Consider the following 72,089-nt stretch of genomic DNA (forward strand, 5'->3'; position numbering starts at 1 on the left):
TTAGTTTTCAGCAGACACAACATCTTTGTTTGTATGTGGTACTGAGGATCAAACCTGGGCCACATGCACACCAGGCGAGCACACTACCGCTTGAGCCACATCCCCAGCCCCTTTGTTGATGTTTTCTATTTTTAAATTCATCTTAATGTTGGTGCCTCGTTTGTTTTTTTTTTCCACTCACATCATGACTTTCCTAATTCTTCATATGGTAAGTGATTTTCTATTATATCCCAGATACATTATATTATATTAGACTCTGAATCCTATTTAATATTACCATTTTTTTGATAGTCTCTCTTTCAATGAGTAAAATAAAGGCCACATTAGTGGGGTATGTTCATCTTTGTGCTGGGTTTCAGCAATAACATCCAGAACCCTAAGCTGTTACAAACATGTGGGGTAAAACTTCATCTACTTTCTTGGCTTATTGTTCAAATCCAACAGGCACAGAAATAAATCTCCAATAAAGAAATTTTCCTTTTAAGAAAAGGATTATAAAGAAGGTGAACAAACAACAAAACACCTTTTTGGCAATATTCACCCTACTCCAGCCAAATACCAACAGAGAAAAACATATCAGCCCTCCTCTATTATTTTAGCTGGCCAGCAAGTAGTTAACCTTTTATTCTATGCCCTAGCCCTTGTCTTGTAAGAGTAGCCTTTGTGTTCCAATTCCCCACTGAATGATGTCTTATGGACCAAAGATGGACTAGTCTTTTGTTTCCTGCCTGGAAGAAGCAGAAGGATGGCACTCCTTTGCCTAAGGAGAAAAGATCTTCCCTACATTCTGTTTTGTTTTGTTTTTTCTCCATGTCTGTTGACTTTGAGATGGAGACTTATAAGAGATGTATTGGAGGCAATAAACTTATTGCCACACTTCTCTCCAAGTCCCAGTATCCCTATGCAGTTCATCTTCTTCTTGATATCTTCCGGGGTCTTCCTAGACTAGTCTGTTGTTTATGACCAGAGTTGTTTAGTTGTGGGAGGGAGGACCTAGGAGAAATGGTACTACTCCACCTTCACAGAACCCAAAGTCTATTTCTTGTTCTGAAAGTTTCTGTACATTATGTGAGAGCCTGATACACATTAGATTTCAATAAATAGTCAATGTTCAAATGAAGGAATCAATGCAGTGTAGACCCTCTCTACAGTAATTTGTATCTGGATTCATTAATTCCTGAGTTCATATTCTAGATTAAAACTTGCTTCTGCTAGTAGTCCATTCTACTATCAATGGATTAATTCACTGACGAGGTATCAGCCATCATGATCCAATCACTTTCCAAAGCCCCACCTCTGAACCTTGCTGCATTGGAGACTAAGCCTTCAACATTTGAGACTTCAAGTGATATTCCAAATCCAAACCATAAAAGCCCCCATTTCTGATGCTTCTTTCCATGAGAAAGTGGTTTCATTCATAGGTCAATCCTAGCCTGTCTTCCCAACTTCTTTCACTCTACTCCAAGCAAGTAAGGTAACTAGTGAGTTTGGAAAATAAAACCTGACATCCACAATAAACAAGTGAGTTATTCCAACTTACCCACGTAGGTGCCAGTAGCACTAGACCAGAATGTGTCTCTTCATGTTATTAGAGTCTCCTAGAAGATTGGAAGAGGGTAGACTCACCATGTCCACTGTCATTAAAGTGGGTTATAAATTTCTGCCTCAATTAACTGCATCTCACTCACTGTAATTTCCTTGGAACTAGAAAGGAATCATCCAATAAACATTTTTGAGCACTGACCAATGGTCAGACATTGTGCTGTTATGCAAAGATGAATTTGTTAAGGTGACTACCCTGACATACTGCATTGTCTTTCGTGGGGTCTGGAAATATAAGCAGTAAAGTCAAATAACTTATGTTAATGCTATAACAGAAATATGATAAATTGTAGCAAAAGTGTGGAGCACATGTAAGCTTTTAAATGCATTACCTAATTCAACACAATACCTAAAAAGAGCCCTGGGAAGTTAATCATAGTAATAACCCCAATAATATAGCTAACATTTACTGGGCACTTGCCATGGTGAAATGCTGAGTGTTTTACATGTACTTTCTTCATAATTATCCCAGAAACACTTTAAGGTAGACATTTTCCTGCCATCATTTTATGGTAGAGAAAATCAAAGCATAAAGGGGGAAAACTGGTTTTCCCAGCATTAGTCAGGTAGTTAATGAGGAGTCCACCTACCCCAAACTCTATCTTTTAATCATAGGCTACATTGCCCCTCTACAAATAAAGAAATAATGATTGAATTTTATTCATTTCTGCATTCCTAGCATATTACAATATATGTGGCAAATGCCAAGAATTTAATAACTAATAAGACGTAAAATCATGGCAGGAGGCAAGAGAAGAGAGTGGCTCTTTAACTTTGGGGGGGGGGGGAATCAGCCAGAAAAACAAAATGATACATTCATGTGACTTGTGACAGTAGTAGTACTACTGTCACCAGGAAGAAGTCATTGAAGGGCAACATATTTGCAAATATTTAGAGTTCTGATTTATGGAGTAGAGGTCAGGCTGTATACACAGCTGTATTCACTCCTGGATGTTTGTTTGGTCTATAAATAATGGCAGTGTGCTATAGTGACAGTTCAGAAGTATGCAGAAAAAAACTCTCCTGGGTGACTCATCTCACTCCCAAACATCCCAGTTTTCTGAGACTAGATCTACATCAGGAAAGAAGGGATTATTGTAGAAAGGCTCAAAATTTTATCTGTTGCTTTCCTTCTATCTCATCCTATCCAGAGAGTCCGGGCAACATAGACATTTGTCAGAGGAGTTTCCAAAGCATCAGTAAATAGTAATAAAGGTCAGTATTTGAGTGTCATTAAAAAAAAACTACATTGACTCAATAGAGTCATATTTTATATTTATTGATAACCCTTTACTTAGAATTTTAACACCAGTTATAATTAGTTATATTTCACAAAAAGGTATTACACTTTGCTTATCTTTTACTGCCTTTCTTCTAATAAAAGACAATATAAAATTATTTGGTGTGTGCCTGTCCGATGATTTGAATATATATACTTTATGGGCAAATGCTGTGTTTTTATTTTGATTTGGTTTTCAATTTCCTCTTCCTCAGTTGCTTCTATAATGAGGATATAAAATGACATATAAAAACTCTCAGTAAATGACTGATAAATGGATGTTACCTGTAAATCCTTAATTTATTCTCAAGCCATCAAATGTAGATTATTCAGATGCAGAATATTTTAGTTAGACAAAAATATTATTTAATCTGTCATAAATTCTTTTTCTGTCCCTCCCACTCCAAACCCTCTTATCTCCTGCTGTTCCTACAGAGTAGCAGACAGAGTTGTTTATATTTTAAATCTGTGCTTTCTAGAATTGTAGCCTGTAGTCAATCGTGTCTATTAAATTTAATTTAATTAGTATCAAATTGAATAAAAATCAAACTCATTCACAGGTTTCAATTTCAAGTGCTTAATAAATAGCTTCGTATGACCACTGTACTAGACAGTAGAGAAAAAGAGCATTTGCATCCTTGCAGAAAATTCTCTTGGACAGTGCTGCTCAAGTAACATCCCTAAGCCCCCGCTCTTCAGGCAGCAACTTTACTGAGAGTCTGACTCAAACTTCTCCCAACTTACATCTATGCTTTAAAATGCACAAACATGACTGCTCCAATTTTTCAGAGTAATGTGGAGGCAGACACAGAGCTGGTAGGAAATGTCTCGGGGGCTGTTGGGTGAGGGAGCAGGCTGATAAAAGCGTCTGGGAGACGACTGTGCTCCACATGTGAATTGGCTCTCTCTAGGACCTGTGTTATTTGAGCAATTACATGTCTAAGGATATAGGATTTGCATTCTGATGGGGATGTGAGGTCAGGTCAAAGAGCAGTGCATTCTTCTCCTAGGATGTGATGGACTAAGTGTGCATCATTAATATATTCTCCATAAATATTCATGGCAGATAATATATATGTATAGCAGTATGTATATATTTACTCTATGTGCATGGTTAAAATTCATCGACATTGAATTTAGAAAGATTTAATATTTACCATGCTAGGACAGCTGTTGTGTGACTAGAAATTACTTTGAAGAAAGGAAAATGGAGATATGTCCTTGAGATATAAGACCCAGTGTGGGCAGGAAGTGAGCAATGTGCTTTTTCCACAGTCATATGTTTTCTTATCCTGCAACTCCTAATATAGAGACCCGTCTCTGTGATACCATGCACCTGGCTACCTACTCCGTTAGGGAGTCTCTCTGATTGCCAGTCTTCGCCCTCCCACTCATTCTCATTGTGAGAATGAATTGTACCACTTCCTGTAAACCTATTTGAATACTACTGCAACAACAAGCAATTAAATATAGACAGACAGACAGATTGGCTGACAGTCAACATGTTTTTATCTGTCTTGAACAGAAGCTTCCCTTCAGTATTAATTTATTGCACATTTACTACATGCCAGGCTCATTTTGCCCATTAGCTTACTTGATCATGACAATATGCTATGAGGCCAGTGCCAGTCAGACACCCATTTTAGAGAAGAGGAAATGGAACCTGAGATAAGCAACTTTCTCAAGGTCACAGAGTGGTAAGTTTCAAGACTTTGATTCAATATGAAACACATTATCTCAAAGAAGTTGGAAAGGTGGGGGAATTAGGATGGAGAGAAGAGGATCTGGGGTTGTATATCTTAATGATTTATGTTTGCAGCAAAGCTGCTGCTGTCTTGGGAGGGTTTCCTAATGTGGAAAGGCCATTTGTGCCCTAAACTTGACACTCACACTGTAGTGTGTGTTCCTGCTGTTATTTCCCTGTGGATATGTTCATTTTCCAACTGCAGTCTTCCTTCTCAGCTCTACAACTGAGAATGTGCACAGTAGCAGAGCAGAACACTAGGTTTTTAGATTGGTGAATTCCCTGTGCACTTCCCTTAATTTCCTCAGTTTTTATTTTCACACTCCTGGAAAGAGTCACTGACAGATACCCAGGCAGAGCCACCAAGCACAGGACCATCTCTGGTTTCAGATAAGATTATTCACAAAGACAAAAGCCTGGAACACTTAACAGATGCAAGTAAAAGAAGCCAGTTCAGCCTACCAGGGCCAAGGAAAATAGATTGCAGTGTCAACTTAATCAATGGTTCATCGCTGTACTTTTTCAGTGCTTGAACCTTATTAGGATTGAGGCAGCATTGCCTGGCTGAAAATCAATCTGGAATTTTTCAAACAGCTCCAATCTGCAGAAATACAATTGCAAATAAGTTGATGGCTTTTCCAAGTGCCTTGGGAAATTCCATGCAGAGCTAAGAGAGGCTGGTACACAGATAGGTCTCTGAATGGGGTTCAGGAGCAGGCAAAGAGGATGACGAAGTCAGCAAAGAGCAGGGTAGAATTCCAAATCTAGGGCAAATTGACAGAACTTTGTATGTGGGGTCAATTTTGAAGATGCAGTGGCTGAACACAGCAATATCAGGATTATGCTCTCTCAATACAGAAACTGACTTCAGGCTAAGATTGGAATAACAGATCCTATACAAGAGTCATTGAGTTTCTCTTTGAGCCCTGACATAGCATATAGAAATGGCTTCAGGGATGATATGGATTATCAGGACAAAAGACAAGATGCAAAGGGACAGTGACAGATGAGCTGACCTAAAGAGGGTTTGAACAGTATATTAGAGAATGTAACAATGCCTATATGTGCCGCCTCAGTTAGCTTGTCGTTAAATATGTAATAGAAAAGTGTTAAATGCAGGCATTATTATAAAACATAAAGAATCACAAATTAACTTAGAGAATGATAAGTATCAGAGAGAAAGAGAAAGAAACAAATAAATAGATAAACAAATGAATAAATAAATTTTGGTTTTATAGTTAAGAACATGGACCTTCAAAAATCACTGAGATCTGAGTTAAATCCTGATTCCACCTTTTGCCATGTACTTGATCTCCTTAAGAAAAAACTCCAAAGTCATTAACAATTTTAACAATTTCTACCCCTCAGACTGTTTCAAAAGATAAAATGAAGTAATTAAATGCTGAACACCATGACTGACACATAATTCATGATCCCATAGGGTAGAAGATGATGCTATTCATTGTTAGAAGAAAACAATTAGTAGTTTGACCAAAGTAATTGCTATGAATTGAATTGTATGATCCACAATATATATGTTCAAGTCCTGAACCCCAATATTTGATAATATGAACTTATTTGGAAATAGGGTCTTTGCATCAAATTAACATGAAGTGGTAGGGTGGAAGTTAATCCAATATAATTGGTGTCCTTATAATAATAAATGCAGAGATCGATCTACACAAAGGAATAGATAGATAGATCTACACTAAGGAGACACATAGAAGGTGACCATAAAGCTGGAGGCAAGGATTGAAGCTTTGCATTTTAGAGTCAACGTGGGGATACTAGAACTTGGAAGAAGCAAGAAAGAATCATCCTATACAGGATTCTCGGGGATCATATTGAGCTAACATCTTGATTTCAGACTTCTGGTCTCCAAAACTGTGAGAAAATGTATTTCCTTTGTTTTAAGCAAAACCGTGTGTGGTACTTTGTTAAGCAGCAACAATAAACTAATATAGTTGTGACTCCTATATGAGAAAAGCCTGTCCATTTAGCTCACATTTTATTAACTGTTAGTCTAGACCAACTAGGGATACTTTGCTTCACTAGGAAAATATACAAAAATACAGAAAGTATGCCAAAATACTGTTTTGAATGTTGTAATTTTGTGGAAGACTGTGGTTTACATTATAGTAACAAAATATTGTGTTGAATGCTATATTAGCCAGTGTGGGTTGTCATAACAAAACACTATAGACTAGGTGGCTTAAATAACAGAAATTTATTCTGTCACTGCTCAGGAGGCTGGAAGAATAAGATCAGAGCGGATCTAGTGAAGTATAACTTCATAGCTGGCAGATGACTACCCTCTCACTGTATGCTCCTGTGGTCTTCCTCAGTGTGGGTATAGACAGACAGGGAGAGAGAGTAAGCTCTCTAGTACCTCTTCTGGTGAGTGTGTAACTCTCACAGCTCCATTGCCCCCCACCCCATGTGACTTTAATCCTGATTATCTCTCAAAGGTTCATCTCCAAATTATCACATTGTGGATTATGGTTTCCAATGTATGAATTGGTATAGGAAGGACATGAACCTTTCACCCATAACATATATGTCAAACTAGCAAGATTTATCTTATCACTTTATCTTCCAAATATATCATGAGATCAAATTAATGCAATTCAAATAACTTTTTGAGGGGAGGAGGGGCACCCCTAATATGCCCAGGGATGGATTAGGCATGGTCTCTGCTCTCTCAAACATCTTACAGATTAACAGAAGAGTTAGATTGGTAACAAAACATTTCAACATAATATAGAATGGACAATGCTGGAAGTCATGCTAATCGATGGCAGAAATGGTTCAGGGAATTCCCTCTGAAGGAGGGCCCTGAGTTGAGGAAAGAAGTTGTCTCTTATTCCATTTCATCAATAAGAGAGTTCAGCATAAGGCAGTAAGTAACTGATACTTTATAAATGCTTGAAAAATGAAACATATTGCCATTAACCAGAATACTCAAAGCCTTACCATGTTCAAGGATACCCTGTGTTAGAATCTCATTATAACATTCTAAAATGTAGTTGATGTAACGAAGGCAATGCATAGGTAAAAACACTGATCTTGGGAATCTAAAGGATAGTTTTTAGTCCTAACTTTGTCTTTTACCTTGAGTAATAAATACATCCAAGAGTTAAGGGAATCATGCATCCCTTGTAAGCTCTAAATCTGTGATTCTCTCCTTGGATCTCATCTAAGGGACATTACTAATATCATCTGAAGTGCTAAAAGAAATCTGTTTTTCTCTTTAATGCAGTAAAAAGGACCTAATAATCCAAGTGATAGCCAGAGAATAAATGTTTGTCGAATTGAAAAGCAGTATAATGTAAAGGCTCCAACGAATTTGAATTTTATTTATTTATTCAAAAGTATCTAACTATTACTATTAGGTCAGGAGACAGGTAAAGATATATTCATTTATTGATTTCAAAATCTAAAAAATTATACATTTATATATGTGCACATACACACATGTATTAGTGTTTAAAGAATTAGATATATAATTCCTTAAACATTTATATTTATGTATATCATATATGGATTATTTGTATATATTCTTTAAACAATTACATATATAATTCTTTGAATATAGATTTTGATAAAATCTAATTCTCCCAAGCAACTTTCTAAAAGCCTCCTTAAACTTTTCAACCTGAGTGCTCTGTTGCCACAATTTCATGTTAGCAATGCTCTGTGGAAAAGAATTCCATCTAAGCTTTTAGTGCTTGGCTCTTACATGTGGACCATGTGGTTATTGTAGTTGACAAAACCAAAAATAGCTTTGCAAAATGCAGGTTCTTTATTCCCCTAAGAAATTGGAAATTCTTAATATTTTTAAGTTTATGCTTCACTTCCAGTTTGGGGGAAGAAAGTTTTATTTGTAATTCTCTCTGCATCCAAGAGCATCTCTGTGTCATTCCAGGCTTTCTTCTCAGACTTTTCTATATCCTAAGAAGACAATAAAGTTCAAATGTAAACTAAAGGAAATTTCAGTCCAAATCTTAGCTTCTCTCTGCCTTCCCCTGTTTCCAAAGAATTATAGAATATTAGAAGGCCCTTAAGGTTGATTTTATTCAACTTTTTCTCTTTAGAGATGAAGAAGCAAGCATAGAGAAAAGGAGCAATTGTCCTGCATAATTCTTCTGCTGTAGGAGTTGATACTACAGTCCAAGTTCCCAAATTTAAGCTCACTATCTCTCCACTAAGCAATGCAGCTCAATTGCCCTGTTTCCTTCTTGTTCTTGCCATACATTTGCTCACAAAAATAGGCACTCTTAGATATATGCTGTGCATGCTATTGGCTCAGATCTGTTCAGGTCAGGGGACAGCACATTATTTTTCTTTTTTTGGTGAAGTGCTTTTATGGATATGACTCCCATTATCCTTATAAACTGCTAAGGAAAGAAAGGCCCAGTACAGCATACAGCTAGAACTGAGATTTGAATCCAGATATTTGTAGTTCTTACTACTGCCATCTATAGAATTCTAGAGATTTGGGGGTGTCTGGTCTCTTGTCATGGAGCAAGTTTAGTTCTAATTCTGAGTGCATATTGGCTTTTGTTGGTACCAGATATTTATCTATTCCTCTATTTCTTCTCTCTTGTTTGACAATAATTTGCATCCACATAGATACCTACAAATGATGTGAGCTACTGAATCAAAAGAAAACAGGAAATCATAGTGATATATTGTCCAAGTTTCCAAAAAAGGTTGAGAGCCAAACAAGAGGCTTTTAAACATCAGTCCCTCTTCACACATGTGTGATTTGCTCACCCACTCTAGTCAGCTCAGGGACAGTTGAAGCTGTTCAGATAAGAAAGATTTTGGAGTCCTGAGTAGGAGGAATAACTCTTCAGCTATCCTACTGAAAGAACATGGGCCACCACTTCACACTTTGATGCTTATATTACATTATCCCTTCTGCCCCTGCTTCTTAATATTAGTGCTATGGCTGACAACCTTGCCTATGAACCTCAGTGTGGGCATTGCCAGGATTAACAGGTTGATTTCATTCCTAAACCAACATATAATGCTTCATTTCTGGAGCCAAGTACAACAAAATGAGATGAGATGCAGTGTCAGGAGTTATAGTACATGGAATACTGTTGCCTTCATCCAGTGCATCTCTGCTTATGACAATTTTTTTGGCTGCTTTGAGATGCTTAGCAACAAATTACCAAAAAATATCTGTGTTCAAGCTCTCAACATATCATTATTAAAGTTAATTGTTTGGACTCCTCTATTTTGGAGCTCTCTATTTCTCCATGTAAGATTATCCAACTGAGCATACAACTCAATGAAGGCCATAATGTCCACTTCTAATCATCATATCCTCTAATTTCTCTCTCAATGGATTTCTCTTTGTATAAGTCTTAACGAAATAGAGCTGGAGTGAAAATCATAATAGGTGACCAAATTTGCTGTGGCATGTACTGCCTATTGATATCCAACACTACTCCTGCATTTCTAAGCTCTCAACTCTACTGCAAAAGCTAAGCCTAGAACCTATATTTTCCATATTATCCTTCCTGATAAAGCATATATTATCAAACACTTTATCAATATTTATGTCTAATCAGTGGGGCATGTGCACAAGATTTGTAAAATATAAAGAAAAAGGAAGCCATTATTTCCAGCTATACATGGCAAAATGAGCACTGACAGGAAGAATATATTTCAAAAATCTTTCTGGCTTCACAATCATCCACTTCCATGACCCCGACAGCTCAAAATTCTTTGTGACTTCCCTGTGATCCCCAAATACCAGTATATTCTGAAATCTAATAGTAAGTAATCTTTCTAATCTTCATACTGCAGATCTTCCAAATTGTGGAACCCTTTCTGTGTTAAACCTTATTTTTTTCTAAAATCCTTAACTGATTTCTCTTTTCCTGACTGATCTGCTTGGCAGATTGTAATAACCAAAACACACATTTAGCTCATATTATCAAATGATACCATTTGTCATCTATCCTTTATTAAACTGTATTTTTGTTTAATCCTCATAGTAAATTATTAGCCTCGTTTGTTGAGGAAGAAATTATAAACAAAGATGTTAAGAAATTTCTATAAAGTTATATAAGAATAGCTTAAAGGAAAGAAAAAAAGGGGGGTATCTGAAATCTAAATGAGATAATCCATCTCTTAGGGAAGGTACCTGGAGAAAGTCCAGACAGGCAGAAGGGTCATGGGATCCAGAAAAGTATAGTGAAGAGATGGGTGTTAGAGTGATACAGGAGAGGTATTTGAACCAGTTTCAGAAGAGATAAAGTGAGAGGCCAGATATGCAAGCAAGTGGCTAACATCAGTGAAGGTTGGCCACATGAAATAAGATGCCAATTGCTGAAATGGGACTTTTGGTAGGACGATAGATCCCAGCAGGGCTCATCTAAAGTATGAGAAATCTTGGTCATAAGAGAACTTAAGTACCAGGCCAGCTAGCTATGCAGGGACTCAAGTACAGGCTATAATACTAGAGTGATTTTGAGTGGAACATAGGGTCAGAGCAGAACAATGCCAGTGGAAGACAGGAGGCCATCAAAATATTAAATGTGATGTCATATCTTAGCAGATTTTAGCCAGCTCTTCTTAAACCATCCTGGAATTAACCCAGAATTGTTCTCAAAGACCACTCAAGAATGAACATAGAGGTGAGTGCAAAGAGGTCTCAATTTTGTAGTTTATTAAAAAAAAGGAAGGACAGGAAATACACAATTTATAATTTCACATTATGTCAGATTATTATTTTCCTTTATCTTTTAGTCATTCTCCTTTTTATCTAAGGACTGTGGATATAAAAGATAAAAGGAGTAGAAGCAATAGGGTATGTTAGGTAGGGTTCCCTAAATTTTTTTTTCAACTGATTTTTTTCAAGAAGTGTTCTCAGGAAAACACAGGGAATGGAGTGGGATAAGGCTAGGAGGCAAGCAAACAAATGGTCTCAGATAGTGAGGAGCTTGATTTTGATGTTACAGAGAAGCTGTGGACGAGAAATTATACCATAGATTTAATCCCATTTTGAGACATTTTATTCCACAATGCCAGTGTCTTTAGCTGAAGATTGCCCTGAAGGAGGAAGGAGGGCCTGCAAGGTAAAGTGGTTTGTTTGCCATCTAAGGCAATTCTCTAAAGAAGGAATCAGCCATGAGTTTTTCTCAGCCAACACTACCAGATGATAGATTATGGGTACAGTAGTTGATTACACATATCTTGGCAAGGCACCAATTATATCTAGTAGAGCCCACTAGTTCACTTCTTATATCACTCAGGTCCACTTATTTCCTCAGTTCACTCCATTCTGATGTAGCTGCTGCAGAAATCTTATTAATTCCAACTTCTTGGAGAATTTACCAGAATAAACTGTATCTCCTACTGCTGAGGTTGAGGCATATCTAATACTCACCACCCATGACTTTTTACACCATTTTAGATTCCTCTCCCCTAAACCAGCATTTCTACTAGTCTAGGTGACTTCTCTGATGTCGCCCTAAATTCACATCCCTAGAGGATCCAAAACTCTGGTTACTATGCTCTTACTAGGCCATGATTGCTCTGCTGCCATTTTGCAGTTGCAAATGGGCATGAGGTCTCCAAAATAGGCCCAAGAGAATTGTCTCCTTGCTAAATATATTCCCCCCTGACTTCATTGTATAGGAGATTTCCTACAAACTCATAGTAATCTGGGTTAAATACCTCTTACATATAGCAACTCTTTTTTTTTTTTTTTTTTTGATTGATGAGCAACTGTTTGAGGCTGGCTAACATGATCAGGTGATAGTAGTAAGTTCATAGAAACAGAAGCAAAATTTACATGATGTTTTAAAAATATTGCAAATGAATACTAGTGGTGCCACTTCTATGTCCACGCCTTGTTTCTCAGGCCCTTGTGTCTTAGACATTGAGAATATATCATCATGCAATTCTTAATGACTCAAAGTATATACTAATTCCTTTTCTTTTCATGTGTTTTTTTTCCTCAAAGCTAGTGCTTCAGCTGTGGCATCAAGAGTTTATTTCTCAATTAAGCCATAATGTTCTAGATGTTGTTATATATATATATATATGATTTGCCCATAGCCATATCTATTTTTCTATAAAGTGAAAATATTATGTGGGATTCCATGTTGGTAAATCAGATACTCTGTGAGGTCTTATTTAATGTTGCTGGTCAAGGCACTGTAAGAAGGCAAAGGTAAACTCATATGCAGACTCTGTGTCAATCCCAGCCAAGTTGAATTATGGCCCTTTCTTAAATCAAAGAGATCCAATATATCAGCTGGCTATGTGTTAGTTTCTTTTAAGGATGATGTGAAATTAGAGGCTCATGTCTTATCTCTGTCATTGGTATAATGACAATGGCAGTGGCTAGATCAGACTTGGTGGGCCCATGCATAGCCTCTATCTGTTACCATGGCTAACCTGTTACCATGGCTGAGGACAGAGACTAGCTTCTATCTATTGCCTGTATTAGCCTACCCTCTTTATTTGAATGTCTCTTTTGCCATGAATAGTCTCCAGTTGGCATTGCCATGGGATGCAAAACCCCCACACATTTTGCCTACTTTCCAAGGCTTCTTTGTTCCCAGCTATCCAATATTACTCCTTCCAAAAGTCCATCTATGGAAAACTAACTCAGCTATTGCCCATACCTCTATGTACACTCCTGCTCCAAACTGCTTCTCTTTATATACAAAGTGGATGGCCAGATTCAATGATCAAGGTTCTTCCCATTGTTCTGTGAAATGATTTCACTGATGTTGCATGGCGGGGGGAGGCATAATATAAAGCAGCCAAGAGATTTGTTCAACTTTTTAAATGTGAGGCTTACAATCTATATATTGTTCATACCCATATACCACACCCAGCCATCCATGAACCAAACCCAGACATTTTCTTCATTCATCAGCAACTCATGGGAAAACCCCATTATGAGGGGATATATGAAATTAGAAAGAGGCAATTGTACAGGAAACAACCTTGGGGTCTGGGGTTCCTATGCTGAAGTTTACTTGTGCCCTTTGGACTTTGTCAAGCCAAATTCTAGAAGTATAACTTCCATGGAACAGTGAGTTTTTGCTAAGCTTTCTTATCATAGGATCTTGGGTTTGATAGAACACATCTCTTGATCTATAGTTCTGGCTACATGGTTGCTTGATAACTTATAGTCAGATAGATGATCATTTTTAACCAGGGCCAAAAGAAAAAGGCAGGAGATATTTTGGAACAGTGCATAATTCTCTGCTGCAGATGGTATGGTCTTGTTCCAGAACTACAGAATTCCACCCTGTGGCTCTCCTAATAGAGCTTACAAGAGCTCTACTGGGATATAAATATGATGTCTTTCTCAATCCTGGCCCCATTAAAGCTAACAGTTGTCCACATCACCTGATATATAGGATAAAACAGTAGTCCCATGTTTAGAATATGCTACGGGCAGAATTCACAAGAGACTCTCAAGTGTAGTGCTTTGTTTCAGTCATAGAAAGGACAAGGTAAAATAATTTGTTCTTTCTTTGAAAAAGCTGTCCTGGTATGCCCCAAACAAAAAAAGTTCTAGATACTCTCTGATGTGAGAACCCCTGAATCTTTGTCAGATTTCTGACTCATCTTTTGTAGGGCTTGTATCCTTCCTAGACATCTAAAGTACTTGCCACTTAAAGTTTATCAAGAGAAAATAACATGATGCTTCAATTTTGTAGACTGATGTGACATTCTGAATTGTCCAGACATTTGGAGCCTTTGGGGATAAATTATAGCAGAGAACATTAGAAATAAGAGCAATGGCACTAGACTGTGAAAGAATATTGTTGCCTTTAATCATTGTTCTTGGTATGGAAAAGAACACATCTGCCAGATCACACCATGTACCCTAGTCTGTGTTACTCTTCCCTGTAAAACTACATATTCCATATAAAAGATACAATTGGGACTACTTTTTAGTTATATTTGTGTGGTCCACCACCACCTACCATGACTCATTAGTTTTTGTAGTGTCCAGAACACTGAAATAAATAGGGGTAATGGGGTGATCACAAATCCTAAGGGTAGCATTAATAGTTGTCACTCCAGGATGTGTTCTTGTTTTAATTTACTTAAGAGGGAAGTTTTGAGGACTTCAACTTGGGCTTTGTTATAATAGTTCTTACTATACAGACCAAGGAGACAGTATAAAGCTTCTGCTAATTGCTAAGCATGTCTTTCCCAATTCTACATTTAAAACCAGGCGCTTAAGCAGGTGAGTCTGTGGCCTCTGTGGGCCCACACCAACTACATCAGCTTCTATCAGAAGGGTCATGGTAGCAGATACCAATGTCAACTCATAGTATCTATCCAAAAATTCTTTAAAAATCCAGGTTTTCTTTTACACCCAATGTGTGCATACTAAAGAAAATTGCCACTGGAGATGGACTACAGGAATTATTACAATACACACCTGTCATGATGATTCAAAGTCCTTCATCATGGGAACCCACCTCTTCTTCAATTACCTCTAGTCTGAGAACAATCTCAGGTGTGAAAAATGAGTAAGAGTTTATGACTTCCGTTGGGTCAGCTAACCTCAACTTTTTCTCCCACTTTTGTGATATCTTTCTTTATATAGAGAGAACAACAGATTTGTTGGTTGTCCTTCTTCCACGCTGTTAGGGACACCATATTCTCCAAAACAACTTCACATATACCTCTGAACTAGGCCCACTGGCTGCCTTTGCCACCTTACTGCCAATAACAGTAATTACACATACGCTGCTTCTGATGGTCAGATTGGCTCACCTGTTCTCTGTTATAGTATGATCCTACCATCTCTATTGCTAGTACAAATTTTGTGACAAGATATCCTACTTTCAGTCCCAGTCTATAGAACCAGCTACTAGGAGATTATCAGATTATCTGTTGCCTCATTCAGCAATACATCATTTACCACCTGAGAAAGGTGGTCAGCTGGTAGATTTTCCTGCCTTCTATAGTAATCCAAGAATAGCTTATTCACTTCTCTGAGAATTTTTATTCCTTTCTCCACTGTTCCCCAGCAATTCTGCCTCATCTATTATGAATAATATGAACTGTTGCTTATTTCCAAATTTTTGAGAGCCATACCAGTGCTCATAGTCACTGCCAAGATGCTAAACTCTGTGCAATAGGAGAGCATCCTCCCAAATAACAAAACTCTTATCTAGCTTTACATTCTACCCCCTTTATCCAGCAACCTTGGGATACATTGACAGAGTTTTCAATTCCTCATAGTACATATTAGCAGAGTCCTCTCATAACAGTAGGAGGGCTGGGTTCTGCTTAATTTGACCTTAATTATGCCGATGGGAATCACAGGAGATAGGGCAGTTCCTGAGGTGTTTTGTAAAGGGTCTGCCTCATTTGAGGTCTGTCTTACTTCAAGCAAGAGGGTAGGGTGACAGTACTCTAACTCCAGCACAGTGAAAGAAGCTACTTCTTCAGGCTCAGAGAGCTTAGGGGGATTTGGAGATTCAAAGCTCTCAAAGGCATCTGCCAGCTCTCCTCCTACCAGGTCTTCAAGTTCCATTCCTTCCCTATGACAGCCTTGAATTTTGAAGACAAGCTCTGCTTAGGCTGAGATTTCAAGCATCTCTAAGTTCAGCTTTCTTCTAATTAAGTCCTGTTCCTGACCCTCTGCAAGAGATGGTCATTCTATGTAAGAGTTTCCAAAGAAGTTCTTTGCCTCTCACTTTGCTTTAAAATGTTGATAGCTAAACCTAAAACTGTCATTTTCTCTCTTGCATAAGTCAGTAGTGCTTAGGATACCTACTTATTCCATAGTTCTTAGATTTGCTATTTCTTTGGGCATCTAAAACAGCCAAGATGTTGCATCAGTGAGTGAATCCTTTCCACATGTATCCCACCCCAGCTCACAGAGGGCAAGTGACTTGGCAATGACACTGCTAAAACATGCCTGAGACTATCAAGACCTTCTAACCATGGGGTGATGGAGTTCTCCTGGCCTTCTAACCAGTAACTGATCCATCCACAGAATCCTATCCCAGAACCCTTTGTGCCAACTGCCTTACGTCTAGAAGCAGAATCTGAGAAGGGAAATGGGATTGCTCTCAGGAGGTGGAGAGCAGAGCAAGGGAAGCAGTGTCAAGGACAGGACAAAAGTAAGCAAGAATATGACCTCAGCTGAAAACACACTTTTATCTCATTGTACAGCCACACTCAGAAACACAGACTGCATCAGAGTCAGTTCTGCCTTAAGATAAGTGGGATTAGCCTTGTTGTATACACCTGTGCCAGCTGTCATCATCTGAAAACCGTAGCAGGTGAGGATGAGGATGGGGTGCACAGCAATGAACATGATCGCTGAGCCAGTGGGTAATAATCTAGAGACAAAACAGCTATGAGTTATAATCAACCAGCCTTCTCAGCAGCTGGGGGATGGGTGTGCAGCATGTAAAGGACATATGGGCTGGGCCCCCACACCCTACGCTATACAGGACAGTTGGATTCTGCTCAACAAAATTTAAAAGGTCCTGATGGAATAAATTAACTGAATTAGTAATAAATAAAATAATTTTTGAAATTAAATGAGCAGTCACTGATGTGGGGTGAATTTCTTGTCAGTAGAAGGATGCAGTTAGTGCTGACCTGTTATGCGGAGCTGGCAAGGAATAGGTCCAGCTGGACTTTAAGGTCACTTCCGTGTCTGAGATGCTATTACTGCACCTCAGCAGAGAGGAAAAGAAATCAGAAAGAAGAATGAGAGGTTGCAAGACGGGAAAAGAGAAATGAATGTCTTCAAGAAGAAGGTATTTAGCAGGAGTCATTGCCCATAGACAGATTAGAGGATGCTTATATACTCTAGGAACTGTATGCTTCACTATGTAAATAGAAGTGTTCATTTTAGAAGGAAACAGTCATAATTTAATTCATAGCCTCAAAAGGGTGTTTTAAAGAGGAATGAAGAGCACAGTGAGGAGTGAGGTTCCTTCTTAGAGGAACAGAAATTCTTCACCAGGGACTCCTCTCTACCCACATAACATGACTGGGCTTTCCTTGTACTATTTTGAACAGGTATTGTTTAAATTTCTCTAAAAGGAGGTTGAAATAGAAACCTGAGAGAATAAAGACTACCTGAAATTCTACCATACAGTATAAAAATTCTGACTGAATTTCTGCTTTAGAGGGATAGTCCTCTAATGAACATAAGGAGAACAAAGTACCTGAAGACTTAATTGTGCTGAATCTGAAATGAGGACATTCCTAGTGACAGCCACCAACCCCCATTATAACCCATCCCCTTGCCTCATGTATTTTGTCTCTGCACTCAGAGAAAGCTCAAATTTGAGACAAAAATTACAAGGGGACAGTGTGGAATTGCCTCAGAGAACAGAAAAGTCCTCCTGTAGAGATAATGAATTTCTCTGTAATCCAATAAACTTTGGCTCTGTCAACAGCTCATGGAAAGATGAAAAGGCACATAGTTTCTGTAACTCACTGAGCAGTCCCACTTCAGAGGTGAGTGTGGGCCTGACCTGTAGGACCTGCCCTTTAGTGACTTGTATTATGACAACATGGATTCAAACTGTCAGAAAGACTCATGGAAGGGATTTTATGGTTTATCTAAAGGATTTCCTTATTTACCAATTAATAAGTTTTAGACCTACAGCAGAGAAGTGTTGTGCTCAAGTATGACAGAGTTGAGCCCAGTCTTAGAAAATATAGTTCAGAACCAGGTGCAATGGTTCTGCACCCAGGTTTTATGGGGTGAAGTCCTGACTGCCATTTATTGACTGTGGGACCTACAGCATGCCTGGTAACCTCACAGTTCACTCACAGGTAAGCTGGAGATAATGTTATTGCAGGTCTGGCATAGTATATGGTGAGGACTCAGTAATTGTTAGCTCTATTATAATTTGAATAAAGGGTACCTGAATCCACATTCAGTATCTATAAAGAACTCTGAGTTCAAATTCTAGATCTTTCATCTGCTAGCTGGGGCACTTGGGACACTTTACACTCTCTCTCTCTGTGCTCATTTTTAAATCAGGAATTTAGAGATAAGAGTACCTACATCATGGGCCTGTGTGAAGACAAAAAATAATGATCATAAAGCATCTCGCATTCCAGAAACACAAAATGTGTCCCTATCCCATCGTTCATGTCCTTTCCCTGAGGGCCTTTGATTTAGAACTCCATTTTGTAATAGCTGAAGGTAAATGGTAATGAACTCAGAAAGTTAGCAATTGTGTTAAGTTGTACAGTGCATGTACTTTCATCTGTGTTATCATCTCTATCCTCAATCCCAAACTGTGTCTGCTTATTAGTTCAGTTTTACAGATGAAGAACAGGAAGTCCAAAAAAGTGAAGGACTTTCTCATTACCACAGTGTCAACAGTTGATAAACTCAATATTCAGAAAAGAGCTAGGATGCTCAGCTCATGCCACTCCCCTCCTCCACCCAGGGGAGCAGGGAGCCAATACTACCATCTCAGGCCTTCCCACATGCAGTCTTCTGTGCCAGGCTCTGCAGGGTGCAGGAGGCATGGGAAGTATCATTTATTAGGTGTTCTTGCATTCAGACTGTCCACTAGGGCCTACCAGTTTTTCACAATTAGGCAGACACATCCTGTGAGCCTGGACACCAACTCAAAGAGGACAGTGCAGTATCTTGTCCTTCATTTCACTGATATTTATTTTGTTTTGTTTTCGATTCTAAGGCAAGCAACACTGGTAAAGGGGCCCTGGGTCTGTCCACACAGGTGTTTACTCAGACACACGTCGTCAAACAATCGCATGAAGTGAACTGCAGGTTGAGGAATGAACAGCCAAAATCAATTGCAGTTTCAGAGTTCATATGGGTTGTTATCTGCACAAATATTAAAACACCTTCCATGAATTCAGAATTACTTCTAATCCAATAAAAAGCAGTGTCTGGAATTCATTGACCGCTGGTTCAGAAACTGTCAGCTGGAAGCACCAACACTAACACAGACCTAGCTGCAGACAATTTGACTTTAGGGAGTCAGCTTATCTGAGCTGTGGGATGATTTCCAGTTTAGCCATTTCTTAAAGAAAATACAGTTGTAACAATGGTGGTTATTAACCACTCCCAGGGTGTTCTTTTTCTGTGTCTACATATAGCCAATAAAGCTTTTCTTTCTTTTTTTCTTCCTTCCTTCCTTCCTTCCTTCCTTCCTTCCTTCCTTCCTTCCTTCCTTCCTTCCTTCCTTTCTTCTTTCTTTCTCTCTCTCTCTCTCTCTCTCTCTCTCTCTCTCTCTCTCTCTCTCTCTCTCTCTCTCTCTCGTACCAGAGATTAAACCCAGGAACATTTAACCATTGAGCCACATCCCTAGTCTTTCTTATTTATTTATTTAGGTACGGGATCTCACTAAGTCATTTAAGGGTCTTGATAAATTGCTGATACTGGCTTTGAACTTGCTATCTGCTTGCCTTGGCCTCCCAAACCTCTGGGATTTTAAGCATGCCCCACCACACCCAGCCTAACAAAGCATTTTAAAGAGTTAATTTTTTTACCCAGATTCATGATGATTATTTTAATTACACATGTCCACATAACTGACTTACTGACATGTTAATAATGATTAGTGTCTTCATGTTATTTAAAAAAGGCATTCAAATATTTTATCCTCACAATTCTGGGATATGGGTTTGAAATATTATTCCCAAACTACAGATATGGAAATAAGAATGTAGAGAAATTCAGTGACTTTCCCAAAGATTACAGGCATACTTCAGGTAGTCCTGAGGGTTTTACTGAAAAGACAACAACTATTGCAAGGTCTCAGAGGCTAGAAATACACTAAACTGAGTCATATCCAAACACTCCCACATAAGAACCCTGTGATCTTGAGTACTCACATGTCAAAACATCAGTTTGTTTGCTCATCTGTAAAATGGGGAATAATAGTATTGTAAGGAGTAAAATGAGATCATTCATGTAAATCACCTAGAACAATGCTGGTACATGGTTAGACCTCACTGAACATTTAAGTGCATTAAGACCTTGCAAATACAGCAAACAATCAAAGAGTCACCCAGGTTCAAGCCCTGACCTAATGTTTTCTATCTGCAGGAATTTTAAGTATCTAAGTATAACATGTGAAGCTATTTGTGCTGCACAGACCTCACAGAATGCATGGAAAATATAAGTAAGAATGCTTTGAAATATGCCAAGTGCCGTGAAAATATCAGTAGTTACTATATCCCTATAATTCAAATTCTTTCGGCAGCAGAAATAAAGCTGGTTAACACATGCAATTAAAGTATGATTAATTACAGTCACCAGAATGTGCATGAGATCTCCAGAACTTATTCACCCTACACAACTGAAACTTGAAAACATTGAACAACCTCTCCCCATTTTTCTCAACCAATACCACCTGACAACCACCATTCTACCCTGTATTTTTATGAATTCTACTATTTTAGTTTCCACTTGCAAATGAGACCATGTGGTATTTGTCTATCTTAGCATAATGTCCTCCATTTTCACTTGTGTTGTCAGAAATGTCAGGATTTCTTCTTTCTTTGAATAATATTCCATTATAAGTAATATGTATATAATATATATTGTGTATATATATATATATATAATAGAATATCTCCCTATCCATCTCCCTTCCTCCCTCCCTTTCTCTGTGTGTGTGTGTGTATGTATTTTTATACTTATATATCTTCTTTAAGTCGATGTCATATCTTGACTACTTTAAATAATGCTGCAATAAACTGGGACTGCAGATAACTCTTTAAGATAGTAATTTCATTTCCTTTGATTGTGTATCCAGAAGTAGAGTTCCTGGATCATATGGTAATTATTTTTTCAATGTTGTTGAGAGCTTCCATGCTGTTTGTAATGCCTGAATCAACTTACATTCTTACCAACAATGCATACGGGTTCTTTTTTTCACATCTTACCCAATACTTGTTATTATTATCAAAAAACACTTTGCATTTTTATAGTAGCTTTTCTAACAGGTATGAGATGATTTCCCATTGTAGTTTTAATTTACATTTTTCTGATAATTAATGATGTTGAACATCTTCTGTGTAAATCTTCACCACTTGCAAATCTTAGAGAAAATTCTATTCTGGTCTTTTGGCAATTTTTTTAATGGACTCATTTGGAATTTGCTACTCTGAGTTCCTAATGTAGTATGGGTATTAATCTTTTATCAGATATATGGTTTGAAAATATTTTCTCTCATTTGGTTCATTGTCATTGACTCAGTCAATGCATTCTTTGATGTGCAGAAGCTTTTCATTTTATATAATCACATTTGTGTATTTTGGCTTTTGCTGCCTGCACTTTTAGTGTAATCACAAAACCTCTGCCCAGACCAAGGTCAGAAGTTTACCCACTAGGAAAACTTGTTTTAGATATTAGGTGTCCCCAAAAGCTCATGTGTGAGTCAACACAAGAACATTCAGAAGTGAAATGGTAGGGTTATGAGACCTTAATCCCATCCATGAATTAATCCCTGGATGGAGATTAAATGAGTGGTAACTGAAGTTGGCTAGGGTGTGACTGGAGGAGGTGGGCATTGGAGTTGTGCCTTTAGGGTATTTTTTTTTTTTTATCTGGCCAATAGAGTTTCTCTTTCTCTGTTTCCTGATTTGGGACCCCAACACATTTTCCTCCATCACACCCTTCCTCCATGATGTTCAACCTCACCTGGAGCCCCAAGGAATGGAGCTGTCTGTGGACTGAGAACTCTGAAACTGTGAGTCCCAAAATAACTTTTCCTCCTGCAATTGTTCTTGACAAGACTAGCTTCGGATTACATGTTTAAGTCACTAATCTGTTTATTTTTATATGTGGTTTAACAGTCCAATTTCATTCTTCTGCATGGAGATAACCAGTTTTCCCAAGAACGTCATAGAGGAGACTATCCTTTCCCATTGTGTATTTTTTGATATCAAGAACAGATTTATTTCTTACATTGTATAAGTCGAGAATTCCAAGAGCATCTCATTGTGTATTCTTGCACTCCTGTTGAAGATCAGCTGGCCATACATGTGTACATTTATGCTTGGACTCTATATTCTGTTCCATTGGTCAGTGTGTCTATTTTTATGCTAGTATCATACTGTTTTGAGTACTTTAGTTTCAAAATATAATTTCAAATCAGGAACTGTGATGACTATATCTTTGTTCTTGCTCAAGATTGCTTTGGCTATTTAGGGTCTTTTTTTTTTTTAAGAGAGTGAGAGAGAGAGAAAGAGAGAGAGATTTTTTAATATTTATTTTTTAGTTCTCGGCGGACACAACATCTTTGTTGGTATGTGGTGCTGAGGATCGAACCCGGGTCACACGCATGCCAGGCGAGCGCGCTACCGCTTGAGCCACATCCCCAGCCCTATTTAGGGTCTTTTATATAACATGTAATTTTTAAAAAATTGTTTCTATGAAAACTACTATTGAATTGTAAGATATTATGTTGAATCTGCAGATATCTTTGGGCAGTGTAAAAGTTTTAACAATGTTAATTTTTCCAGTCCATTAATACATGAGTACATCTTTTCATTTATTTATGCCTATTTTTATTTCTTTTATCAATTTTTTTAGTCTTTAGTATACAGGATCTTCGTCTCCTTGGATAAATTTATGCCTAAGTATTTTATGTTATTGTAAATGGATTATTTTCTTAATTTGTTTTTCATAGAGTTTTTTCTTAGCATACAGAAATCCAATTTTTTTTGTATACTGATTTTGTATCTTTCAATTTCATTGAACTTATTTGTTTTAAAATTGTTTTGATAGAGTTTTATAAGATCATATCATCAACAGAGATAATTTCCCTTCTTTCTTGTTGAATTGCATGCTTTTAAGATTTTTTAAATCAATTTGGCTAAGATTTTTAATACTAGGATGAATGTAAGTGGTGAGGGTGAGTATTCTTGTCTTAATAGCAATTTTAAAGAGAAAGCTTTCAGAGTTTTGCTGTTAGATGTTCTCTTATTTGTGAACTTAAAATATGTTTTTTTGTTCTTGAACTTTTCTTAATATTTACTTTTTAGTTGTAATTAGACACAATATCTTTATTTATTTTTATGTGGTGCTAAGAATCAAACCCAGGCCCTCACAGGTGCTACATGAGTGCTCTACCTTTGGGCCATAGCCTCAGCCCATTAAAATATATGGTTTTTGTTATGAAGGTACATTCCTTCTAGACCTAATTTGTTAACTTTTCTCATGAGAGGATGTTGAATTTTTTCAATTGCTTTTTCTGCTTCTATTGAGATACTTACATAATTTTTGTCCTTCATTCTGTTAATATGGTATATTACATCTATGTATGTTGAACCATCCTTGCATTGCAGATAAACTCCACCAGATTATGGTATATGATCCTTTTATGTGCTGTTGAACTCAGTTTACTAATATTTTATTGAGATTATTAAATATTAAAATTATAATATTTATCTATATTCATCTCTATATGTTGGGCTGTAATTTTCTTTTAGTGTTATTATCTAACTTGAGTGTAAGGCTAATGCTGGTCTCCTAGAGTGAATTTAGAAGTGTCCCAGATGGATTGGCATTGACTCATTTTTGAATGTTTGTAGTGGACTCACAAGGCCGTTAGTAGAAATCACAACCCTTTGTTGCACTGTATGACCTGGATGTTATGAATCCCCACCCATTTTTCCTCCTCCAAGGTGACCACAGATAATTCAGCTATGTTAACCCCCTCAGTGTCCTGGGTGGGGCAAGAAAGAAGTGTTCCTGTTGGGCAGCATTCTATATACCTGGGGAAACTAGGAAATTAGTAGTTTTGCACTTTTCCCTATAGGTGAAATTATAGGTTGGTGGGGTGTCTCTCTCTTGAACTGAGTTATTCTACCTCAGGAGACGTGTGATGTGAAGTGACACTATCCTTAACTTTTCCCTTGTATCTATTCTCAGATGGCTTTGTCCCAACATGGTTCAGGGACTTCTCTGTTAGATTCCCAGGTTTTATATCTGTGGATGGTTTCTGTGGGAGTTTTAGGGCTGAAAATTCCTGTTCTCAAATTTTGCTGACATCTTCAATGCTTAACATCTGAACCATATGTCAGTTTCACAAAGAAAGATCTTAAGTGCTAAATATTAACATCCCCACCCTGCAGATGAATATGCTGAGGTTCAAAACAATGAAATCATTAGCCCAAAGTCACTCACCTAGTAAATAATGGAGGCGAAGTGCAGTTTAAGATCTTAAGATGAAATCCAAGTCTTCAGCTTAAGCACTTAAACACGGTACTATAAATATGAGCCAGTAAACCTTATGATGTTTCAATAAGAGCCAACAGTATAGAATAGCACATTGTTGTAAAAACTAAGAACTTTTACATCACACAAATAGAATTGAGTGAGGGATTTTGTCTGGTCCTGAATGCAATATCAGAAAATAGTAATTTACATTTAACTTATAGTTGTGTCATCTTCACATATGGATACCATCTCTATTTTGAAGTTTTACTGAGGAACCCCAGGTGATTTCTAATCAAATCTACTTAAGTACTTGTTCCTCTTTCTGCTAGAACTCACCACTCAAAATAAAAAAAATAAATCAAAACCAGAAAGTATCTAAAGACAATGACCCCCCAGGGTATTCTAGGGAAGGAAATTAAAATGCCATTTCAATGGAAAAAATTTGAATTTATAATATTGGGTATTTCAATCTGTTCTTTTGGAGCTTGGCAGTTTTACAAATTTATTGGCATTTTTTAAAGAAAATACTATAGGAAATTTGATTGGATTTATATTTACATACCGATGTTCCCACTGACCCTATTTAGAAGATGTAAATCTTGAGGAATATTTCTGTTTGTATGACTTAAAATCAGAATAAGTTTTCCTTCTTATTTTAAAAAAGTTTTTCAGTGCATTTTAATAAGGCTCAAACTGTCTCCCTATGTGCCTTCCCTCAAGTTATCCATTTTTAATTGTCTTTGGATCCTGGCATCTTGGTGCCATGGATAGAAACTGTGGCTCTATTCTGCCAGTTGCCCCCACCCCCTTCCTCATATGTTCACTGAAATAGGCTTAGCAGCCATCTGCATCTCCGTGTGGAGGCAGGCTAAATGTCAGCCCTCCTGTGGGCTCTGCATAGAACAGAGCTCCAGCAGACCTGCTAGTCTCACACCCAAACTGCCTTGGCCCTTGCCTTGCTGATTTTTCCTATTAATATTTGAACACTTGGGTTTCATGAGCTTAGGGAGCACTTTTGTCTCAGTGGGGCACAGAAGATAAGCCTCACTGCAGAGTCATATTTCCCATAGACAGAGAACTGGTTCTTAGATATAACTAAAGAGCAGTCTTTGCTACCTCTTTATGGATAGTTCACTCTAAGTAAGGGAAGTGTTCGCGCCAAACATCAAGAAAGGCAAAGGATAAAAGTATAGTTGGTTGAATATTAATAGTAGAAGGATAGAGGGCTGGGGCTGTAGCTTTGTGGTAAAGTGCTTGCCTCGCATGTGTGAAACACTGGGTTCAATCCTCAGCACCACAAAAATAAATAAATAAAGATACTGTGTGTTCGTGTACAACTAAAAAAAAACATTTAAAGGAAAAGAATAAGGAAGGGGAAGGGGATTAGCAAGGATGGTGGAATGTGATGGTTATCATTATATAAAATACATGTATGAAGACTTAAATTTGGTGCCAACATACCTTATATACAAACAGAGATATGAAAAATTGTGGTATATATGTGCATTAAGAATAGTAATGCAAAAAAAGAATACATGTATAATGGCATAAATTGGCATGAACATACTTTATATACGGAGATACGAAAAATTGTGCTCTATATGTGTAATAAGTATTGTAATGCATTCCACTGTTGTCGTGTATTAATAAATAAATAAATAAATAAATAAAAGATAGAAGGATAGAAAAGAGAAAAAAGGAGATGATAAGAATAAAAGCTAAAGCAAAGACGGTTGTGAAAAAATGATAGTGGGAAGAGGAATGAAAAAAAAAGAAGAAGAAACAAGCCAAGATCTTATGCTTAGCATTGAGATTGCAGAATAGATAAATCTATAGTAAGGAAGAAAGAATGAGAAGAAGAGATATGAAGAAAGAAAAATAACAATGAAGATATCTGTAATGCCCATTATGTGCCAGCCATGCAGATAGGGCATTAATATCTACTCAGTCATCTCCACAATCATATAGAGTGAATATCAAGGAATTTATGTTCACAGTGGTTTTGAAAGTTTCTTATATTTCAAAGCTAAGTGGAATCAAATCGTCACTGGTCATTGCACCAGGCAGCAAAGATCTGCTGAATACTATACACAGGTGCCATCCACTTGCAAGTTGTTGAAATAAGAGATCTATAGCATCCACTTTTCAGAACCTCACAATGAGTTAGATTTGATTTACTTGACAATATGTGGAAGTCTAGCCTCAGGTTGACTTGACAGAGCTCACCCTCTGGTAAAATCAATGTAATAAAATCAGTCTCTGAGTTTCAAGATCAAATCAGGAGCTAGAGATCATTCTAGTTCAGCTAGTATTGCTCTAAACTCTCCCGATGGTTGATGGAAGCTACTTAGCTGTAGAGGTCATGGGTTACTCCGTTTTACCTCAGAGCAGAGGGGTTTTCCTAAGGTGAATACGTCACATGTATAATAGTGTCATTCTCGAAAAGACCTAGAAGCAGAATATTGTAGGTGGAAGTCTCATAAGCACAAGGCTCTATGACATGTCATGTGCTGGCTAAGAAAGAAGCCTAGAATGGCTGAATCTAAGGGAATCAAGGAGCATCAGAATGGCACACAAAGGATGTAAATGATGGCAAGGATTTCAGGGTTTATTCTGTTAAAGAAGCTCTGGAGGTATTTAAGGAAGGAGAATGGTATGATCCAATTATATGTTAGAAGGATGTATCAGGAGGGTAAGGAAAGAGAAGATGGACAAGAGAGAGAGCAAGAAGAAGCTGGTAGATTAATTCACTGATTTGGGTGATAAAAGATAATGACTGTAATTGGTTAGTAGCAATGATGATAAGAGGAAGAGTTCAGATTCAAAATATATTGTAATGACATAGTCACTACATGATAGAGAAATGGAGGATGCTTTCTGTTTCTAGTTTGGGCAACAAAATTAAGACCTGGAAGTGTGAATTAGGAAAGAACATTGCACTATTAATATTAAATGGATTTTGGCATGTAGAAACAGTAGTTCTCTTGTGCACATTTTATATAGAGATACATATTAAATACACAAGCCAGGGAGTCTGATACACACTTGGGCATATCATTCAAGTTTAATAGAGAAGTCAGAGCAAGAGGCACAAATCGGGGAGCTCTCAACATGTATTTAAAGGGTAGCATTTAGATACAGAAAAAAAGTTAAGAAGTAAGTCATGACATATCCTAACACAGCTCAAAAATTAAGAAGGAATAACTAATGAGGTAAGAAAGAAATTAGGAGAGTGTGTTGTCAAGCAAACCAAGGAAGGATAGTGTTCCTCTATGATGAGAGTGGTTAGGTGGGCTAGATACTGCTAAGCAGCTGATGAAATGTGCACAAGAAATAGCCATTGAATTTGATAGAGGTCACTGGTGATGTTAAGAAGAGTATTTTCAATGAAATATTTGGCATGGAAGCCTAATTTGAGTAGTACGATGAAGGAAATATAGGAGACAATTAGAGGCAGGAAGACTATAAAACTTACTGGGAAATAAAGAAGAGAAATGGGGCAGTTTGGGGAGGTAGACCTGGTATCAAGAGTATCCTTTTTTCACCTCATAATGCAGAATAACTGAGGCTAGGTTTACTTGAGGTTAAAATGTGTATGCAAATATTTTTTTTCAGAAAGTGTTCTCAGAGATAATAGTAAGGGAGTAGGGATCAGAGTGGGGCCAAAGGAAGCCCAGCTTGGCCTTGGCTTCAGCCTGATTCCTGGAAGAAGCTGTGCAATTTAAGTTATTCTCATTCCTGACCTGAAGTAGAGGGAGCAGGGAATCTCAAAATACCTTCAGGTAAGTTCTAAGCATTTCTGGACTTCTAAGATGACATTAAAACTGAAAGATAATAAAAAAGAATCAGGTAGAATCTTTCTCTGGGAAATATATCTGCTCTGCTGGAAAACAGTATCATGGAGATCTGATATGTTACCCTTCAGGTAACTGTTTCTACTATACAACATGAATTTTCATTTCAAAGATGTATACTAAGCTCCTACTATGTGCATATCATGAAGTTTTGCTTCTATATAATGTAATTGGCAGCAATAGATAGAATTTTGCACCATCCTTCACTAAGCTATGTAGTTCCCTTAATATCAGCATAAATTCATATTCTAACCAAAGTAGAAAACTTGGAAGTACTGAAGGGTTTAATCATGACTTCAATATCCATTCAATGATTACTATTTCAATCTCAGTTCTGAGTATTTACCTGGAATTCAGTAAAAAATAAGGTGGTTTTCTTCTTGCCTCTGACCAGAAATAAAGATTTTGTGAGTCAAACACTGATGAGAATTTAGTTGCTAATATGAATGAGATAATTGATTCCTCCTCTCCTAGTGTTAAATTGATGGAAGAAGAATAAAACCTACAGCTTGCAGGCAGAAAACAAGAGGATCACACAGACAAATTTCATATATTCCCAGCTCTAAATTATATGCATTTTATTATTTTACAAAAAATCCCTACATATTCAACCTTCAGTATTGTATAGACTATTTGATTCTGAGATTGTGGAAATATATAAATCTCCTGCATTTAAAAAGCTATTTTTAAAAATCTAAAGATAATACAGAAGCACCTAATTCTAGCTAACATCAATCTAGAGCTGTGTGAATCCTTTCCCATTTCTCTTCTCTCCTGAAGAAATTGCTCATTAGCCTTTACTCTCAGAAATATGATGACATTAGATATTTATTCTAACTTTCTGATTCCTCCTTCCTTCTCCATAGCCAGGACTGTTGATTTATTTTAAAATCTCATTTCCTCAATAAACTATTCAAGTGACAATGAGAAAGTACTAATAACCCCACAAACAATCCTAACTCACCTTGAGACCCTACTCCATAGAGATATAGAATATTAACTCTGTTTCCTGATCATGTGTAGATCTTCTCTAAGTTGCTGAAGACAGCCTCCAGATTACCTTCTACAGTGGTATGGCATTTCAGGGAGGTATGTGGATATCAGTAGGTGAAAGGATGAGTCCATTTCCTAGTTACTAGATAGAGAATAGAGCCCAGCATTGGTCCAAGCTGGAATGAATCTTCTCCAGCCCACAGATGTCATGGAATTCCATTAGTGACACTGTGATGCATGACCAGATGGTACCACTTCAGGACAGAGGCACACACTGTGCTGCTACTCAGATTATTGGCAATGGTGTTAATTTACTAGGGCTGCCATGGAGAGGTATTACACACTGGGTGGCTTAAACAAGAGAAATTTGGTTTCTCACACAAGTTCTGGAGGCTAGAATTCCAAAGTCAAGGTGTCAGCAGGATTAATTCCTTCTAAGGCTGTGAGAAACAAAGATCTGTGCCAAACTTCTCCCCCAGTTTCTGTAGCCTCAAGCATTCCTTGGCTTGATGATGACATTCTCCCTATATTCCCATCATCTTTATTCCATATGCCCGTTTCTGTCTGATTTCTCTCTTTAATAACGACCCTATTCATTTTGAGGTAGGGCACACCCTAATGACCTTGTCTGGTCATCTGCAAGGACCTTATTTCCAAGTAAGGTCAAACTCACAGATATCATGGTTTAGGATATCAACATCTCTGACAGGACACAATTTATTCAGCCATCAGAGCAACAGAGCACATAGTTATAACTCTTCCTGAGATTGTCCTCCACGGAGAAAGCCACTTTCACCAAGTCATGGCCCTTCCTTTCATCAGCCTGCGTCTTATGCTTAATCAATGAAGGCCCGGACACCCTGCCTTGATTCAAGGCAATTCTGAGCTCGAACACACTCTATACTTTGCAGAGACCTCTATCTGATACTTCTTCCTTCACTTCCCAATGAGCTTTGCTGAAGAAGCATATCCCAATAAATTACTTGCATACAAATAACTCAAATAAGCATCTGTATCTTGAGCCATGAAGTGGCAGCAGAGCTTCTCTGAGAACAAGACATACCCTGTCCCCAAGGCCCTCCTCTATATCAGGTGGTATTAGGTGTATAAAAAAGGCTTCCTCATATACCACCAGTCTTTGGGTCTCCCTGACCTGCTCTTTTCAATCAATGATTGATCATACCCTTCTTTCCTCATGAGGTCTGCTTATAGAATGGAAAAATGAGGATAAACTACCATCTATTGAATACAACTGTGATCTAGAAATTTTATACATGTGGTATCATCTAATTCTCTCCATAGTCCTATAGCTTTACATTGCAAATGGAAAAACAGAGGTGTTAATAGGATCAATAAGAGCCCTGCTGTCTGGCTTGTAACAAAATCGGGAAGAATGGGAGCCTTGGGCTTCTGATCTCAAAGTCTGTATTCTTTCTACCACACCACTAGTCTCCAAACCTGTATTACACAAGCCAGTAAATTAAAAACAAACAAAAAGTTGGCAAACAGAAATAGAGCTAGCAACTTTGGATCCTGCCAAAAACATCAAAAGTAAAAGAAAAAAATCAATATAATACAATGACCATTTCAGAATAAAAGGGACATTTCAACCCAGAAAAATGTCACAAATATTGAATCTCTAAACAGAGAATCAGCAGCTACAATAGCATGCTATTCATGATTTAGCTTCATGGAAAAACAAATTATACTACCCTTCAATTATATTCATTTTTCCACAGATTTGTGAAAATATTTTCAAAGATTGGTACAGATTTTGAAAAAAGAAAGAGATATAAGAAAAAAAGCTTGGAAATCACCTCTAATAGATCTGGGTTTTATTCACACTAAAGGTTAAATGACCTCTTTAGGTTATTTAGCTAAATATTTTGTGTATTGCAGAAGATATATCTAAGTTAGCTTTGATACGATTCCAATACAGCTAACGACTACAGGGGAATAAAACACTTCAAGAAGCAAAGTAAAAGCAAATGGAAATCATATTTTATAATTTGGCTATTTTTTTCTCCAGGTCTCAGATCTCTCTCAGAACTCAAGAACTGGCAAGAGTTCAACTTCTAATCAGAAGATTTTGCTTTGGCTCTATCCATTCACATTAGAATTACCTTAAAAGGTTACATTCAACAAATTTTATTCTACCATCAGTTACCTCTGGTAAGGAATAATAGTTAAAATTTACATGTTAATATATGAAAGCTTGTAAAATTCCAGTTCAGAGTCTGAAACATATACATTCTATAATGCTTGCTATACATGCTTTCTAACTACTGGATGGAAGTATAATGAGCTAATATATTTGGAAGTGGCAACAAATGTATCTTAGCAGAAATGATGACTTAAATTTATAAGCATTCTTTATCCAGACAGCCCTCAAAGCACATTATAGACAGTGGCAGGCTCTCAGCCACCCACTAGTAAAATACAGATACCTTAGGGGCGATAAACCATGTGTCTGAGGTTTTAGTATTACAGAGAGCACACAGTGGTATTATCCCATGTGAAACTCTAATTCTCTAAGTCTTACAGATTTAGAACTGACGTGAGATATTTCGTTTGAAGAACAGAAGTATTTTAAGACGGCTGAGTGCAATTTTGAAGTGGCAATCATTCCTTACAGGCAGCTTGTCATTCTCAAAAGAATGAAACCTCAGGAGTTCATCAGAGTTAAGTTGGAATCCCAGCTCCACTACTTATCCAGCTGGGTGATACTGAGCACAATCCATTTTCCCTTGCAGAAGTGGGGGTAATAATGGCATCTCCCCCACAAGCTTGCTGTAAAAGTTGAAAGATTGTGTCCAGTAAATGATTGGTAGTATTGTCGTTATTGTATTTGTCACATGGGGATCTGAGGAATCTCAAAGTGCTGTGAGTACAATAAACAACAATATAGAACTTTCAGTGAGGAGTTATTATGCACCAGGAAGTGTGTTCAATGCTTTATGTGTATTATCTTATAATGTACTTATAATAAACACATCATTTTGCAGAATTAGAAACTTAATTGCTAAATGAGAAAGTCACTTGATAGAGTTGCTACTCATTGATCAAGTAGAAATATCTAAATTTGTAGTGTTTAACGTATGATTGCAAAATAATATATATATTTAGTTGATCTCTGTAGAGAATGACTTGCAATGTGTATGCTATATCTCATTGCTTCTCCCAGAGTTTACTCTCCTTAAGCATTTCAACCAACTACACTGCCATTAAGGTACAGTTGCAATGTCAGCAAGGTCCTCTGTGAATGGGTCCAGTTTCATTCATTGAGGGAGGGGACAGGGAGAGGCTTTACCACCAAGCTACATCCTCAGTTCTGAGAGAGAGAGAGAGAGTGAGAGAGAGAGAGAGAGAGAGAGAGAGAGAGAGAGAGAGAGAGAGAGAGTTTTATTTTAGTTTTCGGCGGACACAACATCTTTGTTTGTATGTGGTGCTGAGGATCGAACCTGGGCCACACGCATGCCAGGCGAGCACGCTACCGCTTGAGCCACATCCCCAGCCCAGTTCTTTTGTTTTTTGAGACAGAGTCTCATTAAGTGGGTAAGAACCTGCAGTCATCCCACTTCAGCCTCTCAAATTGCTGGATCACAGTTGTGCACAACCATGCCCAGCTTGTTTCATTCATTTTTAATACATCTCTGAATTCCTTCCCCAAATACATTATGGGAGTTTTTGGAGAAGAGATTGTGTCTTGTGATTCTTTATGTGCCTCTCAGGTAGTGTCTTGAATAAAGCACATGTGGTCTGGTTGGATAATTTACTACTCTCAGAGGTTCAAAGTCACCTTTCTGGTCTCAGCATGATGTGTTCCTAACATCCTATCATCATACTAGTTCTGGAATTTTCCAAATCATTAGTAATGCTTTGCCAAATCAGTCTCAATTGTGATGGACAAGAAGCATTTCCGTCTGTAACATTCCCCTGATGTTGTTTATTAAAGCTTACAGCCCTGTGAACATCTGTTTAACAACAAAAACAAAATTCCTCCAGGGTAACGTGATTTCTGATCTTCCTCAAGAAATGTCTTAGACTCCAATACTCATCAGAGCACTGGAAAGTCCCACACTGTGATGACAAATGCAAAATTAACCCTTTCCCTTCATGTAGGAAGTCAGGTTTAATTTCAGTGTCATGAGCCTTGGCTGCATTCACCAAGCTCCATTCTTTAACCCCATCCTTTCTAATCATAAATGTATGTACTTTTCTGTACCAAGGCTACTACTTTTCATGAATGAAAGAATATTACTAAATCATGTAAATTTACTTAAATCTTTCCTTTATAATTTCTGAAAACATGCTATGTAACTAAAATATATTCAATTTTCTCTGCAATAATTTTATATATACTTCAAAGGTATTTTCATATGCACTTTAAAGGTAGCATCTATTCTTAAAATCAAAGTGAGATTTGAGAAGCAAATGGTAAAAGCATATGAATATGAACAATTGTTTTTGGATCATTTTCACGTGGCTAAAAGCTTAAGATCTTTCTTTGCAGAGATTCAGGATACCCCCAACAAATGCATAGAGAACAGCAGAGTACTCAGTCTTGGAAAGGACAGCCAACCCTTTTTAGTCTTTTTTTTTTATATATAAGAATAATCATTCCTCCTACTTCTACTCACCTTTGGGAACTTGAAATAATAGGAGTATATATGCAAATAGTGATAGCCTTCTAGATTGACAAGAAAATTTATGCTGAAGCCTAAAGCAATTCAAGGGATATTTTCTACTTTCAGGTAACATTTCTTCTTTGATACTCTGAGAGAATTCAGTCTGGTGTTACATTAAGAATAAACAAATTATCTTCTAAAGATCTTAATGTGAAAATTCAGACAGTGAGTGACACAATTTAGACTTCTTATGAAGTCTGTCTCCATCAAGAATTCCTTAGACAACCAAGTACCACATTTAGAGCTCTTATTCTCTCCAGCACAATTGAAAGTGTCACATGCACAAGGAAGTCAAAGATTTTTTTAAAAATCATAAGAAAACAATGTGACAATGTCTTTCCTTTGACTTCAGCTGGCTCCCTCAATGCTTATCACTATTATCATTGATAATGAGCATTTCTGTGCCACTAAAATATTCACAGCCATTGTGTCTATAAGTTGGTCTTCAACCCATGCATGAAGTGAATCAGTTTATCCTGATTTTATTAACAGAAAACAAAGACCTTGAGTAAAGAAGGTACCTGCTAATTCTAAAATTCTCCCACTTTTAAATCAGAATTTATAATTTTTATTACACACTAACATTCCGAAACATTATGATATTTATGTACAGAAACACACAAAATCCACCAATTATCAAAATAATAGTTTTGCAAAAAAAAAAAAAAACTCAGCAGTAGTTCCATGAGTCTAGTCTAGTTTAGTCTAGGTTTATTTTATTTTATTTTGCAGTTTTACCAAAGGAAACAAATATTGACCTTGTGCCCAGCTTTAACATAAACTTCTCTGTCAATTGCCAGAAACTTCCTTGGAAGTGCTGGTTCTTGTTCTAACAATTATTATATCTAAACCCATGTGTCAAAGAAATCTTGTTTTAGTAAGAATAAGGGAGAAATCTAGCTATTTCAATCTAGCTATTTCCATATCACTGCAATACATCCACCACACAGTCATATCTCTGGCAAGTCAGTAATGCGGGACAATTTCAAACTAAGGCATTTATTGTGTATTCCTAGTAAACCCCCAAATGCTGACAGCAGAACTTCTAGATCATTTTCCCCATTATAAAATATCAGATCATGGTTCCTTGAAAGAGGAGGAAGAAAATAAAAGAAAATTTGGTTTTGCTTTGTATATCTCTTGCATACCCAGTAGTGGTGAAAATCTTCCTCTCCAGGAAAACCTGAAAACAGTGCTCAGCAACTGACACAATGATGAAGATGCCAATGGATCACTAACACAAAGATGAAGATGCCATGGAAACCCTCCTCTAATTGGCATTTGGCTGATGTGAAATAGACATTTCTTCTTCTTGCTTCATAAGTGGATTTCTCTGGAAGAATCTTAGAAAGGCCACTGTACCAGATTGAGGTATTTACAATCTACTTTCTTTTATTTACCTGTATGATTTAAACAACGTGAGCAAGGTATTGAGCATACTTCAACAAAAGAAAATTAAAAAAGGAAAACAGTTGTCATTTGGAGTTAAGAACAAAAAAGAAGAACAGCACCAACTCCATGGCCCCATGTCCTGTTCCCAGCACAGAATATTAGAGCCACCCCATGGCTGTATTTCTCCCTGCACCACTCCCAAAACCCATCCAATGACTTAGCAGTGGGAAAGGTCCAGGTTACCATATGGTAATCCTGCAAGTCTCTCCCTCTCCAGCAGGTGGAGCTTCAGAGTACACAAGGTTTAAAACAGAAGTGTCCAGGAGGACTCCTGGACTATGGCTCAGCTGTGCTGTCTTGCTTTTCCCATGCTAGGGGGAAATAAAGGTATAGTGTTGAGTGTTAAGTGTTGATTCTGATGAATGCCATGGCAACTGTGAATATCAGTCTCAGGCCAGCCATTCACTGAGGGCTCAGTCATCACCTGCTGATTTAACTGTCCTCTCTCCCCAGAGGATATTACCTCACACATAGGAGCTCTCTCCATATTATTGTCTCTCCCTGACACTAGGGGCAAAGGGTCAGTGTTTTACCATTATTGGCTTAACAGCTTTGTCTTAAGTGAATTGGAGAAATATAGTAAGCTAACTCATTCTTCTAGTTGGGTCCTGCTAGCCAATATGAGGAAATTTGTTTTGGTGTTTTTATTTAAGTTATATCACATTCACTATCTGAACTTAAAGATGGTCTTTTATTTTTCTTATTCATTGTTTCCAAGGAAGATCATAATTATATTTTATAGGAAAATCCCTAGTGTACAGTATGATAGATATGCTGATTTTCTCATCCTTCAAATTTATATAATTAAAAATAGAACCTTAAAATAGCTCAGAAAAGTTTTATATAACAACTGTACAGAAAATATTCATTTATTCAATAAATAAGGACAGTTTTGTTAAATGCCAGTGGTAAACAAGACAGACACAGCCACCACCCTCAAGGAGCTAACAGACTTTCCAAGGCCTCAAAGGGCTAAGTGTTTGACAACCCAGACACCTCCTATAAGAAAAGAGCTCCTTATCCAGTGTTATTGCCACAGTAGGGGTTAGGCAGTGGTTAATTAATGACAAGGAATAAGCAGTCTCTTGTGAAACTCAGTACTCCAGAAATGTCACTATTTAAATGTGGCCTACATTTTAGCATTTCTTCTTATAAGAGTGACACTTTATCTCAGCACATTGGTGGCAACATGCACATGAGATGAGTCCCTTGCTGAAAATGCAGACATACAACTCTCAGCATACTGAGGATGTAGATTCTCACATTTATTTTGCCTGTATTTCCAGGTTGGCATTAAAGTCCCACAGAGAAGGAGAAACAATGAAATCTGAGTTGTGTTATAAACAAATAAAAGCCTACAAGACATGAGCAATTGATGATTTACCACATGAATCCTAGGACTTGACATTACTTAAGTTACAAGTCAGGACCTCCATTGGGGTTCATTGTAGAGCCTCAGTAGTCACAGATCACAGATGTTTCAGACTTGCAGATCTATTATAGTATCAGAGAGGACTCAGTAAATTTGAGCCTTATGTGTTAGAAATTTCCCTAAACCTTCCAACAGGGCTCTGCATGTTGAAATTGGATGAAGTCCAACAGTCTAGTTAAAATCACACAGGACATTTCTCTTTCTATAGTCAAATACTCTGTTCCAATGGTACTTATATTCTCAATACACCATTCCCTCTTATGCTCTGAGAACTTTCAATATGGTGGGGCTTTACTAAGCCCTATTTTACTCCTATTACTGTGTGTATACATGCACACACACACACACACACACACACACACACACACTTCTTCTCCCTCAAAAATTCTTAATTATTTTTAAATTCTCAAATTATACTTAATTTTCTTAATTATCCTTAAATACCAAATATCCACTTCTCCGTATAAATGTCCTAGAGGCAGGATTCCCATAGAAGCGTGTTAATAATACTATACTGCAACTTAATACAGTATCTTGTAAGATAATCTGTATATATACAATTTTCCCAACTAATCAATGAAATCCTTAAAATTAGGGACTAAAACCTACACTCTATCCTTAAAACCTGGAAGAGAGGAAATAGGAGCATAAACAAGGATAGAAAACAATAATATCTTTTATGATAAAAAAACAATAGTATCTTTTAGAAAATATTTGGATGGCTAATTTGGAATTATATCTCAGTAGGTACTGAGAATATATTAAGTACCTACTAAACACTGACTTGAATAAGTACATGGATCAATAAAACAAACATACTCCATCCAGGGTAATTCACAGTCCCACTTCCACAGAGGTCATCTGTGAGAAGGAGCATCCTCAAGTAGAATCTTGCTCACTTTGGAGCCAAAGTTAATACTTACAGGGATGCTCTGAGAACTTCTGGCCCTCTGAAGAGTTAAAGATATTAGCAGAAGCCATATATGTATTTTAAAATTACAGTTTATAGATAGATCACATAAAAAAATTGGATAGGTATAATAGGTAGGTAGGTAGGTAGATATAGACAGATGGATGGATGTTTCAAGATACTCTGGGATTTTGTTGAAAAATAAGTGGTTTCAAGGAAAAGAAATATTGTCTCTGGCACAATCTCAAGTACCAAGAGCTGAGTCTTCTTAATGAAGTGTTAACGAAGTGTCAGCATAGACCAGAATGCTGCTGATTTGCATACTTCTTGATTAAGAGTGTGAAAATAGAATTGTATGGATGCTAAATTTGTTTACTTTATAGAGCTAAAATGCCTGTTAAGATTATTGATTTCTTGTGAAGATTCTTAGTGCAGAGTAACCTCGTAATTAAAAGAAGGTCATTTGGTTACTCTAGAATAATTACCCTAGTTATAATTCCAATTTTCAAAGAATACATTTCTTAATTGTATTCAGAAACTAAAACATTGGACATCCTCAAATTTTACAGACAACTTCTTGGTTTCTAAAAGTTTGAGGTTTTGTGTACTAGAGAAAGAGTTAACAATTACAAAAATCAACCATTCACTCTTGACCACAGAAATATCAGAGGTAAGGCATGATAAATGCCTATGAGCAGACTGATCACTATTTTTTGAATACAGAATAACTACTTCTGAAAGACACTCCATCAGCAAAGTAAGCCTAAATACACACATATACGTAATATATATTTACATGTAAATATATATTAGTGTATATTCATATGTATGCTATATAAAATATAAATTAGTTTTATTGTTTATTAAACATAAATTATATACAAAATGTAAAATTACAAACATTTAATGATATTAAATATAAAATGTTTTATATGAATATATAAATTTTAAGTATAAATTATATATTTATTTAATCTCTATCATTATATATTTATATATTAAATTATAGATTATATACTATACACATAATAAATATATATGTATGTAAAAAATAATTCCAAATTAACCATCCAAATGTTTTCCAAAAGATACTATTGTTTTTTATCCTAAAAGATTCTATTGTTTTCTATCCTGGTTTACACCCCTATCCTCTCTTCCAGACACTCCCACAACTCCTCAACTTCAGGATTTTCTCTCCAATGAGTCCCCACCACTATCTGTCTGGACCCTACGTGTTTCCTTGGTTTAAATTCCAATTTTCAATGGAATAAAATGACTTAAATGACTCCACAGTACTTATACTTCGCCTCAGGCTCCTTATTGCAGGAGTAAAGTGACATTCCATCTCATTTCCAATGGCCTCTCATTATCACCTCTTGTTTTTTGTTTTTAATTTATATATGACAGCAGAATGCATTACAATTCTTACTATATAGAGCACAATTTTTTATATCTCTGGTTGTATACATAGTATATTCACACCAATTCGTGTCTTCATACCTGTACTTTGGATAATAATGATCATTACATTCCACCATCATTTCTAACCCCATGTCCCCTCCCTTCTCCTCCAACCCCTCTGCCCTATCTAGAGTTTGTCTAATACTCCTGCTCCCTATCCCACTATGCATCAGCCTCCTTCTCCACCTTTTGCTTTCTTCATTCCAAAATATGAAAGTTATTTTACTCCTTTACATAAAGAATGATTATTTTGTTTGTTCACTTGTTTTTTTTTGGTTTTTTTTTTTTTTTGATTTTTAAAACTTTCCATAGCCAGGGCTCAAAAATTTCTCCTTAGGTAAGCCTTCACATTTCAAGACTGAAGAAGATTGCCTTCTCCTCATAGGCATCTCTCTTCCCTCAAGATGTCAAGTTCCCTTCACGTGTTCCTGTGTTCCTACTTCTTTCTAGCCTTTCTCTGACTCACCAACTCACATATTGCTGTCTGTTTTGACATATTCACTAACTCCATTAGGCGTGAATTGTGTTTTATTTATCGCTCAAACCTAACAAATAAAGGAATGGAGACACTCCTGATCACACCCCACCTGCCTCCAGTCACCACCCAGTTAATCCCATCAGGGATTAATTCACTGATTAGGTTAAGGCTATAACCCAATATTTCTCCTCCAAACCTTCTTGCATTGTCTCATACATGAGCTTTGGAGGAGTCTTCACATCAAACCATAATACTGATATGATAACTTAAATGTTACCTGAAAAAAATCTTTCCCAGTCAACTGTATATTACATCTTGCATTATATTAATGCATCAGGAGCTGAAACAAAACAATGAATAGGATATAATACTGACTTAAGGGGTAATATACTTGTGAAGAAATAATACACCAGAAAATTACAATTCAGTTATGGAAAAGATTATGACTCTCACTAAAGAGTTACTTTTTGAGCTGGGGTCCCCAAAACAGGGAGCTGTGGTGCAGGGTACCTACTAATCTCCCTGAAAGTGGTCACTCCCCCTTCTCTAATACTCTACTTCATGCTCAGTACAGGAATGCCCATCAATGTCTCAGCAGTGATCAGCAAATACATTTTAACATTTCAACCACAAAGCCAAATAAGGAAGGTGTCAGCACTACCTAAGTAGGATTGCCTTTTAAGAGGCATTTAATTCTTATGATAGAATTTCAGGTCACTCAAATGGGTGGCAGTCTCTCAAATTCTGAAATTTGCTTGTGTGAGAATTATTATTATATTCTTATTTAATTTGGTGCATACCTCAGAAGGCTACCTCCACTCTTTAAGAATCATGAAACAGTAATAACCTAGGTAGGACTCAGAAAAGAGCAACATAGCCTACTGTATTAACCAAGTAGTATTGATTGTGAACAAAACCAGAAGTAAACTGGGTGGAGCTTAAAAATCACGGATGGGAATGGAGAAATTAATAAACATTTATTCACATATTATGAATAATGCACACTTACATAATTATTCATTTGATAGGAGTTCATAGAGATACCACTGTGAGCCAGGAAATATGCTAAAAATAAGATACAGTCACTACCAAGTCAAAGAGCTTACCATTTTGAGTTCAACCTGCAATTATAATAGAATGTTCCAAGTGCACAGGACTCCAGGAAAACACAGAAGTGGCAGTTAATTCAGGCCCTGGGAATTGTGGAGAGCTTCTCAGTCAAAGAAACCTCAATATTTAATATTGAAAGAAAAAAAAGATTGTTTAGTGCCCCTACCTTTCATTTGCCATTAGCCCAGACTTAGACTGCATATCCTATGCATTCATTTTGTAATATAGAGATTCTGGAGATATTTTCTGGAGATATATAAAGGCACTTGGCAGAGGCACTGAGTAGGGCTAGACTTCATTGCCATAGATGTCTGATGCAGTTGTGCAAAATGAGCCCCAGTCCCAGTTGAAGATGTTTCAGAGTAAACTCTGGTTTGGGATTGGATGTTTATTATTATTTTTCTTTTTTTTATTGTTGGTTGTTCAAAACATTACATAGTTCTTGACATATCATATTTCACACTTTGATTCAAGTGGGTTATGAACTCCCATTTTTACCCCGTATACAGATTGCAGAATCATATCAATTACACTTCCATTGATTTACATATTGCCATACTCATGCCTGTTGTATTCTGCTGCCTTTCCTATCCTCTACTATCCCCCCTCCCCTCTCCTCTTCTCTCTCTACCCCCTCTACTGTAATTCATTTCTCCCCCTTGTATTATTTTTCCCTTTCCCCTCACTTCCTCTTTATGTAATTTTGTATAACCCTGAGGGTCTCCTTCCATTTCCATGCAATTTCCCTTCTCTCTCTCTTTCCCTCCCACCTCTCATCCCTGTTTAATGTTAGTCTTCTTCTCATGCTCTTTTTCCCTACTCTGTTCTTAGTTACTCTCCTTATATCAAAGAAGACATTTGGCATTTGTTTTTTAGGGATTGGCTAGCTTCACTTAGCATAATCTGCTCTAATGCCATCCATGGATGTTTATTATTTTTATAGGAAGATTTTAGTATTATTTTTGAGTTTTCATTGTTTTTTAATCACAGATTAAAGATCATATGTACATTTAAAAATACCTCACTAAACAACTGTCATTGTTTCCAGCACAAAGCCTATTTGTAATCTATTGATTCAGTATATTTATGAATATATTTCATTTTTGGTAGAGCCTTAAATTCTTATGATTAAATATTTGTCAAAATTTCTCAAAAGAGATACGTAGCAAAGTATTTACATAGTTTACTCACAGGGAAAATGTACTGTTTAAGAGCAAGTTCCAGTTTTAATTTTGAATATTTCAGAAATAGGCTACTTTGTAATGAAAATATAACAAAGATGGAATCTCCAACCACCAAATTTTAATTCTATGATGAGACTCAGAAGAAAACTATGTATTTCTCATATCTGGGAAGTGTTCTCTTACAGAGGACGAATAAGTATAAAGAAATACTACACTAGAAGTCCAGGAGAAACACTGGTTTTAAAATTAAACACATAGGTTATTATCTTAATCTCTCTTTCTTGTGCATATCAGAGGAAGAGCATATGAAAGCTGCAACATCTTTAGTAAAAGAATCATAAAAGTAAGCAAGGAGGTAATTGTACAAACATTATTTAATCTCTCAAACAAGTGCCACTGGCACTTTATTTATGAGTCAACTATATGGATAAGGTGGCTCACTTTAAACTTCTAGAACACATTCTGTTCTCCAAACCTTGGAATTATAGCCTTGTAAAAGAAGCCACATAAACAATAAGGAAATATTTAGAAGAGCAACATAAATAATGTGAAAAACACGTTTTTTTTTTTCATTTAGGTCCATTCTACATGACCTAGCAGAAATTCTCAGAAACATACCTTGACATTCGAGCAATGAGCTGAATATGAAAATGTAATCTGTGGCAACAGACAGGTTTTCATGACCTGAAATGAGATTACTTACAATTTAATCTGAAATGGATTGATCAGAAGGAAAGGCAGAAGCAATATGCTAAAGTAGAATGATGATTAGGTTATTTTACCAGCTCAAGCAATATATACTACTTACTGTAAACCTCTCTGATCCAGGAAAACAGAGAATAACAGTTCTAGTAATGTCTATGCTCCTAATTGCAAACTGAAGAAAGACACCTTATCTTGAAGCTTGAAGATGATACTTGACCCTTGTGCATTATAAGATGTAAACTTTGCAGCGTGTGACCAAGAATTTCTCACAAGTACTTTGAGAAAAGTCAGATCATTTTTATGAAGGATATAGCACCCTAACTATAGATAATAGTTTTCATAAAACCTCTGCTAAAATAGTTTGACCCTCTAACTTGGCAAGAATATGAGTAAAGCTCTTAGCTTTCATAATATAATGATAACTCTGCCTTCCTCAGGTCTGGTGTCTAAAATGTATGGCTTTCACACTAGCCTACAGCATAGAATAGCTGCACCTTGGGCAAATTTTAAAAGTTCAATTGTGAATGGTTTGTGAGTCAGCACCTGCCAAGGGCTAACTTAAGATATCTAATATTTGAAAATAGACAATCTAATGGGCAGGTTAAATAGTCTTCTTTTAAGATTCTAAACATTTTGAGTTAGATCATCAGGAAGCAACATATTGGGTTGAAATAAGTTCTCCATTGAAATGTCCTCAATATCAATGATTGATGACATAATCAATGAGCCTTTACTGAGCATCAATATGAAAACTGTCTCATCACCATCCTGTTATTTTTGTAGAGGTGTTGGCAGGCAGTGTCCACTATGATGGCTAATATCAGTTATAACAGGGACCACAGAAAATTGCCTCATTTAGATTAATTTCAAGAAAAGGTTTATTTTTGTCCATAAATGTATATACATTCTTTTGTCACTGTAAACATTGGGTAACTAAGCTTTCTTTTTTGCCTTAGGCTTTAGGAAATTTAGAGCTAAATTCATGCATATCTTAGAAATCAACTCACCTTAGGCTACAGAGCTATACTCTTGGTGCTATTTTCTGAGATAGTTTCTTCTGTTTCAGTTATCAATTACATATCTTTCCATTGTTAAAATGAAAGCTGCTATCTTTTTTCAAATTTTGGAGGCATAAACCTGAGGGTAAGCAGAAAAGGAACAAAAATTCCCTGAACATTTACTATGTGCCAGGTAGTTTATATATATAACCTTAGGTTTTTCTTATTAACATCATGTCCTAGTTTAAAGGTATGTTTAGATACATTAAATAGCGTAATCATATTACAATGCTAGTAAGAGTCAGGGCTGATATTTGAACCCAATTATTTCTGGTTCTGTCTAAAGCACATGTTCCCATTTATGCCCTGTAATATATACAGTAAATATTAATTGTTTTAATAATATTATCATAATTGGTTGATTATTAAGTTAATTTGTAGTAATTAATTAAATATTACCCTTTGAAATATTATTTACCATGTTATTGTGAGAGTAAAATAAAATTAGGAAAATAAAAACAGTGAAAGAATGTTTAAATGATAAAGAAATGTTAAGTGTTTTTTTTAACAAATTATCTCTTCTATTGATAACTGTTAACTATTGAATTGCTATTTCAAAATCCAATGTTTGTACCTGAGCATGTAATTGAGTGTTCCACTATCCACTCTACTGGTACTCAATAATGATTTTCGATTAACAAGAAACCCAGAAAGGGTTTTGGTAAAAGTCCCTCAGATGAAAAATACTTCATGGAAGTTCACCAACAAGTAACATTCGAAAGTAACCTTCATCTCATAAATTCTTATCCTAGTAAAGAAATTATGCTTACAACACACCCAAGGCTCCCTAAGCTCTCTAAAGCCATCATTTGAAAATTCCACAGTGGTCCTCTGACCTGCAAACAGGAATTTTCTATTTGTGAATATGTCAAAAAGGAGGGATGGAGAAATGGTTTTCTCCTATCCTGAGGAAAAGCCACAAACTTTATGAAATGATCGCCAGTCTCTGAACAGACTAAAACCGTCTCCATGCTTCATCCTAGCCCAAATCCTCCACCATTATTAAAGTGCAGCCTCATCATACTTGATCTTATTTCATTAGTAAGTTTCATTCTCTCTTCTCATTTCAACTCTATCCTTCCAGAAAATGACTTTTGCTATTGTCACTCTTGATGCTAATTATATATATATATTTTTCATTTTGTTTTAATCCAGTTTCCTTTAGCTTGTCTATAAAAGAATATTTTAAAACATACTGTGTGAGAAAGCAAGAATATTCTTTTAAGCCTCAATAACACTTATCACACAGTGAAAACTTCACTATTGTAAAAAAAATTTAGTGCTGCTTTATCATGAATAAGATAGACAACTCGACAAGTAGACTGCTATTTAAATACAGTTTAATTAATTTAGTCGGGAATTTAGCAAACTGTAGACAAAACATCTTCTCTATTTTATTCTTAACTTAACAAGTTATAATAATATGCCCACATAACCCTTGCTCATACTTTATCGTTACCAGTGGTTGGTCAGTTTTGTTTGTTTTATCAAAGATAATCAGACATTGACTAAACCTTATGGTGAGAAATGACATGTAGGTTTCAGGTGCTTTATAAATTAAATATGAATGAAATAATAATAAAACGTCACCCTGGGAAACGAAATATCAAAGACTGGTCCAGGCAGTCACTAACACTATCGGAGAAGTAGCAGAAATTAAAAGTTGGAGTTGCAGAGGTGAGAAGTACCTTTCCTTTTTTGAGAGTTTTGCTTCAAAAGATCAATGAGGAGGAGTCTGCCTATGGAGCATTAGTCTAGGAAGCTTCACTGCTCCCTGAAAGCATTGCAAACAGAAAAAAAAGTAGCAAAAAAAAAAATGTAATAAAATAAATAAGTATGTGAGTATACTTGTCAGATTCTCTGCCAGAAACAGAGGTTAGGGAAGCAGTCTGTAAAGAGGTAAGGAAGCAGAAGAAAGAAGAAAGAGGACCAAGTAAGGCTATAATGTCAAGTATATCCTTGGCCTCATGCTTTTAATATAAGTGAGGCTCTAGAACAAGGGTCAGCAAGCTCTTTCTGTAAAGGGTAGGATTGACTGTTTTGCATTGACTCAACACTGCCACTATAGCATGAAAGTAAGCATAGACAATAGACTGGTTGTGTTCTAATAAAACTTTACAGAAACAAGCAATGGGCCAGATTTGTCTCAAGGACCATAGTTTGCTGATAAAGTACAAATCTCTCCAGAGTTATCATTTTCTCTGCTTTCCATAGGCAAGAGCATTGGCTTTTTGAACCCCATATCCATCAGTTGTCTGCTTTGGTGTTGCACTGGGGATGATGCCTAAACTCCCAGGTAAATTGGTTCCCATTGACTTGGACAGTGGCTCTCAACCTTTACTATGAATCAGAATCACATGAAGGATTGATAAAACAGATGTCTGAGCTCAGCCTAGAGTGGCTAATTCTATAGTTCCATGATAAGGCCTGAGGATTTCTAGCAAGTTTTCAGGTGAGATATATCTCCTTCTTTGGGAGACATTGTTTGAGACCACTGTATTTTAAATAGGTCTCCAGATGAAGAATCATCTGTGAATCCTGGCAGGAGTGCTCATTCACAATGGCTAGAGGCTAGATTCTCTGGCCTGGCAAAAGAGATCTCAGCAGATCATGGGGAGCATCCAATTCAATACTATGATAAACTGGCTGCATGAAAAGATGCAGATTATGAAAAAATAAAGATCTGAATGAGAAAATATATTTATTTATACTGCATTATCTTTTTGATGAGTTTGATAATTTTTGAACTGTCCCTCTTGCCTAACATACTCTGATCCAGTTACTTAATGCTTGGATACATCCTTCTGAGTATCTAAACTTACTTGTGTTTCTATCATGTGTTCATTGATGCAGTCTTTGGATCCTTGGCATACTAATCTTTGTTAGGTTCTAATTTCATTGAGAGCATAGACCATGTTTTTTGTCCTAATTTTATAACTAACACTAACAAGAGGAAAGAATCCTATGCATTTGATAGCTGCTTTGAATCAATACTTTCCTAGGGAAAATGAAACTGGTAGAATGTAGAAAAATAAGAGTTCCTTTATTTAGATCCTTTCATAACTTCTATCTTGTTCTTTTTCTATAGTTCTATTATCATAAAATATATTCCCAGACAATTGACATTAGGAACATAAACATTGGATCTCTCACTGAATTTGTCCTCATGTATATTGCAGCTCCAGTATTAATGCCTTCCTCTGAGTGCTCTAATTCTGGCTCATAGATTCATTGCAAGGAAATCAAAGCAAAAGGAATAATCTTCATCTGTGCCTTTGGAAGTCAGTTCTCTGAGACTCCTATGATATGTATGAGGGCCAATAAAAAAAAATCACTGTGTCCTGGACTGTGTATCTAAATCTTGACTTTATCTTTCTTAATATCCTTGAAGAAAAATGTGACTTGTAGTTGTAACTAGTTAACTAGTTAGACTAGTTTCTTGAGTGAAATTAAATCTACCTAAAAGGTAATGATTGATAGAGCTTAATAGTCAGACACTAACACACCTGTGCAATCAGCTAAGCAATAATTACCAGTCAGGATGCAGTGGAGCTTAGGGACTAAAGGTATGAATAAAATGAGGAGCATCTTATTCTATAGGAATGCAAGCTACAGTAGCAACTCACATCAAGATACTTTTTAGGAAACACTGAGAGTCAAAGCTTAAGTAAATGAAGCATGACATCAAGACCAGAGAGCAAGAGCTAGATTATAAGCCATAGAGGAAGTTAAGATTCAGGTTGAAAAACAAACATGCAAACAGAAAGTTTAGGACATGAGATTTTTTTTTTTTAAAGGAAGGATAAATATAGGTGGTGGTCTAAAGGAAAGCAGGTAAACAAGAGTGATGTGTGCAGCTTTCTTCTCATTGTTAAGAAGGCATGGAGCATAAATCAAAAATCAAGACAGACATTATTGTGTAAAGCTTTTTTAATTTGTGATTTTTAATATTAGAATGTATAACCTACAACCCAGAAATACTTCCTAGATATAAAATCTAGAGAAATCCACAAAGATTCACCAAAGATATGAATAAGATTACTCAAAGCAATGCTGTTCATAAAAATAAACAACCAGAAACAACCCAAATGACTATTAATGGGAGAATGGATGAATTGTAGTAATTACATTTAATAGACTATTATCATCAGGGAAAATAAATGAACTGCAGTTATATGCAACCATATGAATCTCAAACCTGTGTACATTATTGGATAGCCTAACATACATATGACTGAAGTTCCAGCTTAGGAAGGGCAGAGTTTTTGTGAGCTGGAAGACAATGGAGCATCATACTTAAAATGCTAAAGATGAAAATCTTCTCAGTCCAGAATTCTATCCATGGCAAAATTATTCATTAAAGAGGAAAGTAAAATAAAAAAATTTAGAGATACCAAAAACAAAAGTAATTTATAGACAGAAGACTTGAAGTACAAAAAATATAAAATGAAGTTTTTCATGCCCAATGATGATGTGAGATAAAAACTGAATCTGCATGAAAGAACATAGAGCAACAGAAATCATAAAAATGAGAGAAAACATAGCTTTTAAAACTTTTTAAAGAGTTAAAAAAAGCACAAATAGTAACAATATATTGGAGAGCTTACAACACATAAGAAATAAAATATATGACAACAATATTAAAACGAGAAGGAGGGAGGAGGGGGAAGCATTCTATTGCCAGACCCCAACACTACATATAAAATGGTGTGATATAATGCAACTTAAAGACAGTATTGTAAACTTAGAGCTACCACCAAAAAATAGAATATTTAAATAAAAACCCAAGTGGGGGTAGATAAAAAGATGCTCAAGAAGTCAAGAAGAGTGAGGGAAAAAGAACAAAGGAGTCAGGCCAATTGGATATAGGAAGATATATATGAACACAACAATACCATAAATTCTAATAAACATAAATTGTATGAACTTTCTAATTTTTAAGATTATAAGCAACTACAATATAATACCATTTTTTTCTCACAAATGAACCAAACTAAACAATACCTTGCTTAAGGATATAGATATGTGTATAGTTCAAAAAATAATTATATATTCCATGTGTAGGATCCCTAGTTATGCAATGGTCATAAAATTATAAATAAGACAATGTTCCTCACTTTGAAAAGCTCTGATGTAGTAGATTAGCTCACTGTTAAATTTATATCTAAAAATAATATGTTGTTTGGGTTTGACTTAGAAGAACCCAAAGACGGAGGGAGCACAAAGGGTGTGTAGATAAAGGTATAGGTGAAAGAAGAAGGGTCTTGTGTTAACAATTATGGAAACTGTGCTGTGGTCATGAGGTATCATTATGCTATTTTTCTACATTCGTCTAGGTCTGAAATTTCTCATAAGAAATGAGTTTTGTATTGTTTTGTTTTATTTATAAGAACTATTTAGTTCAGTACTTTAAATAAAAAATAAGTGGAAGAAATAAGTGAAATTTTGATCAACATTGAAAAGGCTGGGTGACAATTTCATGATCCAAAGTTCTTGTCAGGCTAGAACAATGGGATAAATAAAAAAGGAAAATTACAATAGAGATGCAAGAAAAAGAAATTAAAAGCATACAAATTGAGAAAGAAGACAGAATTGTCTTTATTTATAGATGACATGATTGTCTATAGAAAATTTCAAAGAATCTATGAAAAAGAGCCTTTAAAACTAGTGAATGTACCAAGGTTAAAGAATACAAGGTCACTATAAAATGTGATTATGTTTCTATAGAATAGCAGTGAATAATTAAAATTTTAAAGCACTGCTTTTAACAGCATTAAAATAATAAAATATATATATAAGTATTACACAAATACAATAAATAAAATACAAATAATACAAGATTCATAGGCTAAAAACTACAAAACATTGATTAAAGTAGTCAAGGACCTAAATAAATGAAGAGCTATGCCAGATCACAGGCTGGAATATTTAAAATTGTTAAGATGTCAATTCTCCCCACTCTGAACTATTGATTCAACACATCGCCAGTAAAAACCTCATAAGCATTTTTTTTTAGAAATTAAAAATTCTAAAAATGTAGGTGAAAAGAAAAGGAAACTAAAAATGTCAAAAACAATTTGGATAAAAGAGAACCAATTTCACATTACTTATTTCCAAACTTTCTGTAAAAGTTCAGATATAAGACAACACTCTAGTGTTAGAAAAAGCATGGGTATATGTAAACAAATAGGTCAGAATAGAGAGTCCAGAAATACTCATGCAAACACTATCAGTTAAATTTTTATGAAAGTGCAGAGACAATTCAATGGGAAAAGGAAAAAATTGCTACATGTGAATTACATCCCATCTCAAAATCTAACATGGAATAATGTAAAATGCTTTGTTTGGTTCACAAAATACATAACTACAAAATAAAGAAGACATGGTTTAATATGTTTCCATATTTTAAAAAAGCATTAGAAATAATTATAAGTTCAGAATAAAGAAACACTTTATCCTGATTGGCCAAAAAAAAAAAAAAAAACAGTTTAGCCTATTAAAACACATAGAATTCGGTGTGAATGAGGGAGATCTTCCCTGTTTTTCTTTACTGCTACAGTCAGACCTAGGTTGTAATTCAAATCTGAGCCTAGTTAAAGTACTCCACAAATGAAATAGGCTTGCTCTGGCCAGTGTGAATTCACCATCCCTGAAGATATTCAAGCAAAGAAAACTGAGGTCAATTTTTTAAGTGACTTAATGAAGTCAGAACATTAGGAAATTTTTCCTTAATTCAAAAAAATATCAACAAAATATTTTTTCTGGAACAAGGATAGCATTGGAATGGGAATATGACAATAAACAGGTGGATGTTTTTCCACCCAATGGGCTGGATGAAGGGATAATATCCACTAGTCCTTTCCCCAAACTGTAGCACCTGCAGTTAGGAAACAGCACTGCAGAGAGTGATGCTTCCTAATTTATTTTAATTATGGTCAGGAAACCCTCAAGTAATCATGGTCTTGAAAAGTCAGTCAGATTCTAAAAATCTCCTTATACCTAGAATTTGGTTCTTGTTCTATTCTGTTCTGTTCTGGTTTTGTATTTTGGATACTAAATCTGAACTTCCTCAGCATGGGTGCTTTTACCTCTCTCCAACTAGTATCTGAAAGAATGTGAATTTAAAGACCACAGACAAGCAGACCAACATATAAATATTTTTATGGAGCTTCCTCATATGTTTGATGGTTTATTGAGCACAGCCTAATAAATGGCCTAGTCCTGCAGCTTTGTCACTTTAGGTGGGAGTGTTCCCACTCTAGGACACACTTATCATATTGCACATTGATACATTGTATACACCTGGCCATGACTTTCCTTTTGCAAATGCATGCTTTCCTTAAATAATTTCTTAATCACAACTCATCATAACACAGTTATCAACCAATTAGCTCTCCTGCATTTACCAAGTGCCTACTATATGCCATGTAAACTTCTAGGTGTTAAAGGTGCAAAAATTATTTTTAAAATATTTCACTGCAGCTTAATTTCAGTTTCCTTTTATAGCTAGCTATGATCAAAGGAAGACATATTGTTGATTTCATTTACAAACTGATAGAGTTTCTTAGTGTACCTAATACACACACCTCACTCATGGTAGGCATATGCACATGCACATGTGCGCGTGCACACACACACACACACACACACACATACACAACTAAAAAAATCTGCTTTAGCTTAAAATAATCTCATTCATGAAGAATATTTCAAATCTCTCAGCCCAAAAAGATCTTTCTGTCTGCACTTCCTTAGAATATTTTGTTTTCTTTGTTACATATCATATTATCTATCTTATTGAATTTCTTTGTGTGTACATGTTGAATGTTTTGATCTTTTTTAAGCACCAAGAAAAAATAACCATGTAAGCATAGATATAAGCATAGAATAATGATAAAGCAAGGGAAGAGAAAGATGGAAAGAAGTTGAGCAGTGGATATAAAGTTCCAGGTAAGTAGGAAGAATAAATTCTGGTGTTCTGTTGCATGGTGGGAATGACAGTAGTAAAAATAATGTATTATAGATTTCAAGGAAAACCTGGAAGAGAGATTTGAATGCTTTTGCCACAAAGAAATGACAAATGTGAAAAACCTTGATTTGATCATTGTGCAATGCACACACGTATTAAAATATCACACTGTAACCCACAAGTGTGTTTAATTACTGTGTCAATTTCTTAAAATGATGGCAACATCGAAAGTACAACAAAGCCATCTTGATAAGTAACAGTTGTTCTCCATGATGTCTGCCCAACTCCTTTTTAAATCACCTGTTGATATTAGCATTACTAAATATTAGCTGCTTTATTTATTGAGCTATAAGCTTTTGGTATTATGTACTTGTTCCTGCTATTAAAGAATATATTTTAACTTAGTCACCATTTTTTATATTCATGCTCACCTCTTTCAATTTTTCTTTTATTTTTATTAATCTTGCTTCACCATCTTCAAGAAGTACACCTTTTAAATATATACATGAGAACATCTGTGCTCCTTCTTTGTCTTACACCTCTCTTCTCTTTCAAAGAGGATGTTCTTACTAAAAATATCAAATTGACCACTGTGTCTATTGTTAATTCACCTAATACCTCTTGTTTCCTTCTTATTTGGGCCATAATTTTTGGTACAATTTTTCATTTGATTTCTTTTCCCCAGCATTTTCTAATTGCCTTTTTTTCTTCATAACAAAATTGTAATTTTTATCAGTATTGCCAATTTTCAGTCCTCTAATAGTCCTATAATGTATATTCTACCCCATTCTTTTCCATGAAGATTTTCTTCATACAATTTCTTACATTCTTTTTCAATTTCCAGTCATTGAGTTCTAGACCTGCCTCATAAGTTGTCATTATATATTTTTTAAACGTTCTTGGTTTAGTCTCACAACTTCTGGAATACTTTCTCCTTTCTTAGTTTTCACCAACATTTTTCTAGGGTCTTATTCTTAGAAAGAATGCATGGAGATGAAGTAGAAAGAGTGTGAACCTTAATTTGTCTTCAAAATAATTTAGCTGAGATTGGGTTTCTAGCTTCAAAATCATTTCCTTCCAGCATTTTTGAGAATTTCTGCTAAGGTGACCCTTCTGCCATTGTAGATGATCCATTTGTCGTGATTTTGTGCTCTTTGTAAGCTTTAAAGAGATTGTCTTTTTCCATGATACTTCATAATTTCATGATGTTTACTTCAGTGTATTAGTCAAGAACAAATAAAAAATAAATATACAGTCAAATTTAAAAAAGGTCTTGCAAAGGACTGAATATGAATTGTGTCTACAAAACTGTCAGGACGGAAGCCACCAGAAATAACACTGCCACCACTTGGGATTAGTCATTGCATAACTGATACCACTAAGCTCAAAGAGACAAGGAAAGAGAGGCTCTTCAGAATCTGAAGGACTTACTCAACCCACGCTTTCCATTCTAGCTTTCCTTGAAAGAGGGAAAGGTATACAGAAAGCCAACTCAAAAATAGCAAGGATGTGAGCCAGGATGTAGCTGAGTGGTGAAGTATTTGCCTCACATGTATGTCCCCCTGGATTCAATCCCCAGTTCCAAGAAAGAAAAGGCAAAAATAAATAAACCCTAAACTCCTCCTCCGACACACACACAAAAAAAAAAATCCAGCAGTGACCTATGTGTGCAGGAGACCTTCAGTCTAAAGAGTCTCCACAGAAAGGGAGCTAGGGGAATAAGCAATGGAGCCCTTCCTTCTGCCGCCTTCCCATCCACAAATTAGGGTTCCCATTGGCCAAAACCATCTAAATCCCCAGACAACAGGGACCACATGATGTCATCTATCCATATTAAAAAGTAGTAAACAGTGGGGAGTAGAAGCAGAGGGACAAAGTAAAACCAACCAGTGAATCTAGTACATCCTGCTTCATTTACCTTGCTTTGTACTGAATGGACTCAACAAAAAGACTTGACCCAATTCAACTCTGGGAAGTTTTATACTACCGTTTTATTTATAACTTTCTCCTCTTAACATGTTCCCCCTTGGTTCCTGAATTATTTATTTTCTCTGTGTGTGATGCTTTAATTTTTTGTTATCATCACCAGACAATGAACTTCTTGAGTGTGGAATCCACAGGTTCCTCAGCGTTTTGAATTCCACAGTACCGAGCACAGTGGCTTGAACATGAATACCACTAAGAAAACCAGTTCTAAATCAAGTCTAAATACTTTTTCGTTAATACTGATTATTGTGTAGTAGTTAGATCATGAGAACTCAAAACAGAAAGGCTTATAGTGGTAAAACTGCAGAACTTTTGATTGACCCTGACCTGACTATTCTTTAATATTCACACTGGTACAGAAAAGAACTCCAGGGGAATTTGTTAAAATTTTTAATTAGGATGAGAAGTGAATGCATATTCTACTTATTGACTTAAAATGTACAAATCATTTCAATTTTTAATGAAGAGGTAATAAACAACCCAGTTATGACTAACAAGTTATTGAATTAACACTTCACTTGAGGTATTTTGAGATTTTAAAAACATTCTACTAAGGAGACTATTAGAGAAGATGAAGGGGATGAGGGAGACATGGGAGAGTAAGGTACATAATAGAGGATATCACAGTGTGTGATATGTATGTACAAATTTGCCACAAACCCATGAGTCTGTATAATTAATGTGCATGAATAAAATTAAAATATAGATTCTACTGGGATCACATATTATAATTTAAGGTAAAATAATGTAATCTATGAGTGAACCCTTTATCACTTATTGTGGTAGTGGTGGTGGTTTAGGATCTTGAGGCTTTTTTTTTTTCCCCAATGCTAACAGATATTGAGACAGCAACCAAGGTGTTTCTGCCAGGGAAGACTGAACCATATAAATCCCCTTGGAATTTGGAGGACTTACTTCAATCCAAGCTTTGCATTCTAGCACCACCCCCTCACCTGCTATTGGAATGTAGGCACATTATCTCTGAACCTCACCTTCCTCATGTGCAAAATAATTCATTAGGCCATTCTGATAACTTATTTAATCAAGATAATTATGAAAAAAATCAAGATAATTATGAAAAAAAAATCTTATGAATGCAATTGTGTCAGTCCCCACACCAAGATCTACCTTCACACATCTTACTGTCTAATGAAGATGAATGATTAAACAATTATTTAGACCAGAGGGAAAAAATCTGTACTGGAAATTGTGGGGGTAGAAATCAGAACTGGTCTTGCAAAGGTAGATATACAACTATAAATATGTCAAATAGAACATGTCAGAAAAAGATGTTGGTGGCAGACAAAACATAATGTACCTAACATGTGGGCAGTGCCCCTCCCCCCCCCAAAAAAAGGTAGTGAATATTATTCAGACACTTAGGATAGTCCTGGAAAATAAATACTCTGAGCCCACAAATGTAAGCAATAGATTAAATAAACAGATATTCCAAAGGAAAATAAAGGAACCTCACAGCTCACTTACAAGCAATTCAAATTCGTTCTGTGTGGTTTCTTCTTCCACTGCTGAAATAAAATCTCAGGCAGTCCTTATACCTTGTTCAAGCATATTTGGGGGGTACCAGGGATTGAACTCAGGGGCACTCAATCACTGAGTCACATTACCAGCCTTATTTTATGTTTTATATAGAGAAAGAGTCTCATTGAGTTGCTCTATGCCTCACCATTGCTGAGGCTGTCTTTGAACTCATGATCCTCCTGCCTCAGCCTCCAGAGCTGCTGGGATTACAGGCATGCACCACCACATCTGGCTTTTCCAATCATTTTTTCATACATATGCACATATATACAAATCTGAGTGCAGGTACACACAGATGTTATAATCAACCCAAACTGGCCTCATTTTAGTAATTAATGTGTGCATTTCAGCTAGATAAATTATCCAAACTTAAAGCTTCTTTCCTGTTCATTCAGAAACATAAAGTGAATTATTCTTCACTCCTCCAAATTTTTCCTACTGCTCCCTGATCTCTATAGGGTCTCCCAGGGTAGAAACCACAAAAACTACACAGGAGCAGGAAAGGTTATTGTTTTACTGACAACACTAATCCACCTTTGGATTGATTTAGACTTGGAATATAAATTTGAGTCTTTTTAGACTTGGCAAAACTTTGTACTTTTCTTCTTGGGTTTTTCTTCATGGGCAGCATTGTTACTGCAATCTTTCACCTGAGTTCCACAACCAGGGAAGTACCTCATCTGCCTTGTTCCTTAAAATGCCCCCATATGCATCTACTTCCTGCAGACTTTCTTTTTAGAGACTCGTCTTTCTTCTTAGAAACAGTCATTCTAAAACAGTCTGGCAGATGTTATCCTCATTGGTCTATATATGTGCTCCCTCGGCAACCCATCCTGTGTTCAGACAAACTCTGGGGTTCAGGCTTTCCACACTGCTACTTCTCCTCACTCTACTGTAGGCACTGATAACCAGCCATAGACCCCTAACCTTAGGCCTTACTAGGCTTGGCCTAGGACCTGTAGAAGTCATGGGCCAATCTCTCTGACTGCTGTCCTTGAAACTTCTGACATTCAGCTTGTGGTAAGCATGGACAGAGGAAGGGTTGATAGGAGAAGAAAATGCTTCAATGCTCCAGTGATTTATCCATGTAGACTCTCCAATCGTGACCCCTAAGACAGGTCTTTTAAAGATTGGCCATGATTCAAGGGTCATAAAACTGGAACTTGAAACCACACTTTCAAATTCTGCATAGATGGCTTGGAACCTCAATACACTGTATAAGAGAGATTGCACCTGCTGATTTGGGGCCCCAACCAAAATGAAGGCAGAAATAGCCCTTATTAAACATCCTGCAATCCTTGGTAGAGACTCAATAAATAGTAAACTGGCAGAAAATTTTTGTGGAAAATGTTTCAATACAATATAAAAAAGGAACAGACATCATTGTATAAAGTGACAAAAAGATAAATATTTAGTGAAACAGAGGAAAAAAAGATTTTAATAAATTAATATTGGAAAAGTCTTGACATAAACTACAGAATGACACAATTTACTTTAGTAAATAAAATAAAAATAATAGTTATTATGTATTTATTCTATTCCAAGCACAGTGCAAAATACTATATAAATATCGTCTCATCCTTCAAGAAAACCTGTGAATAAAGTTTATTTTCCCTACAATAAGAGAACCAACGTTTTAAAAGGCTAAATAACTTTCCAATGTTACACTTCTATGGAATCACATGCAGCTTGCTGAATTCATGTTTAATTAGGTATAAGTAGTAGATATCCCTGAAAAGAACATTTGAAGATACTGTTAAAGGGAGGACTTTGAATTTGTGAGTCCCAAATGGCAATTACAATCAAGATTTTGGGTCCCACAGTGCACAGTTCAGGCAGGAAGCACCAGAAACCAGACAACTAAATCAGATATATTCATACTTTCGGCGCCACATTGAAAAAGGACTTCAATTTTAATAATAGAAGCTATAAGTGTCTAAAACTTATTCAGAGGTCTCAAAAATCAGATCATCTAAGATAAAATTTCAATATAAGCTAAATCACTTATAACCAGATTTTTTTCCCCCATGACACAATTTAACCCCTAGCCTCTCTTCTGGCTTAAGAAAAAGTCATTTTTAATAAGCAGGTAGAAAATCACATACATGAAACTTTAAATTTCCAATCATTTTTATGACAACAATTAGGTTATCCTTGGAAAATTTCATCTCATGGCATACTTCCAATGACTCTTTATTTAACAAAAACTCTGAATTTTTCTACCTTCGTCCCTATACTAGTTTCCAAGTTTCTTTTGTTTCTTATATATCTTGTTGTCTCTTATATATTCTTTAATTTATTCTCCAAGACTTTAAATTTACTTTTTATGTTAGTCATCAGAAAAGAAAATAATAAATTGAAACCTCATCTTCTCACTATGTTTAAATTAAACTATGTGTGTGATTTCTGAATCTTTGTTCTACAGCCAAGCAACCACCAGTCCCTGAAGCCCACTTCTTCTGTGTTCTGCTCCATCTCCATAGTTTCTCAAACCCTTCCATCAAATCACTTCTATGTCCTGCCACCAATAGATAACTTAGATATCTCCACTCACCTGTATCATGATAGAAACCATCCTGGTCCAGATCACCAGCATCATCCAACACTTGAAGCTGTCCCTCTGTTTTTGTTCTTTATCCTACACCAATCCATTCTCCAAGTAATGGTCACAGAGGCATTTTAAAAACAAACTACATTCCATCTCACCTCTAGTAAAAGTCTTCAAAGGCTTCTTGTTATTGTCAGTTTAAAATTTAACCTTAAAACAGCCTACAAGACACCTATATGATCTTGCCTCTGCTAATCACTCCAATATTTACTAAAATTTACACACACACACACACACGCCTTTTTCCCAATTTGTAAGCATTTCTATGTTTTGTGTAATGTCTCTGTCCTCTACTAAACTGAGTTACATGCAGGAGGTCCATGATGGTTTTATGTGTCATTTGTCATTTGCCTGTAGCAAAACACCTGGCATGTAGGTTCTCTATACAGTTTTGTTAAATGAATAAATGAACTTTGGTAAAAATTACTATAACAACTGGGAAATATTTTATGCTATACATAGTCAGTAAAGTGGAAATTACAAACATAATAGGGAGATGTTTATAACATATTATGTGAGAAAAGCAAAATAGGAAATGTTATGTTAAATATAGTGTGCATAGCATTTACAATATGATTAACATAACATTTGCAATTTGATTGAGCCCATTAGGACAGAGAGTAGATGCATATTTTTAAAATCCTTTCTGGCTATAATCAAAAGGAGATTTGTTTAAAATTTTATATGCAGTATCTGTCTTCTAAAGTGGAAACAAGTGTTCCTCTTAGGAGTGGGTGATCCCTTTGTCTGGAAGAGATGTTATGATGGCCCTTTTGATTATACATGCTAGAGCAAAAGTCCTTCTCTGGAATGCAAAGATTTGTGGAGTTTAACTATTCTGCACAATGGTAAGTTTGTCTTCAATGCAGGTATTGTTTCCTGTTTGAAAAATGTCCTGCACCAAACCTTCCCTTCCACTCTGTGGGTAGCAGTGGTGGAGAAGGTCTTTCAAAGAGGCTTTGAACTTGAGCTCTGTGTAAAAGTGTGAGCTAGGAAGTATAGTGCTGAGCTAGTTCATAATGGTAAATAAGACCCAATTTCTCAGGTTTCAGGGATTTTGTTAAACATTTGTTAAATATAGACATTATTGAAACTTAAATTATGTAATCATACAATTAATTACATCTTGTTAAAAATAAAAGTCATAAACCAGGTGCAATGGTACACACCTGTAATCCCAGTGGCTTGGGAATCTGAGCCATGAGGATTGCAAATTCAAAGCTAGCCTCAGCAAAAGTGAGGCACTAAGCAACTCAGTGAGACCCTGTCTCTAAATAAAATACAGAACAGGGCTGGGGATGTGTCTCAGTGGTGAGTGCCTCCGAGTTCAATCACTGGTACCCAAAACAAAAGTAATAAATACTCAATGCTCATCACTTGCTAATTATTTTATCATATTTTACTTACATCCATACTCTTGAAGTTCTTCACATCTCTAAAATCTATATGCTGAAAATATGTTATAATGCTGCTGTGCAACTTTACCCAACTCCAAATATAAAGATATAATATTCATAGTGTGAAATGAAGTCAGCAATGGCAATTGTATCCAGACTCTGGAAACTGACGACAACTGCTACAAATCATGACTTTACTTATTATTTTTCTGATTTTCTAGACACAAGAAAATGATGCAGAATGGTTAATAATGCAGATGAAACTTAAATGTGGCATGCCTGTATTTGTTACATAATAAATAGCACAAAACATTGCAGAAATATCCTTCTCATATTCAAAAACTATTATTCAATTCAGTCAAAGAGTTGTTCTTATTATTGTCAGATAAGGAAAGGTCTGACATATTTTCACTATTTAACTTTTGCTGTGTCCTTTAATGTAAGTCAAATATTAACCAACATTTATTGCAAAACAACATTTGTTTGTTAATTGCAACCATAAGTTGTCAATGAGCACTAAAATTCAGCAAAAATCAATGAAGGCATTCTGTGAAAATCAATGGCTATATGGAATTTACCATGAAAAGTACTGTATATTTTATTATTATTGTAAATTTCATGTTATATATCCTTTATATCAGTGAAATTAATAACACACATATTTTTATGTGTGTGGAAAGCCAATTGTTGAACCAGTGTATCACTGGGTTTAGAATATTTCTGTAGGAGGATGGAATTTGTGAAACATTAAGCTTTCTTTGGGGAATTGAAGTTTAATTATAGGCTCTTCTTCCTAAAATAGGGTCAGATGATGACTCCAACTATTGGGATTTGGGAAATAAAATAAAAGTAATCCCAGAATCCTGAGACTGTTAGACACATTTGTGTTATATATATATATATGTAAAATGCATAAGTGCATGCAGATAAGGATTACGAGATGACAAACATGAAATAGAATGGTAGATTTTTTAATCTTATTAATCTTAAATGTTTATTACCAATTATAAAGACAAGCATTGAAAATATCAGAATATTTTATTTTCAGGGGATTCATTTCTTTTTTATTGGTTGTTCAAAATATTACAAAGCTCATGACATATCATCTTTCATACATTTTATTCAAGTGAATTATGAACTCCCATTTTTACCCCAAATACAAATTGCAGAATCACATCAGTTACACATTCACAATTTTTACATAATGCCATATTAGTGACTGTTAGATTTTTAAACAATTATTTTTACCTTTATTGAAAAGCTTTTGCATTATCTTGAAAAATATTAAATGTAATAAACACATCACTGTAAAAAGAAGTTATTTAGCCTAAAGAATTAAGAAATATGCACATTCTGAAGATTTGACCTCTACTTCTCAACTTGTAACTAACAAGGTTTAAATAATTTGGCATCATCCACTCTTTTTCATCTCTAAGTAGTAAAGTAGCAACCTGGCTCTCCAGGAAGCCCTGAGTAATAAGCAACACAGTAGCTCATCAACATAGTTTCTGTAAAGAGAGACAGATGGAGCAAAGAACCCTGCATTATATAAATGCTAGGTAAAGTTAAACTGCACTTGAATGTATCACTTCCTCCATGGTCAGCTGATAACCTTTATGAAATGTGATGTTGTAAAATATCTATAGTCTGTCTCTGGATAATTCTTTATTAATTTCCCTAAGTGTCATCTCTGTCATTAACTTGAGAAAGGAAGAGATACATTCTAATGAATGGGTTAATTATATAAAATGCTTTATTTCCTAACCTAGCAACCTTATAAACAAACATTTTGCATTTAGTAGTAACAAAAAAAGCAAAGTTTTTCACTTTTCAAGGTTACAAGTTATAAGTAAAATTTTATAAATGCCACTAGATGATATGGGGTCCTAAGGCAGACCCCTCATTATCTGGAAAATCCTTATTGTAATGACAATGAATTTCTCATGTGAAATTGTACATGAAATAAACCCATGCTGATATTGAAAGATAACTGCTGTATTAGATAAAGATAGTGTTGAATTGACATTCCGATAGGTAAACGAAGGTTATAATTCACTAGAGGAAAAGGTATTTCTTTTAATAAATTTGATTTTTTTTTCTCTTACCTACATGGAGATGCATTCCCAAGGTACAACGGTCTGTTAGGATGACTTCCTGAGCCCCCTTCACTGTCCTGACTACTTATCACTGCTTAATTCAGACTTTTCTAAGAGTTTCTGGCCACCTCACAGAAATAGAAGTAAATATTTAGCCCACCAGAAATATCTAGGTAGAATTTCTCAGAAAATTATACAGTGAGACTTTTATAAAACATGATGCATTGTGAACACTTATCAGGATGTTGTCTCATTATTACATACAGAGTGTTATTCTGAATAATTTATTTTTATTATTTTTTTTACTCATTTCTCCTAATATAGAATATAGTTTCTACTTGCTGTATTTTTGGGACAAATGGCCAATTCTTTTACAATTAAAGGAATGGGAAAAACCTTATGTTAAGAAGTAAAAGCCCTCATTTAAAGTTACACGTAGCATTTCAAAACTTCCAATGTGAATCTGTCTTGGATCTCTCCATTATTTTTCTGTCATTAACACCAAAGCACATTTCTGTGTCGGTTTTTGCTGTCTGCCCTTCCTGCCAGGGGAGTGGGCAAGTAACATAGGCTGTTCACACCACCCCATCAGCTCTGGACACTGTCATGGTCTGGGGTAGGGCATGTGACCAAAACAGGACAGATCAGAGTTCTTTGAAGATTGATATGGATGACACAACTTTTGTCACTCTTTTGTCAGTGGAATCACTAGCAGTGATGACAATTCAAGTTTACAGTTATCTTTTTCACCACAGGAAAAAAGCCTTGCCAAAGAATTCAGAAAATTCTAACTAATTTAAGTAAATAGCCTTTGTTGCATTTACTATATATGCCAGGCACTTTTTCTGCTATTTCAAATATATTGTTTGATCTTTGCAATACTCTTTGAGGTACGAATTATATTTCCATTTGCAATTGAAAAGTTTGAGGCTTAAGTGACTTTCCCAAAATCATATCATCAGGAAATGGTAGAGCAGGAATGAAGTCTCTTTCCATCATACCACATGATGATAAAAAATCTCCATAGACATGAAAATTTTGTCCAGCACCTGGAGTAACGTTCTTTGCCCAAAGAAGTTGTATGATTTGTGCTGAGATCTGAAATATTGTCTTAATCTGATTAGGCTGCTATAACAAAACACCATAGGCTGCATGGCTTTGAAGAACAGCAATTTGTATCTCACTGTTCTGTAGGCTAGAAATTCTAGGATCAAGGTGCTGGCAGCTTTGGTCTATCAAGGACCCACTTCCTAGTTCATAGATGGCAGCTTCTTGATGTGTCACCACATGATAGATAGGGAGGAGGGCTCTTTGAGATCTCTTGTACAAGGGTACTAATTCCATCCTGAAGGCTCCATACTTATGAACTAATCTCCTCCTGAAGGCCCTGTCTCTTAATTTCATTACTTTGAGGGTGAGGATTTTGACACATGAATTTGGGGAGGACATAAACATTCAGATCATAGCATCTGCAAACAGGCCAAATCTGGCTCTGTCCCTTCTTAGAAGAGACACCCTACTCCCTGAAATGAGCTACCTTATGGCTGTGACAAGAGCAGCCACAGGTGACCTCCAATTGCTAGAATGTTTCACCAGACATTCAGATAGAAGAAAGAGAGCCTGAGTTAAAGTAAATGCAGGCTGGTGTGTATTGCCTCTATCTTTGAACAAACAGGAAAATCCAGATTGACAGGATAACACACTGTATGTGATAAACTTCATCTATGGCTGTGGTAGGAACAAGAAGTCAGATAAGTGAGTTTCAGTTTGTGCCCACTGGAAGCTGCCAATCCAGTGGTCAAGAAAACCATGAAGATAAAGGAATAACACAAGGAAGCCCTTACAGAAGCTCTGATTGAGTTATAAAGTGCTGTTGGATTTCTCATGTTGCTGAGATGAATTCTGCCTCTAATCTGATTTCTGATGTTATTCTCCCTAGTTCATTGTTCCTGACATAAAATGACTAAATTTTTCTCTGATGTCTTCTTCACTCACACATGGACCCTGTTTCTCCAGTCTTTTGTTCTCCTTTCTTCTCTTGAATGATACAAATTCTTCCAGGCATGGCTTCATCTGCCTCCTGTGCTTTCCCATGTTCTGCAGAGCATTGCTGGAGACACAGGACTGGAATAAATCAAGGTAAACCTTTTCCAGACTCCTGCCCCAGCACCAGACAAACCCTGGCCATGAAGCATGGCAGAGGTTTATGTCACATCTTCCCTTCCAAAAGGAAGGATCTCTCTTTTCCTGGTGCTCAGAGAACTCCTTTAAAAGCACTTTACACAAGAATTTCTCTAAGCTCCTACCTTATTCTTTCAGTACTTTGTCCTATTCCAAATGACTCCTAATGTCCCTTCCTCACCTCTCATTTTCTTAATCTGTTATCTCACAATATTGAGACACTTCTTTTGTTGCCAGCATAGAATGTGCAAGCAAAATGTGTCTTGGTTCTCAGTGCAATGCACACACTTCCCATGCAGCTCTGGACCAATCTGATCCCTGTATTAATCTTTCCTACTAAATCATTACCCTCTACTAACTATTGCTTACCAAGCATTTGCCTTGGGTCACCCACTGTGCAAGTAAACCACACTATTTGGGAAACCCTTAAATAGATCCTATCAGATATATTATCATCTACCAATGAGCAGTCTATATATAAAAGAGAAGCTACTTAGTCAAGGTCACAGCACACGTGGTACTGCTTAGACTCAAACCTCAATCTGTTTCCAAGCTTTGTTGTTTTGTTTTTTGCTTTAAGGATATACCTGACCCCTTCCCATGGGAAATATGGGGTATCCTGCATCAAGGACCTGAGTTCAAACTTATTTCTAGCTTCTTATTTGCACTATGGATCTTTCTCACCTTCTCTGTCACTGTTTCTTATCTCTGCACAACCTGCAGGTCTCAGGGTCTGGCTATGCCTTTATTGACTTTGCTCCTTCTCTCTGCAATGTCCTCCCCTCCAGGCCATGCTTGCTTAAGGATTACCTGTGCTTCAGTCTTCTGCCCTGGTTTTCTGCAGGCTGAGTTATCACCTTCTCCCAGTTTCATATGCCTCTGCACTCACCTCTGTCAAACACCTCATCAGAATGCACTGTAAGCATCTGCTCCCTGGCAGGTGCTCCACATTTATTTGATATCAGTATCCTATCAGTAAACCTTGTTTGACCTTATAGGCCCAAGGCATGTATAGCTACTGATAAATTATATAAAGTACTATTTTCCTGTTATACGATGTGTATTATAAATCCTAATGAAAAATACACAATTTTAATATTAAGGCTTTTAAAATGATGTTTTAACATTATGATTATTAAAATGGCTTCAGACCACCACTGTTACCAGTAAGTTAGGGTGCAATTTATATTTAGGGACAGTTGTGTTGCTAAGGGAGTGACAATAATTCAATATTTCAAATAGTCATCTTGACATATTTTATGTGACTGCAGAAGATCTTGCTAGAGTGACAGTGTTTTTACTTCACACTGTGGCTGATGGTCAGACAGTCTGCTTTGTCATTTTTAACTGTTCCCTTTGTGTTTGTTACCAGTATTACCTTCTATCCTTTCCTTGAAGGGATCTTTTGAAGCCAATTCTCCTTTTTGTGAGTCATAGATCTGTAAATCCACTTAACAGAGGCCGCATGACACAGAAAAGGACAGTAAGTGAATAACTGAGGAAATCTTCCTGCCCTTTGTAGGTGGTAGGGCTGCTACTGTTCCCAAATCACATTCTGCCCATTCCAATTGACAGACTGAGTGCCCACGGAGGTTCATGCAGCAACCACTGCCTGGTGTACCTCTCCCTTTTAAAGTAAAATTAAAAGCATATAATAAAGAGAAGGGTGTTTCTTATCTTTTTAGATGATCTTGACCAACCTGAGGACACATGCCTCAGCTTGAGAGGACAGCTGCTCTGAACAAGCTTCTGGAGGGCAAGGACTTTCTTCATTCTTTCTCTCTAATTAAAACATAAAGGCCCTCTCTCTTAATAATAAATAGCCAAATACTTTTTAAATTCTCAAAAGTAACCTATGAGAGACATATTGTTATTTTCCCTGTTATGTTTTAGATTAGGTGCCCCCTAAAAACTCATATGTGAGACGATGCAGGAGTTTTAGAGGACAAATGAATGGGTTATAAGAGCCTTAATCTAATCAATTTATTGATTCCCTGATAAGGATTAACTAAGTGGTAACTACAGACAAGTACGGAGTAGCTGGAGAAGGTGGGTCCCTGAGTGAATGCTGTTGGGGTTTATATTTTTTGCTTTTTGAACAGAGAGCTCTCTCTTTCTCTTTCTTTCTCTCTCTTTCTTTCTCTCTCTCTTTCTCTCTCTCTTTCTCCTTCTCCCTCTTTCTCTGCTTCTTGGTGGCTGTGTCCTGATCTGCTTTTCTCTGCTACATTAGTCTGCAATGATATTCTGCCTCACTTAGAACCCCAAGGAATGGAAACAGCTATGTATGGGAAAGATCTATGAAACTGAAGGACCAGGATGCTGCAGAAACAGTGATAAGACCATGTGGCTGCAGCAGGACATGAATGTGATGAACAGAATAATACCTCCCTAAAAAAATTCACATCCTAATGCAAGGACCTTACATGCCCAAAGGGTTTTTGCAGATGTGATTAAATCCAATGTCTTGAGATGGGGACATTATCCTGGATTATCTGGGTGGGCCCAAGGTAATCACAAGATAATTAAGGTATAAGGGAATTTAGGAAAACAGGTAGGACAGTAAAGGAAATGTGAGAATAAAATCAGAGATCAGAATGATGTGATGGCTAGAAGGGAGCCAGGAGGCAAGAAACAGGAGAAGCCTCTAGGAGCTGAAAAAGATGGAGAAAAGATTCTTCCCCAGAGTACCCAGCAGGAAGGCAGCCCTCCAAGCACAGTGATTTTAATCCAGTGAGACATGTGACTTCCAGATCTGTAAGAACATCCATGTGTATGGTGTGAGCCACTTAGTTTGTATCTGTCTTTGTCATGGCAACAGCAGAAAGCTAAGACAGGAAGGAATGGGGAGAGTGGTATGAGATGAGGTCGAGGACATCACCAGGAGCAGAATACACAGGGTCATTTAGGCTCTTCTAAGATTTCACCTTTACTCCAGGTGAGATGGTGACCGATGGACACTTCAGCATGGAAGAAAGGTCATCTGAATTCTGTCCTGAAAGGGTCCCTGCACCTGATGATGTGAGAAAGACCTGGGAACTGGAAGTGAGGAGGAGGGGCCCAGAGTGGCCACAGTGAGAAGGTAAGAGTATCACAGATGGACAGCATTGGTTGTAGGTTTGGCCTGAGGGTTTCAAAGGTCAGAGTTACCCTAAATAAGCTAAGGAATGCCTTATATGTAGGTGTGGAGTGGGGTCATTGGGGCATCCTTAAGATCAGGTATTCAGTTTTAGATATGTTAAATTTCTCATTTGTAAGAGCAGTTGGGATTTTATCCATTTATAATTGCCATAATTCTTAGCACAATTAAACTTATTCCTACCATTTTCTGGTTTTGGTAATTTCCATTTTTTGATGATTTATCATGTTTTGTTCTCATTATTATTGTTGTTGATTTTCTGTCCAGCCCTCCGCTTGTAGCAACTGATACATTTTTCTATATATTTTTTTAATCCTCCTGATGGTTTGGAAGCTATAAATCAGATTTTGATTCTTTAATGTTTGCCCTTAAATTTTAACCTATGTTTATAAATACTTCTAGGAATATCTCATTTAGTATCTCTTTCTCCCAAACAACTTGAGGACTCTGGTGTGCTTTATCATTTAAGTACTTCTTGGAGACCTCTCAGCTTACCACGGCTCTCCTTCCACATTGTAGTAATATACAACAAAAATTATAATTTTCCCAATGTATTATCAGTTTCTATCCTCACCAGTGTTTTATATTTTTCATTTCTCTCTCTAGTTCCAATTTCTTTTTTTTCTGAAGTCTTTTTAATGAGAATCTATGTGTGATAAACTAATATTTTTAATGTCTGTATCTTATTTTTTTTGCTTTTATTCTTAAATGATAGTTTATCAGGCACATAAATCAAATAGTTGGAGCAAGGGGGTTTGGGAAGGCAGATCTCTGGGCTAAAATAAAATGAGATACCACTATATGGCAGAATTAAAAAAGGTATAATCCTAAATCTATAATGTGGAATTTCATAATCAAGATACTTACCTCTCTGTGATCTGGTCTCCCCATACACAAACCAGGAGCAATAAATTCTGTGCTTTCCATAACCCTTAGCATGTGTTAAAAGTTGGCTAAGAGTATCAGGGAAGCAGTCTGAGCTTACTGGAGGGAAAAATGACAGTGCTGTGTATATTAATTTTAAGTGTTTTCATAATAATATTATTAGTGAAAGACTCAAAATATTATTTTATGAGCTGTTCTCATTTAAAGGTGTTTATTAGACATGCTCTACAATTCAGTTATTTATATTGCTTTCCCTTAACTTTATTTTTCTCATATGTAATTTAAACAATTTAATAGGAGGACTTGGTTAGGAAAGGCACTAAAACTCCCATTCTCATTGTTACACACAGTAAAATTTAAATCTCCAAGGGGGAATGTATTTTAAATATATTCGTATTCACTGTAAGGCCAAGCTCTGTTTCTACTCCTTTTTTGAACATGAGAAGGATCCCCACACAGATGGTAACTTGGGGTTGCCCTCCTCAACAGAGGCTGACTCAAGGCTGTAAGGACAGTCAGGTCAAACACCTGCATACCTGCCAACTTGTTGCTGAATCTTTATTTGACTATCAAAAGTATCTTCTAAAAATATAAATAAATGAATACATGAAAAGAGCAATTGCTGCAGAAATAATTTTCCAAATTTGAGGTGATTTTCATGAACTGCAATGTTTAAGAATACGAATTTGCCTCTGAATAGGCTTTAATAATGGAAATTGAAGCAGTTCTAAAGAAGAAGGGAAGGTCGGTGTGTTTGAGTACACACAGAGAGATGTATTTCCTAATATGAGGTGACAGGTATGAAATGAGACCACAAAATTGTTGGCATTTATAATATTATTTATATTCTTTCCTGAATCCAGGTACCATACTGTGATTTTTTTATCCACCAGTTAAAAAGCTGTGAAACCTGATAAAATTTAACCAAGAGTTATCGTACTTGAATTGTAACAAAAAGAAACCCCTTTTATTGCTTGAGTTCATAGTCTGTCCACTTTCATTTTAACCCTGACTTCTGAAGTTCTTCATCTATAAAACTATATAAAGGGTTGAACTTGACATAAATCCTTCAGAGTTATAAGGTTTGCACCTATTTTTTTCTCCCCTTTAATCACATTCACGTATTTTACTGTGATTACTACAGTATAAACTACTTTTATCTGAAGATCAAAATGTTCTAATCACCTGCCTGTGTTGCAAAGGTTAACATTCCCATTCTGGGTTGAATTATTAATTGATTAGGCTAAAGCATGAAATCGTGGATTTTAAGAATGCCTTCTATGCTCCAATATTTTTCAGATAGCTTATACCATTTTATCCTTTTAACAGCCTTATAAAGCAGAAAGTATCATTTTCATTTTTAAAATAAAGAAACCAAGTCTCAGAGAGGTGAAAGAAGCCCCTTCAAGTCACACCATAAATAAGTAGAATGAGAGAAACTGCAAAACAAATCTTCCTGACTTCAAAGACCCTGTTTGTTACACATTCTTCAACAAGATCTCTACTCTCCAACATAAGGACTCCAAGTGAGAAAGTGGAAGAAGTTTCTAGATCATTTCTTTTCTGAATTTCCAACAATGCTAAGCAGATTATAAGTATTGTTGACTAAAACCAGAAGTATACCTTGTATCATGATCATGAGGAGAATTGGACTCTCCCTTGAGAAGGAAGATGAGTACCTACTGCCATACCCACCTCTTGGTCCACTTCTCCCAGTCCCATGCAATGACCTCTTGCTACCATCCAGATATTCCTGGTACTTTTCAGACTTTTATTTCTAAAGGAAAACCTCATCTTTAAACCTCTATAATCAATCAAGCCAGTAAAGTCCTATTTCAGCCAGAAACTCTCATAATGACTGCCCTCCAGGATTTTGTGGTCCTGCACAAATAAAAGGTATCAAAACAGTTAATTATACTACACTGCAACAAATACTATAGGAGATGCACAAATAAAATGACAACATAGAGGAGTGAGAAATTAACACTATATGTAGTATTTGGACAAAGCTTCTTAGAGGAGATAAGCACTTTGTTGGGTTTGAAAGTTAAACAGGAATTTAAATAGATAAAGAAGAGAAACTAAAAAAAAATTTACACAGAAAGAAAATTATAAGTATAGAGTTCATGATAATTAAGAAAGTGGCCATGGGAATGATTTGACATGATGGAAGTGGGGAATAAGAGGAGTAGTAGAGGGTATTGGTTTCCAAAATTGGGTGGCTTAAAACCAGAGATCTGTGTCTCACAACTGTGGATGCTTGAGGTCTGAAGCCAAGGTGTCCACGGGGCCATGCACTTTCTGACTGATTCTTCCTAGCTTCTGGTGGTTTCCACCATTTCTTGGAGGTCCCTTGTCTGTACTTGTACCACTACCATTCCAAGCCATCTTCTCCTTGTATGACCACGTCTTCTGCGTGTGTTTGTGTCTCTCTTTGTACCCAATTTACTCCTTTTTAAAAAAAAATCTAAGTTATAGTGGGTTACAGATAATCCCAAAAACCTAAATTTAACTTGGTTATTTAGTAAAGATCTTATTTTCAAATGTGTTTACATTTTTATATACTGGGGGCTAGGATTTCAGCATATCTTATCAAGGGAGAAAATATACATACTTCAACCCCAAACATGGAGCTAAGGTTTAAAGAATAGATTGGGAACTATTTTGAAGAAACATTCATTCAACAAACATTAGAGTCACTTATCACTTATCACATTAGTATCACTTATCATGCCAAACATTTGCTAGAGACAAATTTGTTTCTATCCACAGGAACTCAAAATCACTTGATCAAAGGTATAATGAATTTAGGATGTACAAACAGAAAGAGCATTGAATCAGAGTTCTGTAATGAATTATTCCAAATTTGGTGCTTAAAACAATAATTTATTACTGATTTTGCATATGTGGGGTGGCCTGGCCATGGCCACTCTAAGCTATGCTCATCTAGGGGATTCTACTTCAAGTGTCTCCCATTCCCCTTGGATCATGGGGTCAGTTGGGGCCTGTTTGTCTCATGGCAGTGGTAGAGGAGAAAGTCGGGAAGTAAATAGAATAAGTCAGGGTTGTCATTTGAGCTCACATATATTTGGTCAAAGCAAGACCTATGATCAAGCTCTAGTTTTAAAGGAAGCAACTATAAAGTCACATGGAAAAGAGAACAAATTAAAGGACAGGTGGAGAATTGGAGGCAATCTCCACATGGACTTTGTAATCAAATAGATTGAAAATACAAAATCATTATTTTGATAGCTTTTACATAGCACCTTTACTTTCTTTACAGTCGGCAATAGTTTTCTCCTCCACTATCTGAAGGCAAACTCTCTCCTTTCTTAACTCCTTATCTATTTAAGCTACTCTTACTTGAACATCAAAGAGTTGAAAAGCTGATATTCAAGATAAAATTTAAAAAATTGATAGTGATATAATATCTTCCCAGAAATGTATCCGTGGATTCTGCCTAATTTGCTGGTAGATAATGTTTACTCCATCTCATGAGCTAACGATGGTGGAGTTTCAGGTATCTGTTACACACTTTGGGATTAGGCACAATCTTCTCACTACCTTCTGGGGCAGCTACATTCCTGATGGTAAGGGATACCAGAAAAGTCTCTGTATTTGTTTCTCCTTATCAGTCATCCCCAACTGATGGTGATGTTAAGGGCAATCATGGGGATGAAATCTAGACTTTGAGACAGTGTCCACCTCTGCACTCTGACAAACCTTTATGCTGTAGTACTCACCCAGTGCTCTTCCCCATCATTACTGTATCAATGTCATCCTCCCCCAGTAGATATGCATTCAACCTCACAATGGCAGCTCCCAAAGACCTGAAGTGTGAAACCATGTCTGGGCTCCTGTTTGTAATTGAATTGTAGCTGAAAGCATACCAACCCTTGATCTGTGAAAAAGATAAGGATCTCGATGCCTCTATGCTCCACGAAGCAGAAACATGTATCTGTTCTTATGGTGGAAAGAAATTTGAAGGAAAGGACAGATGACTCTAGGTTCATTTCTAACAGATTTTTTTTCTTAATTTTTAAAAGTAGAGTATGATCATAGATATTTGGGGAAATTATAGAAAATCTATGAAGAAGATAATGAAGACCACCCACAACACTACCACCCAGAGATAACCACAGTTAATATTTTAG

This window comes from Ictidomys tridecemlineatus, chromosome 4 (genome assembly GCF_052094955.1).
Source record: "Ictidomys tridecemlineatus isolate mIctTri1 chromosome 4, mIctTri1.hap1, whole genome shotgun sequence".
Taxonomy (NCBI): domain Eukaryota; kingdom Metazoa; phylum Chordata; class Mammalia; order Rodentia; family Sciuridae; genus Ictidomys; species Ictidomys tridecemlineatus.